This window comes from Squalius cephalus (assembly GCF_949319135.1).
Source record: "Squalius cephalus genome assembly, chromosome: 10".
NCBI classification, from domain to species: Eukaryota; Metazoa; Chordata; class Actinopteri; order Cypriniformes; family Leuciscidae; genus Squalius; species Squalius cephalus.
Window position 1 is genome coordinate 27,107,292 of NC_137131.1, and position 72,089 is coordinate 27,179,380.

The window sequence follows — 72,089 nt, forward strand, 5'->3', positions numbered from 1 at the left end:
AGAGGTGCTCACAAGTGACTCAGTGCGGTACCACCATCATTGATGCTTCAAAGATGAACCTTGTACTGAAAAGTGGTAGAGAGCCACCATACTTCCGTGGTGACAGTTCAGATAAGTGTTCAGTCTTTGAATGGGAAGAGTTGATGAGAGCTTACCTTGAAAAAGGGAATTATTCTGGTCTAGAGCGCATTGATGAAGTCATAAACAAATTGATGGGCCGTGCAAGGGATGTCATTCAGATATGGTTGCGCAATAGCGCCTCAGTCTCTAGGACTGGTGATGTAGATATGGTGTTCCGCGTCCTCAAACAGCACTTTGGGGGTGTGATATCCACAGGTCTTCCTATGGCTGATTTTTATGCTACGAAACCATATCAAAATGAGGGTCCTTTTGATTATTGGATCAGATTAAACAAAGCCGCTGACCTAGCTGAACAGCATCTTAAAAGTGAGGGCAGAACATTGCAAAACCGGGACATGGAGCTTGCAGTTATGTTCATACGTAATTGTCCTGATAAAGGTCTCTCCATGATGTTCTTGAGCAAACCACAGCGTGAGTGGACCGCTGCAGAGGTACAGGACCGCTTAGATGAATTTGTAAGAGACCGCAAAGTATACGAGTGTCAAGTCTCACAACAAACAGTTAGTCCTGTCATTCCTGATGTGGGTGGTACACCACCTGGTAGAACCCAAGTCCCAGTTGAGCCTGATAATCCAACATGTGAAAGTAACACAATGGATAGGATACTAAATATGCTGGAGAAAGCATTGACATGTAACGCACAGTCCTCCAAAGCAGTCGTGCATCGTAAACCGAATGTTAAGAGACCGCAGGTGTGTAGGGTCTGTCAGAGTCTTGACCACAGCACAGTTGCTCACTGTAGATTGCACAAATTGTGTTTCACTTGCTACCTTCCTGGACATACACGTGACATGTGTGAGATGTCTGCTTCACAGGTTAGACCGAACAGCTCGACTGCTGCTGTCGATGGTCACAGTCAAAAGCCCCCTCAGGGAAACTATTGAGCCTACATCTGGAGGAGGGCGATGGTAGGCACATGAGTTCAACCTCCTTTGATAGTGATGACATTGAGTCTGTATATGCTTTCGTTTGTGAAAATGTCCCAAAGTCTAGCAAAGTAATCTTGCAAAACACCATGAGAACAGCTCAAAATGAAAGTTTGTTCTACACTAATATTTTAGTGCAGAATAAAGTTGAGTTGAAAGGAATGTTGGATACTGGGTCAATGGCGACTACCATCAGTGCTGCTATAATACCCATGTTAAAACAAGCAGGTGTGATGACAGATGACATGCTGGTTCCAGCGGATATTATTCTAGTGGGTTGTGGGGGTAAACAAACCAGTCCTTTAGGGCTATGCGATTTGAAACTTGAAGTTTATGGGTACAAGTTTTTAGTCCCAGTCCTGTTTGTTGAAGGACAGATTGATCCCATTGTTTTGGGTACTAATGTGCTTAAGCCACTTATACGACATTTCAAGTCAAATGATGGATTTTGGCGTGTTATGAGTAAACCTGATGCACCGGGCCAGAGTGACAGTAGCCAGTTTCTTCGTCTTCTGTCTAACCTGGAGAGATGGCGTGGGGAGTCCATCCCAGACAAGGTCGGAACTTTGAAGTTAAAAGGTGCTGTAACTCTTCAGCCTATGACTGAACATTTGGTGTGGGGTCGTTTACCCTCGGGTACCGTGTTATCAGCTGGCAGTACAGTTATCGTTGAGCCTTGTACATCACCATGTGTGAACAGACGGATTATGGTTGGGCGAATAGTTTCTCCATTGTGGGGAGATGGGTGGCTACCCATGAAGATTATCAACCCCACTAATGCAGAAATAACTCTACGCAGAAATTCGAAAATTGCAGATGTTTTTCCCTGCGTTGCTTTAGAGGATTTTGATCAGTTGTCCGACACTCTGACTGTTCATCAAAACGTGGGGAAAGTGCGAAGTTCCTGTGGTAGCCTCACTGCAAGAAGCGTGTGTAGTGACATCTGTGATGTGAATGATAAGCTGGAAAAGCTAGGGCTTAGCTCCATTCCAATTGGTGGCTGTGAAGTTTCTGTGCAGTGTAAAGAGAGACTTGTTGATTTGATTGGGGCCTATGAGTCTGTCTTCTCGAGAAATCATCTAGATTGTGGTGAGGCACAGGATTTCTGCCATCGTATTAGACTAACAGACGACCGACCATTCAGGTTACCATATCGTAGAATATCGCCTGCTCATTATCACAAATTGAAAGAGACCTTGGATGAGATGGAGGAAAAAGACATAATTCGTAAATCTTGTAGTGAATTTGCCTCTCCCTTGGTTCTCGTGTGGAAAAAGAACGGCGATCTACGAATCTGCACGGACTTCAGATGGCTTAATGCCAGAACTGTTAAAGATGCCCATCCGCTTCCACATCAGAGCGACGTCCTGGCTGCGTTGGGGGGAAACATGTTCTTTAGTACCATGGACTTGACGGCTGGCTATTACAACATACCCCTACATGAGCTTGACAAAAAGTATACTGCGTTTTCGTCACCGTTAGGATTGCACGAATACAATCGTCTCCCGCAGGGTCTGTGTAATAGCCCAGCCACGTTTATGCGAATGATGCTTACCATATTCGGTGACCAGAACTTTTTGAGTCTTCTGTGTTACCTTGATGATTTGTTGGTATTTGCGAAGTCTGAAGAAGAGAGCTTAGCCCGTTTGGAGATGGTATTTCAACGTCTGAAGGAGCATAACCTGAAACTTTCACCTTCAAAATGTCAGTTTTTGAGGCGCTCAGTTAAATTTCTAGGTCATGTAATTTCCCAACATGGAATTTCGAGGGATCCGGATAAAATAGAAGCGATAGTCAAGGTTGAAGAGGCTGATTTGATGGAGTTAGATGGTGTCACTCCATCTCCTTCCAAAATACGTTCCTTTTTAGGCATGGTTATCTACTACCAGCATTTTATTGAAAACTGTTCTGTACTGGCCAAACCCTTGTTTGCTCTGACTGGTGGTCAGAAAAGGCCTCGGCATTCAAAAAGTAGGAAAAGGCCTTCGCTGTCCCGCAAACTTGTCCCAAATGATTGGACTCAGGAGTGTAAACAGGCATTTCAGAATCTTAAGGCAGCACTCGTTGAGGAAGTACTTTTGGCTCACCCTGACTTTAGTAAGCCGTTCATTTTATCCGTTGATGCGTCTACATCTGGACTTGGTGCAGTATTGTCGCAAGTTCATCACAACAGTGACAGAGCACAACCAATAGCTTTTGCCAGCAAATCTCTAAATCATGCTCAGGCAAAATATCCAGCACATCGCCTTGAATTTTTCGCGATGAAATGGGCAATTTGTCATAAATTTAGCCATTGGTTGCGTGGTCACAGGTTCACTGTGTGGACCGACAACAATCCCTTGAAGTACATACTGACCAAGCCCAGGTTGGATGCCTGCGAGCAGCGCTGGGTAGCGCAGTTAGCACCGTTTGACTTCGACATCCAGTATATTCCAGGCCCTAGAAATGTGGTGGCTGATGCCCTCAGCAGAGAGCCTTTTGTGCAGTCAAAAATTTTGCACAGACTAACTAGAGCTCCGTATTCCACCCTTCTTAAGCAGGCTGACAATTTCAAAACGGATGAAGTTCAGAATATGTTTCGGCTCTCGGCGGAGCTTCCTGAGATGAGGGGTGTGACTGCTCAGATTGGCACTGGAGACGCTACCGTGAAAGCTGTGTGTACTACAGGAAGTGTACATGTGTGCAGTGATGAGGTTTCTGCTGTCATGCGGACCCATCAGCATTGGGAAGATGCAGGTACTATAAGAGCTATTTCTCATGTGCAGTACTTGGAATCTCTTGTTGCAGTGGGGCAGAACCCGGTTCCCGTTTTCACTCATGATGAACTTCTTACCAAACAAGTCAATGATGGTGTTGTGGGTCGGGTCAAGTTTTTCATTGACCGCGGTCGTCGCCCCTCTAGGCGCGAAAAAGTTCATGAATCACGTGGAACGTTAAGGATATTGAGACAGTGGGGTAAACTGACCATGCGCCTAGGGATAGTGTATCGTGTTTCCAAGCACCCAGTGACCAAACAGAAAGCTTACCAATATGTTGTGCCGGAATCGCTCCGAATGGCAGTATTGAAAGGCATTCATGATGATGCGGGCCATCAGGGTCAGCAGCGCTCATTGGGGTTGGCCAGACAGAGGTTTTATTGGGATACAATGGAGAAAGATGTCAAGGATTACGTACACAACTGTAAGAGATGCATTGTGAGCAAAGCTCCAGAGCCTGAGGCTAGGGCCCCATTAGTTTCCATCACCACTTCGTCGCCGCTCGAATTAGTCTGTATAGACTTTTGGTCAGCTGAGGACAACAACAATAAGTCTGTTGATGTTTTAGTCGTCACTGACCATTTCACGAAGTTGGCGTGTGCATATCCTTGCCCTAATCAATCTGCAAAGACAGTGGCACGGGTTCTTTGGAATAACTTCTTTTGCGTGTATGGTTTTCCTGTTAGCATTCACTCTGACCAGGGCGCCAATTTTGAGAGTCTATTGATTGCGGAGCTGTGTCAGTTGGCTGGTATTGACAAAACGCACACCACACCGTACCATCCAATGGGCAATGGCCAGGTGGAACGACTGAACCGTACTCTTGGTAACATGATCCGTGCACTGCCCCCCAGATCTAAAGTCAGATGGCCGCAAATGTTGAACACCTTGACTTTTGCATATAATTGTACAGTTCATGAAACTACGGGTTTTTCACCTTTCTTTCTCATGTACGGCCGTACTCCGAGACTACCCGTTGACCTGATGTTTGAACCTGTACTTTTGAGTGGAGAAACAGTTGACATTGATAAGTATGTGCAGTCACTCAAGCGAGACCTTTGTGAAGCTATGAAACTTGCACAGTCACATTCAGAAAAACAACAACACAAACAAGCAGAAATGTATAACAAAAGGAGTAAAGGCCAGTCAGTTGACATTGGGCAAAGAGTTTTACTAGCCAACAAAGGCGAAAGAGGTAAAAAGAAACTGGCAGATCGTTGGGAGAGTACAGTTTATGTAGTGATTGACAAAAATCCCTCGATGAACACGTACAAACTCAGAAGCCCTTCGGGTGTTGTTAAAACTGTTCATAGGAATCTGATTATGCCGGTTGATTTTCTGCCTTTGCTTGATGCAGACACTGTCAAGGAACAGTTATCCAGTGTGAGTGGTGATGAAACTGAGGACTCTAGTTTTGAGCAGGTTGCAGAAGAAAGGACTACTCAGTGGGTTGCTGACCTCTCTAGCAGCTCTGGTGGTTCTGTAGCATACAGAGATGAATTGGATGAGCAGAATGTGATGTGTGAGGAAACTGTTCACGAAGGTGATGTTGTAGAAGTTGAGGGGGAGTTGGTAACATCTGCTACCAGTGAGTGTGATGTTAGGGTTACTGGTGTTGACTTCCATGTGGGCGATGATAAACGCGGTTGTGACCTCTCTGAATTAAGGAATGGGAATCAGGATGATTCAGCGAAAGGTGTCAATTTGAGTGAGGAGAATGTCACTGAGAGTAAGGTAGTTCACGAAGAAAGCCTGGTTAATGAGCCTTCCCCTTCTGTACAACCATCTACCTTTGGAAAGGAGTTGTCAGTGGAAAGGCCTGATCAGAGTGAGGGTTATCGTACTAGACATGGCAGACTTGTAAAGCCGTTAAATAGGCTCATTCAGACTATGTCTAGTCAATTTGTTAAGAATCTTTTTGGGTAAAAGAAAATGATACTATGAGTAATTGGTAGATGGTTACTTATTCTTGTATATATTTTTTTTTGTTTTTGTTCTGTTGTTGTTAGGATTTCTATTGATACATTTTCTGTTTTCTATTTTGTTTAAGAGGGTTAATATATAATAGTGTACAGTCTGTTAAGACTGGTATAGCCGTTAAATAGGCTCATTCAGACTGGTATAGCCGTTAAATAGGCTCATTCAGACTATGTCTATTCTTTTCTGTTTTCTATTTTGTTTAAGAGGGTTAATATGTAGTAGTGTATGGCTCATTAAGACTAGTAAAGCCGTTAAATAGGCTCAAAGACTAGTTAAGCCGTTAAATAGGCTCATTCAGACTATATATAACCTATTTGTTTTGTCGACCTTGTTTGGAGAAAACGAAATGAGTTGATACAGAGTTCTTGTGTTGTTATTATTGTTTTTTTTGTTTTTTTTGTTTTTTTTTCACACTTTAAGTGTCCTTGAAAAAAAAGGAATAATGCACATTTGTGTGTAGTCTATTAAAATAGACAATTATGCAATCTTGGATGTAATCTGTCGATAAGATGTGTATATGGCATGTCTTCCTATGGTTAGGTAAAGGAGTAGCTAACCTTTGTCTTTCCTAGTCCTTCTGTGGACAGCAATAATGTTGGTAGACTTTCTTCAGTCTTCATGTTTGAGGGTTACACCTGATTGCTGAGTCCTCGAACTGTAGAGTCGAGTGTTTTGGGCATGATTTTTTTTTGTTATTTTCTTTTGGTTCTTTTTGATGTATTACTCTTTTCATGATGTTACGTAAAATCTAGTGAAATCAGTGGGGGTGAGTGTAACGAGGTTAAAATGGTTTTATTTATTTCACAAGATTTTTCTGTTATTATTCATTTAAGGATGTTCTACTATTATTTACACAATTGTTTATATTCATTAAATTCATTAAAAAGGGTCTGTAAAGAGGTGATGGTTCGACCGTTTCCCCCCTCCTCTTTACAACAAAGTGGTTCGGTCCAGGCAGCTATATCCGCTGTATTGATAATTGAGCGGTCTTTTCTGCCTTTCTCCCGAACTGAGGTATGCTGTATTCCATGCTACCGATTAGTTGTTAGCATTGGTTGAAAATAAGTCACACACACGATGTTTAAGTTGTCTTTATTTATTTTATTTACAGATGTAAGATAGGTATACAATATTTGGGAATGTTATTTTTTGTTTGGCAGTGTCACTGTGATCGAGCTGAAGCTGGCGTGACGGCCTGTTTATAAAAATATATTCTCTTATGCAGGTATGCATTGACAAACCCTATTTTTGTTTAAGTTTATATGATCGGTTTTCATGTTTAAGTGTATGGAGTTACTGCGTTTTCTCCGTCTCTGTGCTTTTGTTTTCTTTGCTTTTTCTTTTCCATTTTTTTCTGCCTTTCTCCCGAACTGAGTGTCACTGTGATCGAGCTGAAGCTGGCGTGACGGCCTGTTTATAAAAATATATTCTCTTATGCAGACCCAATCCGGCGCTCTCCTGTCTTCTTTTGCACTTAATTCACAACACAACGCAGACAGAAGCATACGGTTACATGTGCAGCATTTGTACTCAAACCCACACTCCAAACAAGTGGAGATTGAGTACATCCTCCAGAAGAGCTGTTTGTAGTGAGACGACTTATTTTTCCAGCATGCAACACCTGAGGTGAGAAAAAAATATGAACATAACATTTAACATTATCAATGATGTTCTTGTTATGCATTTTATTTTTTAATGTCAATATTTACTTTCTAGCCATAAGAAGCACAATAACATGCGTTTCACATTTATTTCACTGATTGTTATGAGTAATACATTTTATAAAATAATTATGATATTAAAACAAATGTTTCAATTACATTACATTACATTGTGGATTACGCAGAAAAAAGCATAACTACAATGAAAACAAGTTTTAAAAGAATTGCATGCATTGTACAATTAAGTTAGGAGTTGTATTCTAATATCAAATCCTAAAACGTACAAAAATTACACTGCCACAATACCTTATTATGGTCTTCACAATCCATAATCTGGAGAGCAAATTGTAGAAATGGAATGCAGAAAAGATCTTGTCATGCACGTTACAGATTTTGTAATTTGTGTGCTACTAAAAAAACTACAGAAATGTATTTGGCTACACTTTACCCTTATTCTTTTTTTAATACATCAAGACTAAAAACAGTGTACAAACGCCATTATGAAATGGTCTTTTTCAGAACTTATAATGCTTTTTTACAAAACTAAAAACTGTACAACAATTACCCCTTTATCTCAACGGCACGCTGACATGTGAAAGCGGTTTTCTTCTTTGTTTTCTGATGGATCGCAACAAAACTTACACATTACCGCCACCAACTGTGGAGCATAAAACAATAGCTACTACAACACAGGTGATACTAAATAAACCAATCAAAATTCTCTGGAAGTTTGTACAGCCTACTTGCGGCTAAAGCTCCACCCACTTGCTGCTACCCACCCATTTGCAGCTGGCTCCGACCTCCGTTTATACCCTACTCGGTGCTGCTGGTGCTGCCCCTGGCTCCTCCTCTTCTTGGTCACACACTGCTGAACTCGGCCCTGGTGTGTCCTCAGGGATTGGGGCAATGAGGGTGCAATGCCTCTGTCCCAACATCTCATCCATGAAGACAAACCAGGGCCAAGTTTCAGCAGTGGGTTTCCCACTCACACCCTCACTTGTCCCAGGACACGTGCAATCCTAAAGGCAGAGCAAATTAACCATGGCTTGTTAACAACAACAGCACAATACATTTCAGCAAAGATGTGATCTCAACTTTCTTACTTTGTATTTTTAAAATCATATTCATGTTTAATTTAATTTATTTAGTTTTTTTTTTAGTTTTTTTATTGCAGTTTAATAAATTGAGCTGTCTGCTCCTTGCTCCCTGAAACAATTATTAAACTATTAGCACAAGTTTTGCCTCAGACCACCTGACAAATGAAGCCACGCGAAGGAGTTAGGCCGTGTGTCCACCAAAGCGTTTTTACTCGCGGCTGGCGTGTTTTTTCAATTGTTTTCAATGGGAGCGCCGCGTTTTTAAAACGCCATGAGCGTAACGAGGCGCTGAGCGTCTTTTTCACGCTGAAGCGCTGAGCGTTCGGCGTTTTTTACTGGTCGCCGAGAGTTGAAGAATGTTCAACTTTTAGTAAAACGCAGCGCTCATCACTGTCACTTTTTACCCAACCGTCCAATCACAGTGGAGGAGGGGCGGGACTAATACCACACCGACCAACCGCGTCCGCCACATGATTCTGCTTGTACAACGTCAACAGATGACAACAAGCATAATAACGGAACAAAATCAAGAGCCAGAGAAAATACATTACATTGTATTGACATTTTAATATAGAATCAACACAGAAACAAAATATGTGTGAAATGAGATAAGACTTTCGCGGATATTCCGTATCATAACAAGCAAAGTGTCTGAGTAGGGTATAAACCATAGACTGTAAAAAAATATGGACGTAGTGTCCGTGACGTCACCCGTAGGTTTCTGAAGAGCTTTTTTGAAGCCTAAAGTAGCTAGGCGGAGCCGGCCGTCGCCATCTTGGCCTCGCGTCACTCCCGGATAACAGAAAATAGGCAAACAGGCGGGGCGTGAGTGGAGCTGAGGAGCCTGGCCATAGATATGAGCCTGGCTATCTGAAATCACCTAGCTCGACGTGATCGAGTTAGCTGATGATGTAAAGCCAATTAAAAGTTCCTGTTTTTGCCCTTCGAAATATTATAATAGTTAAAATATATGGCCACAAGTGAGACTGTGTATTACTTCGAGAGTGTTTGTGTGTGACAGTGATTTATGTGCATACATGTCAGTCACTCTTTCATGGTCCGTCAGCGCGGCATCGCTCAAGTTCGTGGAGAGCTTATTCAGTCCATTTTAAATTCTGATTTTGGCCGCCTCTCAAATGGGTTAAACCGTTAAACCATAGATATATTGCCTTTGAAGTGCAAGTAAATGCGCTAGAAAATCCGCGCTCATTCATGGATGTGCATTTATTGCACGGACGGAGAAAGCGCCGACGCCTGCATGATTTCATCTGACGGTACATAAGCATATTATAATCCATCTGTTCCGTGAGAGCAGAACGAACGAGCCTTTATTGACGTTTTAAATTTGAAAACCCCAAAAAGCAACGAAATTGTCAGACATCCATTAGTGCATGTTCACAGAGGAAAACAACTGAAATACAGCGCTGGTTGTTCTCTCAAACGATACTCGACGACAACGACTGAATCCAAAGACGTGGGCTTTGTACCCAAGTATTAACTTATGAAATAATCCCGAAAAAAAGCACAAACACTGCAGAGAAGGCAAGTTCAGCAGCAACATTTGCTGAGGTGAAGTGACGGCTAACAGCAGACAAACGGCTAGCATTGACATCAGCGGGAATCCACCTGTCACTCAAGTGGCCACACCCTTAAATTTAAATATTAATCAACTAAACGGATGAGTTATAAAAAAATTCACCCCCCTCACAGTTGTTATGAAGGGCAAAATTAGCTGTATAGACCAAAGCCACAGAGAGAACCAGGCTGTAAACATGTTTTTTTCTGCTGTAAAGTTGGTAATTTTAACATGGGGGAGATACAGATTTGACTCACTTCTGCAGCCAGGCCAAGCGGCCAGTTAATGAATTGCAGTTTAACTCACTTCCGTGTTGGTTTCAAGAGAGAGACGGGGAGCCGCTTGGTATAAACGGAGGTCGGAGCCAGCTGCAAATGGGTGGGTTAGCAGCAAGTGGGTGGAGCTTTAGCCGCAAGTGGGCTGTACAAACTTCCAGAGGATTTTGATTGGTTTATTTAGTATCACCTGTGTTGTAGTAGCTATTGGTTTATGCTCCACAGTTGGTGGCGGTAATGTGTAAGTTTTGTTGCGATCCATCAGAAAACAAAGAAGAAAACCGCTTTCACATGTCAGCGTGCCGTTGAGATGAAGGGGTAAGCTTGTTGTACAGTTTTTAGTTTTGTAAAAAAGCATTATAAGTTCTGAAAAAGACCATTTCATAATGGCGTTTGTACACTGTTTTTAGTCTTGATGTATTAAAAAAAGAATAAGGGTAAAGTGTATCCAAATAAATTTCTGTAGTTTTTTTAGCAGCACACAAATTACAAAATCTGTAACGTGCATGACAAGATCTTTTCTGCATTCCATTTCTACAATTTGCTCTCCAGATTATGGATTGTGAAGACCATAATAAGGTATTGTGGCAGTGTAATTTTTGTACGTTTTAGGAATGCATTGATTTTCAAATTGTAAATGTCTTAAACGTTTTGTAAATGGATTTGATATTTGAATACAACTCCTAACTTAATTGTCCAATGCATGCAATTCTTTTAAAACTTGTTTTCATTGTAGTTATGCTTTTTTCTGCGTAATCCACAATGTAATGTAATGTAATTGAAACATTTGTTTTAATATAATTATTTTATAAAATGTATTAGCCTACTCATAACAATCAGTGAAATAAATGTGAAACGCATGTTATTGTGCTTCTTATGGCTAGAAAGTAAATATTGACATTAAAAAATAAAATGCATAACAAGAACATCATTGATAATGTTAAATGTTATGTTCATATTTTTTTTTTCACCTCAGGTGTTGCATGCTGGAAAAATAAGTCGTCTCACTACAAACAGCTCTTCTGGAGGATGTACTCAATCTCCACTTGTTTGGAGTGTGGGTTTGAGTACAAATGCTGCACACCTGGTACGTTTTGTGTAAATTGGTGATGAATAAACTTAGTCTAAAGGAAAACTAAAAATCTAATTTACTTATGTCATCCCTTGGAGTTTAAAAATCTGGACACCATTCATTTGCATGGCATGGACCTACAGAGCTGAGAAATTATTCTTAATGTTTGTAAATGTTCAATGTCAACTATAAACCCTAGTTCTTATTGTGCTTCTTGTGTATCCACCAGGTTATGCTGGGAAGGGAAAGCGAGGCGAGCTCCATGGCATTTATTCAGAAACCTTCCACCCTGGATTTTGCAGTTTTCACTGCATGCAGATCAGTTCTAATGAGCTGATATAGTGTTACAAATAACAAAAAAGACTAAAAATAATAAAATAAACACTTTTGCAATCAATTCTGAGTGACTTGTACATGATTTTATTCACTGAAAAAAATAATTTATCCACCCTGAGATTTAAATGTAATGTATGTGTAACACGTTCAGAAGAACATTAGTCTGCTATTTAAAAAAATTATGCAGTAAAGATGGATGGTAACTTTGTTTTTGTTTTTTTACATTAGCCAAATGTTTTTCATGTATTTAAACATTCACTTCACTGAGTCCAATTGCATCACATTTTAATGTTAATTTACTTGATACTGTAGAATTGTAGAATATATATCTAATATTCAGAAATATGCTTGAATAAGGCCTACAGCCTGATGAATTTAAAACACCATCACTTTAAGTATGGTAAAAGGTGTAAAGACGTGACTTCATCATTGACAGTGAGTGGTATTGGACACACACAATAATAACAAAGCTGTAAGAAATCCGACCATGATGAGGAATGTAATATTTTATCGTTTATTTTCATTACTGTCGCTACTTCCTGCCATACTCATTCACCGCCGTCCTCGGCAATGACAGCTTGGGGATTTCCGCATAAGCTCCTCCCACTTGCGGCGTAAACTCCTCCTACTTGCACATTTCTGAAATCCCTCCTACTTGCGGCATAAGCTCCTCCCACTTGCGACGTAAGCTCCTCCCACCTGCAGGTCTCCGGGCTGCAGCGATACATAGGCCCTGTCCCAAATGGCGCACTTCATGCGGACTTTCGGTCTCGTGGACTTGAATTGCGCGTGCTCGCTGAGTCTACGAGTCCGTAGGCTGTCCCATTCAGCATTTTACCGCTCTGAAGTGTGCTCAGCAGCGCCCCCTTTGTACCCTTGAAGCGGTCTTCCGCGAAGCCCGCATAGAAGCAGGCTTCACGCACTTTAACAACCCAGGAATCCTTGCGAAAGGCCAATCAGACAACAGATGGGAGGAGATTTCACTCGCGGATAATTGTTGACATGGCTGAGAAGAAAATATTACGGTTTTTATGACCTAAATGTACATTTTACCAGTGGTTACCTACAGTTTATACAAACATTATGGTCATCGACCAGTGGTTGATGTCTCAAACATAATAATAGCGCGTTTAATAATACGATCGCATTATGATTCATTAAATAAATAGAACCGAATGTCAGGGCTTTACTGAGTCATATGTAAACATAGTATGAATATTGAAACCTGTAAATTCATCTGAAACTCATGCACATTTTCATTATGTTTTAAAATTGCAATCTTAGTTCAAATGGAACATTATGTATTATTATGTACAACTGTATACATCATTTAAATAAGCATGATGTATCTATTGTCTAATGCCCAGGTGATATGCACAATATCAAAATATAAAACTGTAAAATTAGGCTGTGTAGTTGACATGGAGATAAGACGTTGGAGCGCAAAAAATGTGATTTCTCCTGTCCAACAACAACCAGGCCTGTAATATTTCTGTCAGTAAGGTTATTTTTCACTCTGATTTCTCTGAAAATAAAAAGCTAGATGATATATTAAACTTTTTCTGTACGATGGGTAAATATCATATTCACAAAGCAAGATACCTTAAATTCAAACCTAGTTGCAAATTTTTTGCTTATGATTTACAGTTATTCTTCACTTCAAAAAATCCCCTCCAATAAAAGAGCTTCGAAAATATCCTGTATTATAGAACAAATTTTATATAAATTGTAAAAATATTTTATTTACTGTTATTATTTACTTTCATTTTCTCTGTATCCCCACATGTTCATGTTCATTGTTTTGTATTATTTCCATTGTAATGCAAAAAAAAAAAAAAAAAAAAAAAAAAAAAAAACAGCCCGTTATTTCCGGCGTGCTGATCGAGTCTGTCCCAAAAATACCTCTCAATGCGCCCTCGTGGACTCGCGCCAAGGGCCCTATAGGTCTGCACTACATGACGTCACCAAAGTGTGGACTCTGAGGAAGTCCACAAGTCCGGAGTGTGCCATTTGGGACAGGGCCTTACATGAGCTGTGTCCCAATGTGAAGTCTGCATCCTCCGAAGGCCGTATTTGAAGGCCGATTGCGTCACAGCGGCGCGACGAAACGTCACAGCGGAGCGACGAAGGATGTCCCAATTCAAAGGCTGCACACTTCGGAGGTCGCATTTGATGGCCGATTGCGTCACCGCGGCGCTATGAAGGCTGTCCCAATTAAATTCTGCATCCTCCGAAGGCCGTATTCGAAGGACGGTTGCGTCATCGCGGCCCGACGAAGGCTAAAGCGACGCCAAATGCGCCCTTCGTTTCCCCGTGAAAGGAAGGATACATAAATGGACACTTTGCGGACTATCCTACCCCATAATTCATCGCGCGGCGGTGACGACAGCATTTTTATAAAAAAAAAAATAAAAAAAATGACGGCCGAGAGTTCGCTGGTGGACGGCAAATTCACATTTAAATGTAAGTATTATGTTTTCATTTACTCAAATAGCTAGTGAAACCACAGTTAAAAGCCACAAGTTTTTCTTTCTTATAAACTTCACCTTAACTCCTTCGCGTGGCTTCATTTGTCAGGTGGTCTGAGGCAAAACTTGTGCTAATAGTTTAATAATTGTTTCAGGGAGCAAGGAGCAGACAGCTCAATTTATTAAACTGCAATTAAAAAAAAAAAAAAAACTAAATAAATTAAATTAAACATGAATATGATTTTAAAAATACAAAGTAAGAAAGTTGAGATCACATCTTTGCTGAAATGTATTGTGCTGTTGTTGTTAACAAGCCATGGTTAATTTGCTCTGCCTTTAGGATTGCACGTGTCCTGGGACAGGTGAGGGTGTGAGTGGGAAACCCACTGCTGAAACTTGGCCCTGGTTTGTCTTCATGGATGAGATGTTGGGACAGAGGCATTGCACCCTCATTGCCTCAATCCCTGAGGACACACCAGGGCCGAGTTCAGCAGTGTGTGACCAAGAAGAGGAGGAGCCAGGGGCAGCAGCAGCAGCACCAGCATCAGCACCAGCACCAGCATCAGCACCAGCACCAGCACCACGATGAAGGCGAGACAGAGAGGACGAGTTTTTGGACTTGATTAGAGAAGACATGGGACTGCAGAGGCGAGGAGAGCACAGGACAGGCTGTTTTCTCTTCTTGAAAGAATGATTGAGAAATATGTATGTGTATATATATATATATATATATATATATATATATAGGCCTATATATATATATTCTTTAACTTTTTTCACTTATATTTTTTAAAAGGAAAAAAAATTCTGCAACTTTAAATGTGTAAATAAAAGAGAATTCATTGCTCTGGACATTGTTTATTTTTGTAATGACAGTCATAATTTCTACATGAAACAAATTCTTCTATAACGTTTTTCCCCGAACTATTTACAACATACGTTAAACATCTCAAAATCAACATAAACATTTAAATTTACAGTACATAAAATAAGAAAAATGATGTAGACTTTTATTCGGCTGAGTGGGAGACCCTGGTGTGCTGCTGGACCGAGATGGGCTCCACAATAGAGACCCTGGTAAGGCCTCCTGCTGGTGGGACATCATCTGGCACAGTCTCCAGAGTGTTTGACTGCATATTTCCACTATCCACTAAGTTGTCTACCAACAGGTTTGCAGGGCTGACTCATGGAATAAATATTGAGATACTTTATTATACTAAAGTGCTTTTAATAACCATACCGCATTGGGGAAAAACTATTAGTCATATATTTCAAACCTTAGTTAAGCAAAATTATCTTGCATACTCTAATTTATTTATTTATTTAGAAAAACAGGGACAGCGTACAATAAACATTAACCTCAAGGGGAGAGATGCATAGTACCAGGTTTTAGCTCAAGAGCTAATTTCCACCCGTAGTCCCTGGGCAGGCTGATGTTATAATAAAATACATAATACATCATACATACATGAATAATGAAATTTACATTGACCAAATAAATAATAAAAGTCTTCATATGCACAACAATCAGATCTTCACACCTTTCATGTACTTTAATGTACTTAAGGTATCAAGAGTAAAAGTAAAGGAATTCTGGAGGAAAAAAACCTTGTCAGGGTTTTTATGATGGTTCTGCTTTTATATTACTGCATATGTTGCATTTTACTTCTGAATATTTTCAAGGTTGATACATTTAAACTATGTACTTTTGTGTAGTTTATTGTAAAACAATGCATCATATTGTAAAATAACAATTTTGAAGAGTTGCTGACCTGTGTGGGAAAATCACTTCGAGTATTAACGAAGTAGTTCCTTACACACCACCACTGTATTTTGAATATTAAAGTAAATGTAGGCCTATTGTCACAATATTAACAAATTGTTGCTAACTACAGCTCCGTCCCATTTCAAAGGGCGCATCTGAAGCGCTCGGATTGTTCTTGTCGCCTAGCAACAGTGACTGACAGCTGCCGATGAAGAGCGGGAGTAACATTCGCACTGGACTTTTTATATTCAACTGAGTTTTATATTCAAATAGGGTTGATGGTCCAAGGTCCATTTATGTGCATAATAAAAAATAATACACTACAAAATCGCATCAAGGTAAATGAACATTTGAATCTTCGGCTAAGCCGAAAGTACATGACCTGAAACATCCTTAATAATACCATGTCCTCCAGTAAAATATAAAACGTAAAAATGACAATAGCCAATTTTGGCTCCATAGCTGTTTACTCAATTATATCAAATGAATTATCAGGATGGCAGCATACTCTCGCACCGTTGCTTGCCGCCTGGAGCGGTAATCGGGAACACCTGGCTGCACAATTAGGAAATCCTACGAAGGCTACACGGTGTGTCGTTCGGAGGACGCATAGGCTGCATCGTTTGAAGTCCGCAGCCTTCGAAGGATGCAGTCTTCACATTGGGACACAGCTATGGTGCCTTCACGTGCTATGGTAATTATGGTAAATACCAAAAGCCGACGTGGAAAATGCACATGAACACCCCCTCATGTGGTATTTTCCACTGGGCAGCTCGTAGAATATTTTGATGCACGAGTTGCCGAGATGAGATAACCTTTGACCTTTTCAAAATGGCGGAGAGCAACGCAAGAGTCGTGAATACTGTTAGCGGATAGTTTTTGTAGCCTATACAATGTTGTGTCATTAACAATTATAATATAATGCGTTAACACTCAATTTTCAACTTCGCCGCAATTTCCTCGATTCATATTTAATCATTTTATGTCGTTTTATTTATTTTTTTATTATTAATTATGTTTTAATAATCAGAATAGCACCACATTTACGTTTTTTTGTTTTGTTTTGTTTTTTTGTAAAGATAAAAAAGATACTCTGCTGACACAGACCTTGCGGGTTCTACATTACGACAACAAAAGCACTTGAACACAACACACTGGTAAATACCAGTTCACAAGTGGAAAATATCTTTTCCAGAGCACATGAAGGCAGCATTAGTCCTTGGCTGAAATTCCGAGGATCCTCGACATTTTACAGCCCACGTGATCAAATAGTTGCGCGCGCATTTTGGCAACGGAAGTGGTGTTGTTTCCCACTGGCTCTAACGTGTTCTCTGGTGTTAGCAACTTTAGCAACTTTTGTAGTTTTTCAAAACGGTTTCCCAGCATCAAAATGTCTGGTTGTTGCGTTTACGGTTGCACTAATCGGTATTCCAACAAGGGGCTTAAGTTTTATAGGATTCCTACAGGATCACGGCCGTTTCAGAAGAACCGGCGGCGCCTGTGGCTGCAGGCGATTAAACGTGTTGATTGGAGCGAGGACATAATAAAAAATGCTCGCGTCTGCAGCGCCCACTTTATATCAGGTAAGTTTATCTATGTACTCTTGAGTTTAATGGAAAGCATGGTTTACATTATTGATTGTCTGTAGCCTACGGTGTAGTTTATCAATGCAACTTAAGTTTGATGACCACATGCAGCTAGTTTCATAAGCTGGTGTTGGATTTGGCTAGTAAACAAACTGTGTGTGTGTGTTATTTGCAGATGAAGCATTATCGGACTCTAGTAACAGGGTTTTTCCTGGGTCAAAATTGGTCTTCGGTGGTGGCTGACCGACATGGTCATCCACACACAGCAAAGAGTCCCCTAGTACCCACATGATCCGCAAGCCCAATATTGACAATAAATGTTAAATTTAAAATAAATACAAAGAAACAGTTTGTGATTTTTTTTCTTATCCTATTTATTCATGAAAAATGATCACTGTCAGGCTATTAAAAGAAAGCGATTACAACTTATTTTATATCTATACCTTGATGTTTGTTTCTTTTGTTCCTCGTTGTTAATATTTAGTTGTTCATTCTTTTTATTTTATTTTTTTTTTGGGGGGGGGGGGGGGGGGCATCATAGGGGTGGGCGATATGCCAAAAATATCATATCACAATTTTTTTTTCAGGAAAATCACGATTCACGATTTTATCACGATTCTTTTTATATTTTGTTTTTACTATTTTGTGACTGAGCATTACAGCCAAACTAATGTCCATATTTTAAAAAACAAAGCGTTAGGTAACAACAAAAAAACAAAATGGCAGACAGGGGCAAAGATAAAAATATTTGTCAATATTTTCTTTGTTATTAAATATTAAGATCAAAGATACACATTACACATACACAACTTAATATACAAATTAAATAAACAGTGCTTTATGTTTTCAGCTACAGTAGGTGTATTTAACAGTAGCATTGAAGAAAGTAATTAAATGAACAAATATGAAAATAAAACAAAACATAGACTTCACTGTATAAATTATGCATTGATACTTATTAAAGCTACTTAAAGTTATCAGTCAATAGTTTTGTTGTTTTATTAACATTAAAGGAATAGTTCTCCTAAAAATTCAAATTGTCATAATTTACTCTCTCAAGTTGTTTTAAACTCGAATAAGTTTGTTTCTTCTGTTAAAAATAGAAGTTATTTGGAAGAATGTGGGTAACCAAACAGTTGATGTACCCCAGTGACTTCCATAGTATATTTTTCTCCTTTGGAAGTCAATGGGGACCAGCTACTGTTTAGCCACATTCTTCAAAATATTAATATTAGAAAAATATTAGAAAATATTCGAAGGAAATTAACACAGGTTTGGAACAAGACAACATTAGAGTGCGTAAATGATGAGATAAGTTTTATTTTTGGGTGAACTATCCCTTTAAGGACAAGCGGCAGCTTGTTTACTGATGCTACTGTCTCTTTAAAAGAGCTGCGCGCGACGCGTCTAACGCATTTGACAAACAGATTTACTCAATTTTCTCAAGTTTGCTTTCACTTTAGACATAACTGACTTTATGTAAACCTTGTGTGTATTTAACAGTATAAGCACACAATAAGACTCGAAAGATAACTTAGTCCAGTATCCAGGCGCTGGTAGACAGGCGTTTAGTGCATGTGAGCTTCACATGCACGCGCTGAGAACAGCGCATCAGCACGCGAATTAAATGTTTAACCGACAGGGCATTAAAGCACATGCAAATTATGAACCTTTGTGAACTGCAGTATCCTGTCCCTCGGCTCAAAGGAGTCATTAGGTCGCGAATCGGACTTTAGCGGACGTGTTGTGTGGGAAATTGGGAATCCTGGCTGTTAGGACATCACGAAAGATTTGTCAACACACACAAAAACACTTCAAACTTTTTTTTTTTTTTTTGCGTTTATTTAAAGTTATGTCAGCTGCATGTGCGGAATGCTTGTCACAAGTTGTAAGAGAAGATAAGGCAAAAAAAAATTGACTGCATTTCACACCCAGCGCTAATTCAGCAAAAATATTCTCCGAATGCACCGCGTGAAACATGGATTCGGTCTTCCGACCTTTAGGATCAGTTGATTTTGATGCGAGGGAGAGAGCAAAGACAGAACTGAAGACGGAGAGTGCGCGCGCGGGGGTGGGGCGCTGTGATCGTTCTCTCCGTCACTCCGTCAGTAGCCTGCTTCACTCACAAAACCCAATTACAGATCAAATAAGGCTTTGGCGGGACAAAAAATAGTTTTGGCGGCCGCCAAAAAATTTTCAATGTAGGAAAAACCCTGAGTAATCCTCGTTTATATTAGTGATTGTCTGTACGATGTAGAATAATATTCAAATGCAGGTAAAGTTTGATAAACTGGCGGTAGATTTGGCTAGTAAACAAACGTGTGTGTGTGTTTTATTTGCAGGTGAGGCGTCATTGGACTCTAGTAGTCCTGATTTTGTGCCTTCTGTGTTTGTGTACACAAAACCGAGCCAGAACCCAGAAGCAAAGTTGGAGAGGTAAGAATATTTAATTTCCCCTCTGTTCTATTTAGTTTGTTTTTCTCTCTTGCATAACTGTACATTTCTGCTGTTTTTATTGTAGGTACCATAGGAAGAGGAGGAGAGATGACAGACCTATAACGGCAGCAAATCTATGTGTTCCTTCTGAAACTCCGAAACAAGAATGCAGCATGGATCATTGTCCAGTAGGGCTGGTCCGAATACCATTTTTTGAGCTTCGAAGCTTCGATAGGAATTAACATCGAATATTCGAAGCTTCGGAGGGAGGGGGCTGAACATATTCTTCTCTCTAATAAAGGCAGGAATCTCTATGCGTCTGTCTGTTTGCATTTAGATTATTTATCTTGCATTTAGAACCGTTCATCCAATCGACTTCACGAGTGCAGTGTCACGTTTGGTGCAATAGACACGCGAGACCTGACACGTTCAGAATTAATAAACTTTTAATACAGAACAGCGCGAGCGGGAAGCGCGCGCGCGCCTCACGCGCAGGGCTCCGAGAACGGACACTGCACTAGTGATACAAAACACAGCCTAATATTTTTCTGAGTAACAAATAACTCTCAAATCAGAAATCAGCAGCACAGTAATTACTGACACAGTAAAGGGTAGGCTAATATATTCTTTCTATTCTATTTCCACAATGTCAAAGCAACGCAGCTTATAGCCTACAAGCTCAGGCATGCACTTCTGCCCATACAAACTCCGCTGTTCTGCGCTCTAAAATAAGAGTATTGTATTTCGCCCAAAAATGCTAAAAAAATAACCGTGTGAGAGCGTGTTTTAGGCTATATCATGTTATAGCCAGATATGACGACGCTTACAGCACGCGTCACCGCAGATCAGCATCTATTCATCAAGCCAACGTGCAAACTATCGCAAATCAAAGTGAAAGTGGGTCGCAGATGCTTTAACACACAATCAACTTCATTAAAAGTAAAGAACCGAAATGATCTTACCAGGGCTGTTGCCGCTCTCTTATTGCGGTCTTTGATTTAGAAATTTTAGCTGACGATCAGTAAAATGCAGCTTATCTGTTGCTAGTGACGTGCACTCCATTACATCTGCCTATAGCGCGGGATTTGAAGTTCGGATTCATATCCGTTTTGCAAAAACACATTTATGTGTTCATATTGATAAATCAGAGAGAACTATCCGATCTGAGAAAACGCATGACAGCCCCATTCAAGCGCGAATGGGAACCGTTTCTAGGGGGATGCCAGGTGTGAAAAAAAAAAAAAATTTAAACGAATATTCGAATGCCAAATTTGAAAATCGAATACCAACCCACCGAACGAATATTCGAATACTCGAATATTCTGGTACAGCCCTATTGTCCAGGTATGAATATATTTCATCTTAACTGATTGATTGTCAGGGTGTGTGTGTGCTCCTGCCAGGCATACTGCTCTAATTGCATATCTGTATATGAGTACACAGGCCCCTGGATGAGTCAAATGCAGACGAAAAATCTCGCCCTGTGATCAATAAAGTATCTTCTCTTCTAGCATGGAAAAGTTTTGAAAAATCATTGCTAAAATGTGTGAGAACCCCCAATTGTGAAATTGTCTGCATTGGTTGCAGCACAAGCTAATTTTTCACTTTTCTTTATTAAAGCTGAAGACGACATCCCAGTTACAAAGAGGGAGTATGATGACCTGAACCGGAGACACAGTCAGCTTCAGGAGGACCATGTACACCTGCGTCAGAAGTTTGAGGCACTACAAGCAGAAAATGTAAAGCTGAAAGAGGAGCTGCAGAAATCTACATTTTCCTACACAACTGTTAAGTGCAACATTGGACAATTGTTTTTTCTCACCGGACTGACCTCCGTGCTCTTTGAGTGGCTAGTTACAAAAATAACAGGCAGCTTAGAAAGAATTATCCAAAAACTTACACTAGAAGACCACCTGTTGGTTATATTGATGAAATTAAGGTTGGGTCTATGTAATACTGACTTGGCATATAGATTTAAAGTATCAAAAACCACGATTTCAAATATTTTGCGGAGCTGGGTCCCTGGTATGGCCTTGGTCCTTAAGCCACTCATTAAATGGCCAAGTAAGGGCGCAATACTTAAAAATATGCCAAAAACATTCAAGCGCAACTTTAAAAACTGCCGGTGCATAATAGACTGCACAGAAATTTTCATAGCTAGACCCAGTAATCTGACTGCTAGGGCCCAGACATGGTCAAATTATAAACACAACAACACAATTAAATGTAACAACAATGACTTATGTTAGGGAATTAATTAGCTCAAATTAGCATTAATGTGACTATGCATATGTTGCTTACATGAATTAAAGAATTCCCAAATAGGGAATTGGTCAAAACCTCGGCTTATATCAGAGGTTACACAATTGCTTGTAGTACTCACTGATATAGACGGGTAGAATATGTTCAATTTGGGGAAATTTTAGATATAAGTTGAAGAATGTTCATTTATTGTACGAACAGTATGTCCAGCACACAAAATGTACAATATCTGAACGGAAATCTCACGTCTTCAACACTGATAGACAATTCCTTTTCTGTGGCCACAAGAAAATAATTATCTTGGTGTTTTAGACCATTTGAGATTTCTTTCAATAGTAAAATTTATCGTAGAGCGTTAAGAGGTAAAAATCTGCACTACTCAGGGACTCAGTATTGAAACAAACAGGCAATCTCAATTCAAATGATTTAACAAAGTTTATTCAAACGAACTACTGGTTACATATACTAGTTTAAATCACACAGGAGTAAATATGCATAAACAAAAACAATATAAGATCGCAATGAGGAATATAGCAAAAATAAACGTAAAAGAGAAGGAAAAGAGAGAGAGATGAGAAAGAAAGAATAAGAGGGGATTTTAAGGATGGCTTTGTGTGTGGGTCCAAGGACAGCGTAGTAAGAAGAGGTGTGTGTGTGTGGGAACACGCCTTTAGCAGCACGTGGTCGTGTGTTTCTGTTTAGGAACACGTGGATATGTGAGCGTGGGTGTGTACGTGCAGATGTGTGTGTGCTAAAAAGGAGTGTGTCAGTGTGAGTGGGAGAATTCAGAGATAGGTAGAACAGTTCAGTCATTTACAACGAAACCCCAATAGACACAGTAATGTTAGACACTTTAAACAGCACTTCAGATTGTAAATTTAAAGTCTACGTTACTCTGGATGAAGCTCGGCCTTTGTGTGTCCGTGCGTCGAGTCGGAGTAGACAAAGCGTCTTGGTCACGTGGTCACCGAAACAGAGGTCACAGCGTCTAGTTGCTATGGCGACTGGAAACGAGCGAAAACTTAGCAAGATGATTTTAGCTTTAAGTTGATTTCGTTGGTTGGTTGAAGGAGACTATCAACTGAAGTAAAGTAGTTTTAAGAAAATAAAACTTGGAAGAAAAATGAAAATAAACGCGAACGAGGCTTCCAAGGATGGAAGAAGGCGTGTCGTCTTTCTCTCTCTCTCTGGCGAAGTGCGCTTTAGAGGAGGAAAACATGATATTTTAAAGGGGCCCAACTCACGCCCTCTCACGTATGTGAGCCAATGTCCTTAACGGCGGGTCGGGTCCACCTCCTGACGTTTCAAGGGTCGATACGCCCCTTCCTACTAAGTATTGGAAGATAAATTCGTTCCTAACATTAATAATACTGGGATTAATAAGAGAATGCATCCTCTGATATTTTGGGTTCAAGATTCCACACCGTTGGGATTTATGGAGCACAATGATACCACGAATGGTAGCTTTATGACATAGTCACCCGCGGATACATGATTTTTCGCGATTATAGTCACATCAAATGGATTACAAATCAATAAAACTATATAGGCATAATATTTGGGATAAGGGGATCATGCATACATCAAGAGAATACATTTTAAACATTTCACAAGATGATTCTGAGTCACACGTGTAGGATCTGTGTGTGTTTCTGTGTGTGTGTGTCACTGAGAGTTCACCACGCTGCTGAACTTTTGCTCTTGGAGGGAGGGGTGAGAGGTTATGTGTGTGCGTTTTTCACAATGATGCACTTAACATGGTTTGGGACATCTGTTCGGATAAAGTCTTGTTGTTCTGAGGTGTAAATCAGTGTGCGAGATGTCCAAAGGTTTTTTTTTTTGGAGATCGCTCTACTGGTCAGCGGATGTTCGTCCGGCCATAAACAAAAGGGTTTCTGTTGATTTAGCAGTAAGTCTGTTCATTTCAGATAGGCCGTCAATGATTTAAGCCATTTGTGAGCGCCATTTGGTCTGCACGTCTTACGCGGCAGAATCTTGAGACAATGGAGGTGTCTGTAAATGAGTATTCCAGTATGTTGATTAGGTCCCAGACTCACGGGGGGGGGGGGGTCTAATCACGGGCTAATCTCAGTAATTTAATCAACACGCCGTCTGATCATGTGCTTTGCGTTACAAAATATTTAATCGGCATCACTCCAGCTGGTGCAATTTCATTTCTATCTCCTGGGTGGGGTGGACGAGTTTCAGACAAGCAGATCACAAAAGAGTCAGGTTTCTTAGAACTTTTGGAGCCTAGGGATGAGGTTTTAGCCGACAGGGGATTTCTTATCAGAGACGAGCTTGCAGCTTATGGTGCAACCCTTCGTATCCCTCATTTCACAAAAGGAAAAAAGCAGCTTTCTGCACAGGAAGTTGACGCATCTAGACAACTTTCTCGTGTGAGAATCCATGTGGAGCGAGTTATTGGTCGGTGGAAAAACTTTAAGATTTTGCAAACAGTTATTCCAGTGTCGCAGGTTAACATGCTAGATGATGTTGTGACTGTATGTGGTGCCCTCACAAACCTCTGTAAGAGTGTTGTTTCCAAATGAGTAACACATTACCATGTATTAGTTTTAACGTGATTTACATTTGTAAAATGTATTTACTGTACATGAAACATAATGCATTATAATAAACCTCCCAACATTGGCTGCCACTGGTGTGTATAATGTATTTCCCCAAGATTATCTCAACAATTCACAGTGCTTTTCAATTTCATTTGTAATTGTTATTAGTAGTTTATTTGCAGTGTATGCAAGCAACATAGTTACTATTAAAGTACTATAGCATTACAAAATAAAACTTTAAACAGAAGTGCGTCAACACATAGCAATCAATAACAACAACATAAAATGTAAGGAAAAGGATAAATGTAGGTCTGGGTGAAGAATAAGAATAAATGTAGGAAAGAATGATGGAAAAGAATGAATGTAGGGAAAAAATTAAGAAAAACAATAAATGTAGGTCTGGGTAATATGGACCAGATTCATAACACAATACAGAACATTTCCCAGTCCTAAATTTAATCATTCAAACATCAACTCTCAGACATTCCCTACATAACCATGTTGCTGGCTTCCTTTTTATGTGTGCACAGGTATAGTGAACGCGGTTGCTGCATTTGAAACAGATGATCATTTTTCCAAAATCTGGCCTTTCACAGTATTTGCAGGCTCTCTGTGATACCAAGACAGGGTCATGGCTTCTTGTCAGTAGTTCAGGCAACACACTCGAGATAAAGAAGTCTTGTGCTTTTGGCAAAGCCTCCTTCAAAAACTCTTCATTTCTTAGGATACGTTGCACAATGAACTCCTTCTTGGACCACAGCACAAAGTCACAATATTTAACATCACACACAAACATGTGAAGTTGACATTGATAGTAGTATGTGTGTGAATGCTTCAATGCGAATGACTTGTCCAGACAAAACTTCTCATCTTTTGTACATCCTTGAAGGCTATCGCTGTATTTGTAGGGACACTTGATCTCTACCACCCCTTTGCCACAGCAGGTACATCTTGCTATCCCATCTGGTGATGATCCAAGGTGTGGCTCAGAAGGTTTCACTACTAAGCCACATGAGCTGACGCTGAAATCTGGATGGCTTTGGGACATATATGCAGTGTAGGCTTGTCTTGCCGTTTCCTCCATGTTCTTACCCCAGAGCACAGATGGGACATTTAATTCTGTTCTTTTATACTGCATTATATCGTTTAGGTATGTTTTGCTGATCTTGTCAGTTGTGGTCGATCGGTGTAATTTAGTGCTTGTGATTCGACCAGCCCTATAGGTGTACCAGTCCTTTGACTTTGATTGTTGCCTTGTCACAACTTCCAGTTTCTCACATTGATGAGGTTGTAGTGTAGTTTTAAGTCTGTGAAATGTATCCTCACATTTAACCTGCATTTCCTGTGGTGAGAGTTCCCTGACTGTTATATCAAATAAAGCAGTCAAAGGCTCAGGTAAGTCAGGATGCTCCTCTGAATCAGTGTCAGATGATGCGGTGTCTGTGTCACTGTTTTCCAGGCTTGTCAGCACTGCAGCACAGGGGTCCACAACCTGCAGTTCCCGGATGTCATCATCTGTCAACACTGATAATACAGCAACAAAAAGACACAGTTACTGTGCTGCATAATGTTCACATCAGAGCTTTAAACACACAGGTGTACAATATACAACAAACAAATGTAATTTCTAAAAATAAATAACCTGAAGGCAAACGCAGACCTATTCAAACTAACATAAATTATACTGATAAAAATTAAACTGTGTCTGTCGGCATTTTCATCTCTGCATCACCAAGTTACACCTTTCTCATGCTACATTATGGTGTCAAAACACTATGGCAATAGGAAGCTTATCTAGGCTGTCAACTATTACATGCCTCTGGGTGTGATACTATTTTTCCTAGCAGATGTTAAAGGTGCTTGAAGCTGCCTGTCTAGCCTCTTTGCTTTGTGGAAGCTGATTTCCCTCAATGGAGCTGGTCTGACTTCTTTCCTGCTGATGTCTTTCCACATGCACACTCCAGATGTAACTGCTGCTTTCTCAGTCCTTCCCATCCTAACATAGAGCTCAACTTTGAATAATATTGCAGCTGCATAACTGCAGCATGACCCAAGCCTGAAATTTCACAAAAACATAATAAACTTACTGGCTGATCAATAATGTTATGACCAGGGCTTGAAAGTAACATTTGCTTTCAGCCAAATTTCGTCTCGGACCATGAAGTAAACAAACATCTGACTTACTACGCGTGTATACGACCTAAGCCTAAACAGGTTTTGAATGTAACTGAATGATATTGGCTGGCTGCTGACATTTTGAACACTGTTGGCACTGTGTATTTCGTGAAAATTGTAGTTTCAAACCCTGGTTATGAGAACATATGAGAATATGTAAAGGAGAGTAGGTTAAGCCTAAGTTGAACCTGAAAGGACAGTAACACTGAAGCATAATTCATCTCTGTAAGTCAACTACAAGCCCACAACACCAAATAATAGCCTACTTACCCCGCCATACAGGTGCAGTTCGCCGTGAGGACGTAGTTCTCTCGTTGGTTGATTATAACCCAAGCCTCATACATCGTTGTCTTGTGTCCTTGTCTTTGACTAGGAAGAATTTCTGATTTCAGCACACAAAACTCTGAGTCTATGTCATGGTATTTGACATTCTGTACATGACCACAGACAACGTATTCATAAGCATCCAGTGATTTATATGCTCGTAATTTCTCTCGGGTGTACACGCTCGGTTTCTCAACTAAATACGTATATATATCTGGCCACTGTATATTTGGCCACCTGCTAACGTCTTCTATCCACTCCACTATAGTACACGGATCTGGTAGCCGGATACCATTTGATAAAGTCAACTTTTTGAAATAACTTTCTCTGTCTGTGTTGCTTAATCCGCTCGCGTAGCTTGACACACTGCTGATTCTCGCCATACTTCCGTTGCCAATATGCGCGCGCATCATGCTACGTCATCATTGTGTACAAACAGTAAAAGGGTTGGAACAGTCCTTCGACGGATGTCGATGACGTAGCATCCTCGAAATTCTGGCTTCCGAGGATCCTTCCTTGACATTGAGAAACGGCTACGGTGTTACAATATATTCGGTTCCTGAAATATTTGGTTCCAAAGGGTGGAGCTATCATGAATATTCACGAGACCATAGCGTGGGCGGGGCAATCAATACAAGCGAGTGGAACAGAAATTGTTAGCGTGAGCGCCTCAGATCGCGTTTTGTTCTAAACTACTTCTATAACTGTTCGTTTCTCACGAATGACTGAGATTCAGCTTTTTAAATGTCTATTATTGCATGTTTAAATAAATATATTCTTGTGTTTTTATTCTGTCTCCCAAAGTTGTCTGTAGGGTAAATATTATTAAAATAGCTTTTATATTACGGTATACAATATAGCTTTGAATGTTGCTTTAAACTCAACTGAAAATCTTTTTGATACACAACTGTCAAAGGTTATCATAAATGTTAAGCTTCAGCAGTTGTTTTCTCTAGCAATGCTTTTTGAACGTTGGTCAAATTAAGTGATAATTATTTCAATTGTATTGATGTATACATAGCAAGGTCCAAGTAAAGAAATGTTATACTTGTCATTTGTCGTTTTGAATGTACCATTCCAAAGGTAAGTGCACTTAATTGTAATGAAAAAGAGACAAAAGTCTAGAAAATTTATTCATTTAATTTGATTTTTATTTGGCAATGTAAATTTCAATTTTTCTTACAGATATAATGCATTGGAGTATCAAATTAAGGGCTTTGGCACCTAGGGCAAATAAAAACCTCACTGTATAATATAGTATAAGACCTCATGTAAAAGTAGTATGTTTTGATCATGAAGAGACTATTAGAGAAATCACTAAGTTAGTTAGTTACTAAACACCTATGATTGTGAAGTTCTGTGCCCCTCTAAGAAGGACTTTTTTTTTTTTTTTTTTTTTTTTTAGAAACACCATGAGGAACCATTTTTTCAATTCATACAAGGTTTTAAACATTGACAGCCAAAATGACTAATTCAACAAAGATGAGGAGGTTTATTTATTTGAATTGTGGTTGAGACACGTTATTCTTTTAAAACATCACCATAGCTAATTGGCCAAAACTGTGTACAATAGTAAATTGCATAGAAATATTGTTCAGAAAAGAAGTTTCTCAGGTGTGGTGGGACATGGACATATAAATAAAAAGTATTGTCATTCATAAGAATTTAATATATATAATTTTTATAATATAAAACAATATACATAAAGTTATCTACCTATCCTAGACTGTTTAAATAATGATAAACAAAAACATCTGCCTCAACATATTTCTGTGTAAAATTTATTGAGGTTTTTTAAAGCATTCATTCATTCGAAAACTCGAAATTACTTTTATAGTAAGATGAAGTGTCTTAAAATTACATATTTTATTCATATTCATCTGTAAAAATGAGAATGTTAGACAAGAGAAACACATGGGATCAAGGACAAAATTAATACAGCAGGACAAATAAAATATTTAATATATTATTCAAATATTTTATTTATAAATACCTTTCCTTATTTTTTTGGTATACCCATCTACACCAGTGTGTTTTTGTGTACACTTGTTTACAAAAAGATTACATAGAATGAAAACATTAATAAACTGATAAGATGTAGGCCTATTTTTTATGATTAATGATTAGTCATTATTATCAATTAATTTGACCACTGTTCTAAAGCATTGCTAGAGAAAACAACTGTTAATGCATCTGAAGCCTAACATTTATGACAACCTTTGATGAAGTAAAGGTTGTGTATCAAAAAGATTTTCAGTTGAGTCAGTATAAAGCAACATTCAAAGCATGCAGCATGCAACTCCAAGTTCTTATGTCGTCTTGAGCTATCAGCCTATAATTTAAAGGCTATTTTAATAAAATGCAGACAACTTTGGGAGACATAATAAAAACACAAGAATATATTTGTAAATATTTATTTAAACAGCAATCAGACACATTTTAAAAAGCTTAACCTCTGTCATTCATGAGAAACGAACATCATGGAATGTCAACAACAACTAATCTGGGAGAAATTTAGAGAAATATAGGTCTTCCAACTTCCTACAGGATCAGGTCTGTAAAAGTTCAGGCAAACTCAGAGTCCTGAAACACATGCTATAAAACGATAAATTATTTATAAAATATATATGAGTAGTTTAAGCTTAACTTCGTTCAACCTTATTTTGAAAGAAATAATCCATAAAACAAAATAAAACACGAGGCGCTCACACTAATAATTTCTGTTCCACTCGCTTGTATTGATTGCCCCGCCCACGCTATGGTCTCGTGAATATTCATGATAGCTCCACCCTTTGGAACCAAATATTTCAGGAACCGAATATATTGTAACACCTGCCTTCGGAGGATGCAGAACTGAATTGGGACAGCCTTCATCGTGCCGCGGTGACACGGCCTTCAAATGCGACCTTCCAAAGATGCATTTAAACATTTTTTCGGAGTTGTAAACTTGTAGATTTTTTTCCTCTCCTACAAACACAACACAACAGTTACACCTTCACACATTCTTCACTGCAGGTGCACAAATTCTATTCTACGAATCACAAATGAAGAAACTCATACGCTCACATTTTTTGCTATAGTTGCTGCAGTGAATATGGTGCAAAACGCATTCACACACCCGTATCAAAAATGTGAAGTTGTAGACAAATTTTGCACACCCGAAAATTAATATGTGAATCCATACAATGAGAATTGCACACTTGTATAATATCTGGTCACAAATGCATTACTTTTCTTGGATAGTTTTCTAACATAATCACAAGTCCAATTACTACAACTGCTTGAATCTGCTGCTACGAGTCTCAAACGCAGTTTTTTCGCCTTTAAATGCCAAGTTCCGAGCGCTCTCACTTTTGCACCATATACTCCGTGAAATGTGGAGCAAACGTGATTTGTGCATCTGTGAGGCAGCGGCAGGCATAGATATCATATAAAGGCTAGATGTCTCGTCCGCGCTGCTGGCCAATGGAGCTCGACATCCGCACACGGCGGCCATCTTACGACAGGGTGCTCGCTCACTCATAACATGGTGCATGTACTTTTAAATAACCATAACTTGCTCAATTTTCTACCGATTTTCAAACGGTTTGGTTTGTTATAAACGTCAGAGATGTAGCTATTATACTGCATACATATGAATAATTATGTTCAAAATGTTTAAGCATTCAGAATTATAGCCACGTTAATAACGTTTGTAAGAAACCAAACCGTTTGTAAATCTGTCCAGATTTCAGCGAGATAAGAGGATTTGTGTGCGTGCTGCTCACTCACCTTAATTCACAGAGTCCTGTCCTAAGATGGCCGCCGGTGATGCCGGAAGTGACTCCGCCTTAAGACATCTAGCCTTTATAGAGAGCCTAAGTCCCGCCCCTCCGCTTCCGGCTCATGGGACCTTATTTCGGAAAAAATATGTATGGAAGTCAATGGCGAGAGATAACTTATCTTTTTATTCCGTCTGAACTGTGCCCTGAACTACACATATGATGTTTGTCAATTTAAAAGGTAATTATGAAGGTCAAGAAAGTCGCAGTTTGTCATAAAACAGAAGAGTAACGTTTAGTTTTATGTGAAAATCGCTCAATGAACTACATCTCTCGTCTCGCACTATGTACGTCACAAGATCCGTTGCTCGTATGTGTGTATTCTGGCTCAAAACACTCAGGCATGACGGCGTAACGTTACCATTATAATGTAAGACTATAGAAACAATGACTGACGTTAGCTTCAGTAAAGTTAGCTTCATTCATTGAGAGAAAAGGTATGACGTCTCATGTGCGCCTTTTGGGTTTGTAGTCTTTGTAATTACGTATTTTCACAGTCTTATACCTCAGCAGGTTTACATCAAGCTGCGACTTTCTTAACTTTAAAATGTATCTTTTAAATTGACAAACATCATATGTGTAAATCAGGGCACAATTCAAACGAGATCAAAATATTTGTTGTCTCTCGCCATTGACTACCATACAATATTTTTCCGAAATAAGGTCCCATGGTGGTCGACCGGAAGGGGAGGGACTTAGGCTCTCTATATCAGGGGTCACCAAACTAAGGCCCGCGGGCCGACTCAGGCCCGCCACCCCCCTTTGACTGGCCCCCCAGCCCCTCTGCCCCCCACTACTTGAACCGGCCCTATGAGGCAATCCCCAAAAGTCGTCATGGTACGGGCGTCACAGTTTGGTGCATACATTTACACAGAGAATACACGGTATAAAAATAAATAAAACTTGCGTGCAATTTAATTAATGTAATGCGGAACTACTGTTAGATACGCGGATTCTTAGGGACACCTAATCTGTAGCTCCGCCTTAGCTCTGAAGCAGGCTGCGGTGTAAAGATTGCAATGCTGGAATATGTTGAGAGAGAGGTGTGGGCGCGATCGAAAAGTCGTAAAGTGTTTACTTATATTTGTGTGTGTGTGTGTGTGTGTGTGTGTGTGTGTGTGTGGCGCGGCCGCGATCGAACAGTGGAAACATAAAAACATACTTCGTCATTTAGTTTATGCAGGACATCATTCAAACTGCAAAGTGTTTAAGTTACTGTTAATTACATTTTTAAGGAAAACAAATATATTAATCTGAAATGTAGCAGATTAATGTTCAATTAATTCAGGTACAATTACCAAACATATCAAGGTATTTTTATTAATTGAATTAATGAACTAATTATATAAAACTATTGTCAGTGCACTACAAATAAACTGGTTCTATGCCTTTACTTTATTAATAAAACTTATTTTTTTAAAAATACAAGGCTTAAGACATTTATTTTTCTTTTGGTGGTCCAGCCTGAGACATGCACAAGCCTTCTGCATTTTTGTTTTGCTTTTCCCTTCATTGTACCCAACCGTGATGTCTGAACCGAGGTATGAACCGAACCGTGACTTCTGTGTACCGTTCCACCCCTAAAAGAGAGTGCAGAGTTTTCAAAGAACAGTGGACCAACGATTATTTGTAAGTGTGAAGACTCGATTACAACTTTTGCAAACCACTAGTAAAGATAAACAAATATGTGCCAGGAATCAAGTGTTGATATAGTAGTGTGGATATAGTAGTGGGGATAGTAATCTCTACTACACAATGAGGCCTGCTGGTGGTCATTTTGGTCTGGGTCATACAATTCTATGTTATATAGCTGACCCGGCCCCGGCCCCCCATCACAGTCAGGAACGATAATGTGGCCCCCAGAGAAAAAAGTTTGGTGACCCCTGCTTTATATGATATCTATGGCGGCAGGCCCTGTTCAGAGAGCAGAGAATTTCGGCCAATCAGAAGAGCTCGTTTCAGTGTTGCCAGATGTACGATAATTATCGTATTTGTATATTATAATAATTTTGACCTCTGTACGATGTACGATCAATAATGAAAAAAATCCCATAATGTACAATAATTTCAGAGTTTTCAGTCGTTCGTCCAAACACACATCCTTCTCTCTCTGACCCCGAATCATTTCGCAGGCTCGCCTGCCTGCACGCAAGCAGTTACACACACACACAGGCACCACACGGTGTCGTCCGCACGTCAACACTACACTACAGTTTTGCCGAAGAAGAGAGTTAAGTTTATATCTAAACGAAGCAGTAAGTGCTAAAAAATTTGTTCAAAATGTGGACTGTCGACATATCTTTTGCACTTTGGCAAAAAAAAGTGAAGTAGCCAATTTCCTCCAGTTAGTGTGAGCTAACTGCTGGAGGTTGTTTAAATGTTTACACCCCAGCTAACACACGACGTCGCAGTTACGTAATTTATTCGTACTTTTTGGTCATTTCATGACTTACCAACTGACAACGTAACTACAACGTCGTATGCTCGGAATTTCATTACCACCATATTACCAAACCACAACGTCGTCAGTACGTTCTCCTAACGTTATAAGATAACCAACTACGTTCCAGATACGTACTCTATTCGTAATATCTTGGTAATTTCATGACTTGCTGGCAACGGAACTGCAACGTAACAGGACCGTAATTTCATTACCATCATATTACCAACCCACAACGTCGTCAGTACGTCCTCCTAAGGTTATAAGATAACCAACTACGTTCCAGATACGTACTCTATTCGTAATAACTTGGTAATTTCATGACTTACTGGCAACGGAACTGCAACGTAACAGGACCGTAATTTCATTACCATCTTATCAGACTGCATTTCTATGAAATATTTTATTTGTTTCAATTGTTTGTTTAGTATTCCGTACTGTACGTTTGAAATACGTTCATTTTATTCAAGTAAGGTTATAATTTTAGATGTTATGTTTGTAAATGTTGCGTGGCTTTGACGTTTTAATGGGCGTGCGCGTGAACCTTCGAGTCGCCCTCAAACACTGGAGCGGAGATGAGTTGCCTTGGAAACGGCGCGTCACCGACCGCCCCACTGACTGCAACTGACAAAGCGGCAGAACTCCGTCTCTCGCTGTTGTTTTCACTGCTTTCAGGTGAGTTTAGTCTCTAAAATCACACAAATAATACACACAACTGTTCTTGACACTTCTCGTACTTGTAATTGACACGCTTCTGTTGAATATTTGCTTTATATAAATGGTTTAGTGTCTTAGGAAAAAGTCCGTTAGCATCTCAACCGTTTTCAGAAGAGATAACGTTATGCTAACTTCATAGCTTGAGCTTTTGATATGAAAGTTTAGGATTTTAATCACATCTTATGGGTAGATGAGAGGTTTTGATAGTTTTGTAAAAAATAAGTTAGTTTGGAAGTGAGCTAATTTATTTAACATAAACGTATTTAACATAAACGTACTCGATGACGTCACTTAACGTTACATGGAGTGTGAAAATTGGCTGAAACTAGCTCAATGGTAAACACAAATTGATAAAACTAGTTCTGTGATTTCAGCATCAACAAAATAATCCTTCTACAACAGAGGGGAAGCTCCACGACTTCAATATTTCTGAAGAAAGCTGCTGCCAGAGAAGTTGGAAACAGGTGAAGTGAGGAAGCTCATTAAATAACTTCATTATCCATTTTCTCACAATAGTTTGTCACCTACTGTACATCACCATGCATCTGTTATTTTAAATTCTCATATTTACATTTATTTGTTTAATTTATTTTAAGAAAGTTTTGACATCCAAACTTAAGTGACACTGTATGAGCAATATGAATAAGTGAATAAGTAAAACTAAAAACATAGATGAAACATTTAAGATTATTATCAGTGTTGAAAACAGCAGTGCTGCTTCATATTTTTGTGTTTTTCAGGGTTATTTGATGAATGAAAAAAAAAAAAAAAAAGCATCATTTATTTGAAACAGAAATCTTTACTCTCTCTTCTGGTCAATTTAATGCATCCTTGCTGAATAAAATATGATTTTTTAAAAAAAAAAAAGTACTCTATTGAACCCAAACTTTTGAACAGTAGTGTATATGTTGGGTCTATTTAACAATGAATCCTGGAGAGAGAAAAAAGAAAATGGATTAAACTTTTACATTGGTTTACACAAAAAGATTAATCAGCACAACTGTTTTCAACATTGATAATACTCAGAAATGTTTAGGACGTTTGCATTGTAAGAATGTATAGTATTCAAATATTAAAATGCTGACTCGTTAGGCCATGTTTTCTTTTTAAAATCAGATGATTTCCTATTAATTCAATAGAATGTAAGGGAATAACTCTAGAATAACCTTTCTGATAATATTTGGGGCCCAGAAACACTATCCTAATTTGAATCTAGATTAAAGACACATCTCTTTAGCCAAGCATTCAATTAACACATCTCATAATCTTGCACTATATGTGATGAAATAGTAAAAAGTGCACATGACCATCTTTTGCCTGAAATAATATGAACAGCAGCAATGCTAATCTTTCTCCTGTTGTCTCCCTGTTTCTATCTCAGGATGCTCAGCATATTTTACTAGAGATTACAGCAGCTCCAGTTCGGATCCAGCCTCACTTGGGAAGACTTCTAATGACATCAACACTCTTGAAGACAATGTGTTTAAACAATTTTCAGATGTTAAATTATATTTTAAAGTGTTTAAACTAATTTAAGTTTTTATGTCAGGTGGTACAGCAAAAATATTATGTATTGTAGTTGTACCACCTGACATGGAAAGTGTACCACCAACCTACCCATACTTGAAATTAGCAGTTTTTAATCAGTATTTGAAAGAGCTCTACAAACTTTTTCACTCTGCCAAAGAGATCAGTTAGGCTCCTCTGGATGATGCATTATCATGTTTACTGTTATTACCTTGTAAATTCATAATAACATTTAAGAATATACAAATGGCGGACAAAAGTTTCTCAATTATCTCAACAGCTTTAAAACTACTGATATTTATAAAAAACAATTATATGAAAGGCTTCAAACCTAAAATGATGGAATAGTTTTTATTTTGTTATTATTAAGACACCATTTTAAATTGTTTTCTTAATCTGTTTATTTGTTCGGACAGTTGCACCACCACCTGACATTTTAGGAGTTTAATGCTGCCTTCAGGAATAATCATAAATAGGCCTTCCTAGTTAAAAAAAAAAAAAGGACATTGTAATTATGACTTCAGAAGAAGAAAAGCAAAATATGTATTATTAAATGTACAAAAAAATTATTTCAAACTAAGGTTTTATAGAATATAGTGATACATGTCATTAAGTTATCAAATTATTTTAAAAGGAAATAATGCACTTGCCACAACATAACTTTGTGACAATGTTTAGAAAAATACACAAGCGATTTTTAAACAAAACTGTCTGCTTATACAGATTCTATCTTTCAGTGCTAATTGCTTTGTGTATTTAAATGTTAAATGGGAAAACACTCAACTGTTCTTTTTTCTTGCATTTTTCTTTTCTTATTCTTGCTTTGTTATTAGGGCCACCAAAATTAAGACGTGTAGGAGTAGTTTGATGTTCAAGCTTTTGAAGAAAATCTTGTTCATTTAAATGTATAACCTGTTTGCAAACTGTTTTTGCTGTTTGTGCTTTGTTCTGTAGTAAATGAACTGAATTAACCAAATTTTGAGTCTGTATATCGTTCATATGTCGTTGAAAAAGTCTCTAAAATAGTTTTGGGCCAATGAGGACAAGTTAAATTAGACCACTGCATGTCCGCCCATATTATTAAAAACTAAAATGACCAACTGGTTACCAACACACGACTGTCGATCCACAACGTTGCCACGACATCGCCGTTACCTGCTGACAACGTTACAAAGTTACGTTGTAGCAACGTATCTGGGAATTTCACTTTTCCGGTTGCCGCGACGTAACTAATTACGTCGCCACGACGAAAGTTTGGTCACCAGATTACGTTGCAGTTACGTAACAGTCACGTATTTGTGTTAGCTGGGTTACAGCTTTTTTGTTTACACAGCTTGTTTAAATTGGCTGTAAAATTATTTGGAAAATAAAATTGTTGGAAAATAGCTATATTTTATGCGTTTGGTTCGTGTACGATAATTTTTCTCAAAAAACGATAATTGTGAGGTTTTGGTACGATACTTCGACATTTCTAATCTGGCAACACTGGCTCGTTTGAGCCGTCGGCGCGCGACCGAGAACGGGGAAAAAAAACCTTTTACTGTCTATGAAAAAACCGTGACCATCTTCCCGCGGTGGCGATCTGAGGGACCAATAAAGGTATGTTTTTTTTTCTTCTTATCTTCGCCCTGCAATCAATCACCGTTATAAATTTGTTTAAGTAGTTTTAATATGTGCTCTGGTCGGCTAAGTTGGTAATCATCATTGTTTCTTAGTTGGGTTAGCCTTTATTGTTTCACGAAATGTAAGTTACACTAACGCTAACGCTAGCCTAACGTATCTGTACTGTTAAGTTTGCTATTAAAACGTCTCATAATTAAAGATACTCTCATTAAACGATGTATTCCTTATATTCTCTTCTGCTTTACCTTCTAGAAAAATGACAGAACAGAGTGGGTCTTCGCAGGTCAGTATCATATCATATCAAATGTGTAACGTTACAATGTTTTTCTTTCTTTTGGTTTGGTTTGTTTTTGGTGGATGATAACATTTATAGGAATACCATAGTAAAGTAAAGGTATTTTATTTGCCCAGTAGGCATAATTGGAAGCTGCAGTGAGTCACAGAGCAGGTTAATTAACATTCTATAAAGCCAATGCGATTTAAAGCATGTTTTAAATACAAAATTACTGCAAATTGGTGTTCCATGAAATATAAAATCACTATTTACATAGTTTAAGAATAGTTAGTTCACTCCCATGTGCCCTGCAGTGGCACAAATCAGCTGACCTGCAACAGATGCTTAAACCACTTAGAAACAGGCGATTCCTGCCTCCCTACTTTGTTATTTGATCTTATATACTCTTGACAATTAAAATGATGTTGGTTTAGGCATCAGAGACAAATTGTGTGTCTATATAGTCAAGACTAAAATTTACATGATTCCATTTTCTAAGTACGTCTAATTAAATGTAACCCAGACTTCTCTAAATGAACAGAAGACAAACATTGAGTCAGCAGTCCGTGTGCTTCTAAACTGCATACAAAGTGAAAGGGAAAGACCTCCGTCACATCAAAACACCATTGCTCAGCCTACTGCTACTGTTCCTACCAGCAGCAGACCTGTAAGACCAGCCACGCCGCAGCAGGAGATGCAAAGGTAAGTGATTGTTAGCAAAACTAAATTTTGCTTTTTGGCAAAAATAACCACAATTATTGTGGTCAAAAAGAAGATCACTCTTACTTAACACAACTTAGGAAACATTCCAGTAATCTCTCAGCCCTGCTGTAAAATAAGAATAGAATGTGTGCTGTGCTGAATTATCTTTATTTATACTATGGAGCTGTTGAAATCTTGAATCTGATTGGTTGATAAATATTCTAGGTGTGCAATTATTTTTAGGGAAATGCACGGCTAAAGTAGTTCCAGGCAGGTCTTGACCACATTACAGTTCCATATCACTTCGCCACATGATTTCAATTATTTCAAAGGTCAAACAGACTTCAACAGCAAAAAAAAAAACAACAAAAAAAAAACAACACAAGAGAACTGTGTAAGAACTGAACTGAGTGCTTAACTAATTGAGCTTGAACAGTTAAATACACATACAGTACCTATGAGTCAAAGTTACATGTATTTTCAAGTAAAATTAGTCATTTATGTCTTAAGTTAACATGAACAATTGAGAAAGCAATGGAGGCTTGGGATGAGATGAAGTGATTGGCATAAGAAATGAGTCCTACACACAAGAGCGGATTAAGGACAAAAACCTGACAAATGTCTTGAAATACAAATACTTGAATAATGATTTAAGGTGTGGTAACCGTTGTATAAGTAGAATAATTAACTCCAGTGTAATTTTTTGTAATAATTCAATGGCCCGTCATCAATTATTCATTACTTAATAAGAAGAAATACTCAGTTACAATGTAACACAATTTTACACAACAACAACTCAACACCGTTTTATATTCATTAAAAAAATGTTACTTTGATATTTAGATTTTCACTGATTAATAACTGTCTATGCCTCCTCCAAGATGTTTCCCATCTTTGTATTCTGGAGGCCTGAAACGAAAAAGAAAGTCAGCGGATATTCCACGTGTGTCAGCTATAAAGTTTATGGAACTGCAGTTCTGCCTGCAACCTGAGAACACAGACAAAACCCCAAAGGATGAGGCAGTGCACTTGCAAGCGGGTCTTGGGAGGAGGACAATAAATATGGCTGAAAATGTGGATCACACAGAGGTTAGCCTAAAAAAAAAAATAATAATCGACTCTGGAGACATAGACATTTTTCAGTTACTGTTTGAAAACATGTGATTTCTGTTGTGGTTGCCATACTGGCAGTCAATTTTTGACATCTGTATATTGTAATGTCTTACAATTGCTTTGATCATGCCACAGAACTTTGTAACTGTGGTTTACGTTTTAAGTGATTTCATTGTTAGTCTGTCTAATCCATACAAGTTGTCGTTTATCTTGTCTGATTTATCCCCTGCTCTGCCTGTCACTGCTGTCTTGATTTTGTAGATTGATATCTGCAACAGCTAGACTGTACACCATCTTCCCTACACCAGGAATGACTGAAAGTCTTTCAGTCATTCCTGATTTATGGAGGTGTATGAAATCAGTCTGATTGTTGCAAATATCACTGTACATAGTAGGGCAGTGGCCTGTAGATTGGCGGGTGAACCAAACAACCTTTATTGCAGCTGGTACAGATCAGACAAATTATCAACATCTAACTTTATCTGATAACTGCCATCAGTCATCATTTAACTATTTCACCTCATACAACACATAAAAACACTGGTCGTAAAGATACCAAATCCTGACTATATGCTATTGATGATATTGATTATATGTTTACTGATGCCACAGTTGTTTCAATTGACTGAAAAGATGGTGGAACTGATATTTTCACAATGACAGCAGTGCAAATGTATTCCAGATAAGTCGAGTGCTGCTGGAAGAATTTCCCAAGATGCGAGATTTGCGTGGCGGTTGGCTGCTTACAAAGGCTTCAGGTGAGGTTTTTTCTCCATTGTTATAGAAAACATCTAGACCTGTTAAGTCTCTAGATCTAGTTATATATCAGTTAAGCACAAAAGGTTTGTTTGTGTTACATTTTGATATATGTCATCTTGAATAATATCATATTCCATCATACAAAGGAAGAAAAGGTCATTTGAATGAGCTACTAAAATGTTTTATGTTTTCAAAGGGGGCAGTGGACAAAGAAAAACCACTCCATTGCCCCAGGGCGCTGAAGGGTACACTGCTAAAGTCCTAAAGTCTTCATCAAACAATGGGAAAAATGTAATATACATTGTCCCTCTTCAAGAAAAGATAGATACCCCACTCCCATTTGATGCTGCAGAGTTTGAAAGAATGCCAAAAAACGCATGTATGACTTGTGGCAAGTTGATTCCTCTGCCCCTGATACAGTTCCACATTGAGTCCTGTGGAGATAATGTAAGTTGTCTTCTAAATACTAGTTGTTTTATAAAAATAAATATAACACTTAATGTCCTCTTTTATGGTTTGATTGAATCATTGTAGTGTAATTCAGTTTTCAGCTGACAAGTCATTGTTATAAAGGGTTGTTTTTTGTGTTTTATATTCAAAGAAAGATGAATCTGAAGAGGAAGCAGACCAGACAGTAGACCAGCCAGCAGGACAGGAGTCAGACCTTATTTGTGTGGTAAGCCATCAATGATGTTTCAGGTTAATATTAAAGCTGCAATCCAGAAAAAAATGACACAGACTGATATCACAAACTTCAGTATCTTTTATTCTTCGGTTCATATACCACTGTAGTATTTTCAGTTCCAGGTTTGTTAAATTTATATACCTCTTTATAACAACTTGGCCCTTAGGACTCAAGTATATTTTCAAGTACTTTTTACTTTACTATATTTTCGTTTAGTAAAGTGACGTAAAAGTTTAAGTAAAACAAATGTGTGTGTTTGAATACAATTTTTTCAAATGTTTTCAGTTAGGAGTACTTTGGGTAAACAAAAATATTTAAGCAATTGAACATGTTATTTAATATTTATTCATTGCATTATGTAATTGGTTAACACACATAACTATAACTCTTAGTGGTTTGTTACATAATTAATCCTTGTCATGTTTACCAATGTGAACAGTGCCAAAGATGGTACCCAGTGTATGCTGCATTGGACTATCACCCAGTGGCGTAGCCACGAGGGGGCCTGCCCAGCAAACACAAAACGTTGGCGCAACGTAGCCAACCTTCTAACAACGTTTTAACAACATGGCCAAAAGGTTGCTATAACTACGTTGTGTAGTGAAGGTTGTTACAGCGTTGTCACAATGTTGACATTAAACCACCGTTCAGGGCCATTGCTTAAGGTTGTGCCAACGGTGTCTTGACAACCACTGGACTACATAATTTACTCACTGCCCTGAAGCGGGAAAATCAGCATTTTAAATTCCAACCACCTGTTGGGCTCATTGTGTTCTCATTCATCATCGAGCAAGGATACGTGAGTATTGCGTTTAGCCTACCTCAGCTATCAAACACAACCTACAACTTTAATTTCTAATGTGATTAATGTAGCCTCGCTTGCACTGTTTAGTTTTTCGTTTGATTTTTCCGCTATTTACTCTCATTCGTTTCTTTGCTCCTCTGGATTTGTGGATGTTTCCCCGGTGACACCTGCTTTCGGATATGTCCGCCATACAGACCCGGTTTTGTTCATTAAATGTTCTGGTCTGCCTTTGCTTTTTATATTTTATTTATTATACTTAAAATACATGTGTATATTCGTTTATTTCTTTTTTTTTTTTTTCACAAATGTATGACTTTTGGAAGTGCAATTTGATTATATGCAGTTTTAATAAAGTTGAATTAACGAAACCTTCTGTCATTTTTACTCTTCAAAGTGTAGGCTACACTTGCAGGTGTTGATAGCCCCATTAAATAATATAGATAAACAATAAATTATCAAAAGTGGATAATTATCTAACAAAATACACCATATAAAAATATTGTCAGAACGTCGTCTCTCAGTTGCTGAATGTCGCGCAACAACGTTGCTACAGCCCTGTCGCGTCTTACAATTCTACGTTGTTACAATGTTGCGAGCACGTAGACAGCTACGTTGCCATAGCAGAAATGCAACGTGCCACAGATGTTGCCACAACGTAAATGTGTTTGCTGGGTGGGTGGGCCTTGGCCCCCTCATTTACATGTCCGGCCCCCTCAGATTTCCGATTGCTTAAAATAAAATAAGAAAATGATGATTTGTTAGTCTGATTGATAGATTGACCAATCAAAATGCTGCGCGGTAAAATGCGGCTGTTTTGATTTGAACTTGAACTTGATTTGATTAGCCTATGTCACGTGTTGTGCGTAACCCAGCAAACACATTTAAGGTGCGTTCCATTCGACAGGGTCCCTACACAGTGTTCACTGCTCCCTACTCCCTGAGCACGGTATATCAGTTGAAGTGGACTTCACTGACAGTAACCGCTCATTTGGAATGCCCTGCAAACGTCATCAAAGAAAGTCAACGACGAGGTCGCGCAGATAATGATATAACATAAATATAGGACTACATTCATATTTTAATTTTTATTTACTATCACATTTAAAATATCACTTTACTTCACAAACTAGCTAAGCTGGCTGCATTCACTTAGGTAAATTCTAATCATCAAAAATAGTATATGTAATATTCAATAACCGTTAAAAATACTGTCATTTGTATAACAATGGTGAAATGTTTGAATCATTACACACATACGTAAACTCCTCCATCGTTAGATGACCGTTACTGGTGATGACGTGGTGCATGCAATGACAGTTTGGTGATCATCGCTCTCCACTTCCTGTGAAGTGATGTATCGATGTTCCCTTATTCCCTATGCCGTGCGCAGTGCCCTTCGAACTGAACATGTTCGCTCCCTTCGGATTGGAATCTCACTTAAGATGGCGGAATACCCTGTGAAGTCCACTTCGCAGTCCACTTACGGTCGAATGGAACGCACCTTTACATTGTGGCAACGTCTGTGGCACGTTGCATTTCTGCTATGGCAACGTCGCTGTCTATGTGCTCGCAACATTGTAACAACGTAGGATTGTAAGACTTGACAGGGCTCTCGCAACGTTGCTACGCGACATTCAGCAACTGAGAGACGACGTTCTGACAATTAATTTTTTTAATGCTAGATATGTCCCATGTAGCATTTTTGTGGTTAATTTTTAATTAGTCATATGTTATATAATTATATAGTTTTTAAATATTATTTATCCTTATTATTATTTATGGGCCTAACAGTGAATTCATTATAATCAACACCTGCAAGTGTACACTTTGAAGAGTAAAAATGACATAGAAGGTTAGCTAATTCAACTTTATTAAAATTGCATATGGTAATCAAATTGCACTTCCAAAAGTCATACATATGTGAGAAGAAAAAAAACCAAACAAACATATTATACAGGGAGTGGACTAACTAGCATGAGCAAACATGCGAAAATCTGGTAAAGAAACGAATGAGACGACAAATCAAAGGAAAATATAAACAGGTGTGCGAGCAGTTACAAACATTTTTTTCCTCTGTGCCGTTTCCAAAAAAAAAAAAAAAAAAGAAAGTAAAAAACATTAACGTGCAACAAGTAGGCTACGCGTCGCTGCCTGTTCAATGAGTGCTGAAATCAATTACTCATCATTAAAGTCATTTTGGCTTCATACTTTTGGCATAAAGTTAAATATTTGTCATACCTGACCAGATGATGTTCAAAAAAATGTCACATCAGATAAGGAAGTTGTAAGTTGTGTTTGAATAATTACGTATCTTATTTAGCTTAAGTAAATTAAACGCAATTCTCACGTATCCTTGCTCGATGAAGAATGAGACGGCCCAACGATCAGTTGAAATTCAAAAGGCTGATTTTCGCGCTTCAGGGCAGTGACGAGTACATATGTTGTCCAGTGGTTGTCCAGACACCCTAGGCACAACCTTAAGCAATGGCCCTGAACGGTGGTTTAATGTCAACATTGTGACAACGCTGTAACAACCTTCACCACACAACGTAATTATAGCAACCTTTTGGCCATGTTGTTAAAACGTTGTTAGAAGGTTGGGTACGTTGCGCCAACGTTCTGTGTTTGCTGGGAACTTACGCTGTCATCTTCGCTGGAGAATTCATTAATATTCGGTGACAATGGCAGCTGGCGCGCAAAGTACAATATTACGCTTTTTCAAAAAAGCACAGAAAGAGCGAGAAGGAGAAAATGTGCCTACATCATCTGAGTCTGCTTCTGCGACAGCGAGTGAAGTGGCACCTGAGGCTTCTCAGGACACATAAATGCCTATTTCATCACAGGAGTGTAGCGGTGAGACTTCCACTACACAGATCGGCATAATGCCCAATGATTTGTCTGCAATCGATGAACCGCCTTCACAACCAGTGATGACCACATTTCCTTACACTGAGTTTGCCGGAAAGAATCGTTGCTTTTCCCCAAAATGGTACAATGAGTTCACATGGCTTGAATATAGTTCAACAAATAATGCTGTGTTTTGCAAAGCATGTCGGCATTTTCCCGATCCATGCGCAGAAAAAGCATTCATCTGCGATGGATTCACAGACTGGAAACACCTCCGCAGGTCATGCATCAGACACCAAGCCAGCAAATCTCATTCCCTTTCCATTTGTAAATATGAGGCATATAAATCAACCCGTAAAACTCATGGTACTGTTTTAAACCAGCTCTTTCGGGATGACCGCACGTTTGTGGAGAAAAACCGCGAACACGTGAAAGTGGTCATTGACATTATGTTCTGTGCAAAACAAGGCATTGCTTTACGTGGCCACAGGGAAAATGAAGAGGCCTTAAATAAGGGCAATTTTTTGGAACTGTTTAGCTTAATTGCCAAGCATGACCCAAACGTGCAAAATCATCTCCAGGAGATACCAAAAAACGCCAGACTAATGAGTGCAGAAATTCAGAACGAGTTACTTGAATGTGCAGCCTCGTTACTTCTACGAAAGATCAAGTCTGAGTTGCATGAGACACCATACACCTACTACGCAATTATGGCGGATGAATGCAAGGACATTTCAAAACGCGAGCTGGTGGCTGTGTGTGTAAGATACGTTCATGCAGGCAAAGTTAAAGAGAGAGCGGTTGGATTCGTTGAAACGGGAGATATGAGTGCTAATGGAATATCTGCTAAGATTTTGCAAGTCATTGAGCCATTACAGTTGGATCCCTCTCTTTGCGTTGGCTTTGGCTTCGATGGGGCTTCTGTTATGTCAGGTAACAAGGGTGGGGTGCACTTGATTCTAAAGCGTACTTTTCCAAATGCATTGTACGTGCATTGCAACTCGCACAGGCTGAATTTAGTTCTCTGCACCGCAACGAAGGTATCTGGCCATGTCAATACTTTTTTTGATACTGTGAACTCTTTGCACACTTTCATGACTGGTGCGCACAGGCATGCCCGTTTTTTAGAGATCCAGAAGGAGCTTTATCCTCACAGAAGGTGTCTTGAACTTGAACGATCTACAGATACAAGGTGGAGCTCGAAATCTGGCTCCATCGGCAAAGTACTGACGTTATTTGATGTAATTTTAGAAACGCTGGCGGAGTTTTCCGAAACAAGTGGCCAAACGAAACTAAGCTGATTCACTCATGCATCAAATTCAGACAAAAAAAATTGTATTTCTGTTGGTGACATTTGGGAAATTATTTGAGACCAGTGATGTTGCTACCAGGGGTTTACAGAGCAGCACAATATCAGTCACCGACTGCCTATCGCTGATAAAAAATCTAAGGGATATGTATGTACAGTTCCGAGAAAATGTGCAAAATGATTTCGACAAAGTTTTAAAGTTGACTGATGAACTGATGGAAAAGAATTCCATTTCCAACTGGGATGTCACCAGCACCAGAGGAAGAAAGCTACCGGCCCGACTGAAAGAGTCTCTGGTTTCATGTAGTTTAGGCAAATCCACAGCCATAAAGGACAATGCTGATCTCAACAAACTATGGATTGATATTTTAGATCGACAAATCACTGAACTGAACAGCCGCTTTCAAGAGGATCAATGCGGATTAATGCGTGCAGCAGCTGTGTGTTTGCTCGGTTCTGATTTTTTTTTTCAAAAGGCGAGCTACTGAGGATGCCCTGCGAACACTATGGCGTTTCATTTGAAGAAGCCGAACTAAGCATTTTCTTTCAACTTATGTGCAGGAAAATAGACGATGGCCAATCTTTCTCTTCCCTCATGGAGGTTTTGGACACCTGCCCCTCTGATGTCTTCCCAAACATAAATAGACTCTTAAAGATAATGGTCACACTGCCAATGACTTCTTGTAGTGTCGAAAGACTTTTCTCAACAGTTGGAAGAGTCAAATCATCTTTGAGATCACACATGATAACTTCGCGTTTAAATAATCTTTCCCTGCTGTCTTTTGAACGGGAACTGGTGGATTCTTTGGACTATGATGACATCATTGACATTTTTAATAATCGCCCCGTAGACTCCGCCTTGTCATGTAAAAGGTAATCCCATGGTTTGAATTATAGCCGCTGAGCTATGTTGTATGCTGTTATGCTGCTGAAACAGTGAAGTAAAAATGCTGTGATTTTTATGCTGTATATATTTGGATATATGTATATATTTATGCTGTATATATATTATAATTTTGGATTTTCTGGACTGAGTATGATGACATTATTGACACTTTTCATAATCGCCCTCGTAGACTCATGTAAAAGGTAATAATCACCGAGCTATGTTGTGGGCTGTTACTGTATGTCTGTTCTGCTGAAACGGTGCAGTAAATATGCTGTTTTAAATGTGTACAGGTGTTAAGCTGTTTTATTTCAGGGTTTCCGCGGGGTTGTAAAAGGTAGTAAAAGGTAGTAAATTAAATTATGCCAAATTAAGGCCAGTAAAAAGTAGTAAAAAGTAGTAAACGTCATCTGACGAGGTAGTACATTTTCGAAGCCCCATCTAACTGGGTCTATATCATGGGTGTCCAAACTGCGGATTATTGTTTTATAATAAACTGCGGAAACCAGTTTTTATTGGCCCGCAGCCAGGGTCCGAAATTAACACCCGCCAAGCGCCAAGTGCGGTTAGATTTTCCGTTTGGCGAGTAAATCTCAAAAGGCTATCCGCCACACTGGCGGGTGAATGTTCATCATACCAAAATAGTAATAAAAAAATATTACAATTGCCTTTTGTAATGTTATGATGCCTGGAAATTAGTTCAAATCTCCTGCGAATCTGCGAGCGAGCGAGCAAAAGCGCGCATGCAAACCGTGTAGCGAGCGCACGGCAGAGAGGGAGAGACCTTGCGTGTCTCTCTCTCTCTCTCTCTCATGCAGTGGTGACGCGTTCATATAAACGGCACCTAAACGCTGTAAAAAAATATATTATGACATTTTAATTGTTTATTAATAAACAAGTGTTTCTGTGTCAGCTGCAAAGATGAAATTGACACTGACTCGCGATCTTCGCAGTAGTGAACGCGCCGGAGAAAAATGCATTTCTTACGGATTAGCCTATAGCCTACTTTTATTTAGTTTTGAATGGTTCTGTTTAAAAGTAGAAATTTCAAGCTTTCTGTAGATAATAGATATAGGATATTTCTAATTTGTTTAGGTCTGTGAGGCGAGTAGCCTAGGCTACCTATACGCTGAGTTTCGGTTCATGTCTGAACGTGTTGTGATTATACAAAATAATGAAACATGGATTAAAATTAAGATAAAATTAATACAAAACGAAATTCGTTTCAAAGAGAGGCTTTGTGTTTTCTGTTTGATGTCTCTGTGAAAGTTTTAAAAGCATCCTTAATGGAGAACGAACGGTTAGGCTACATAACATGTTTTTTTCCTCAAATGCAAACACGAAATAAAAGACAAAATACTTTTTAAAAAGACAAACCATCAATTTTGGGGGAAAAAAATATGGATTTATAGCTTTTGAAAAAAAATATGGATGGATTAATAGCGTTTTGGAAAAAAATATGGATGATTAATAGCGTTTTGGAAAAAAATATGGATGGAAAGATATTTCATGTCTTTACTTGTCACTTTACTTAACACTTAACACTGCTAAGTTTGAAGCCGTGTTGGTAGTAAAAATATTGTGATGGTAGTAAAATAGGTGGTAAAAAGGTAGTAAATTCAATTTAAGAATCTCTGTATAAACCCTGTATTTATAGGTGTTAATCTATCTATCTATCTATCTATCTATCTATCTATCTAGTACAGGCCAAAAGTTTGGACACATTACTATTTTTAATGTTTTTGAAAGAAGTTTCTTCTGCTCATCAAGCCTGCGTTTATTTGATCAAAAATACAGAAAAAAAAATTATATTGTGATATATTATTACAATTTAAAATAATTGGTTTTCAATGTATTATACTTTAAATTATCATTTATTTCTGTGATCAAAGCTGAATTTTCAGGATCATTACATGATCCTTTAGAAATCATTCTAATATGATGATTCATTATCAAAGTTGGAAACAGTTCTGCTGCTTACTATTTTTTCATAACCTGTGATACTTTTTTAGGATACTTTGATGAATAAAAAGTAAAAAATAAAATAAAAAAAGAAGCAAATGTTTTAAAAAAATGTTTAAATGTTTGTTATTAGAAAATATGTTTTTATTTTGAATAAATGCAGTTCTTTTTAACCTTTTATTCATCAAATATATTAGGCAGCAGAACTGTTTCCAACACATAATAAATCAGAATATTAGAATGATTTCTTTTTTTTTATTATTTTTATTTTTATTGATGTTGCAAAACAAAATTACACATTTGGTCATATAATACATATTTCTTATACTGTCTTACATCACCTTCTTTTTTCCAGAACAAAATTAACCCCCCCCCCCCCCACCCCCCACCCCCCAACCACAAAAAAAAAAAAAAAAAAAAAAAAAGATCAACTGGGAGCAAAAACAAACTAGGGAACGCAGTGGCACACTGCTATTATGTTTCACACAAAGTCTGATCTTATTGGCCGAATAAATTCCAAGAATCCTTTCCACAACCTCTCAAATTTTTCCATTTCCAATCTACAAGTGGAAGTCAGTTTCTCCATAATGTATATATCATGCATCACATCAACCCAATTTTCCTTTCTTGGCGCTTCCACCTTTAGCCACTTCCTAGTAATTCCCTTTTTTCCTGCTAATAACATAATTTTAAACATTTTACAATTCAGATTCTTTTTACCTTGCATATTAAGTTTTCCCAAATAAAATGTGTCAAAAGTTAAAGGGAGATTAATCCTTAAAATCTTGTCCATACATTGTTTAAGTTCCATCCAGTATTTCACCATCGAAGGACAACTCCAAAAAATATGAACATGATTTGCACTTTTTTCTCCACATCCCCGCCAACAGCTTGTATCCCGATATTTTGTCTGAGCTGGAGTTCTAAAATATCTCACTAAGTTTTTCCAACCATGCTCCCTCCAAGTTAAAGATGATGTCACTCTCCATGTTTGTTGAGTGAGATCTTCCCATTCTTCATCCGTCAATTTTATGTTTGCTTCAATTTCCCATTTTTGTTTTATGTAGTGTGTATCGTTTCCTTTTAAAATTTCTATCCCTGAATATATCTTTGAAATTAATTTCCTGTTAAGTTTAGATTTGTATGCTGAAATAAAGAGTTTTATAATGCTTAACTCAACGTCAAAATTTTCCTTTTTTATATCATGCTCTAAATAATGCCTCACTTGCAAAAATCTATAGAAATCTTGATTTGCCAGACTAAACTGTTCTTTGATTTCTTCAAAACTTTTACACTTCTTATCTTCTAATAGTTCCCAAAACATATGTGGGCCTTGTTCCCAATTTTTAAATCTATTATCTCTTCTATTAGGGGAAAATTCTGTATCGTATCCTATCCACCTTAGCAGCTTATTGCTGTGTGTCAAGTTATTTTTTGTAACAATTTCAAACCACACTTTAAGTGAAATGTCAAGCCATGGGTTAGGTACATTTTTCGATTGGTGCCTGAGTTTGTTATCCCCGATAAATGCCTGTATTGGAACTTCCGTTACCATTTTCATTTCAATTTCTTTCCACCTAGCAGAATAGGAGGGATTACATAAGTTCAGCAAAGGCTTTATTTGCGCTGCTTGATAATAACTTTTTAAACACGGGAGAGCTAGCCCCCCCTTCGCCTTACACAGTTGTAGTGTTTTATATCTTATTCTAGGTTGTTTTCCTTGCCAGATATATCTTGAGATAATTTTGTCCCATTCTATAACTTCCTTGTCCAGTACCTCCACTGGAAGATTCTGAAATAGGTATAACACCCTAGGGAGAACATTGATTTTGACCACCTCAACTCTAGATGTAAGAGTCCACCTTGCAATATCTTTTTTTATTTTGGATATTAATGGGTCATAGTTTGCTGATTTCAATTGGCTAATATCTTTTGTTAAATTAACTCCTAGATATTTCATTGATTTTAAATTCCACTTAATTTCATAATTTTCTTTAACCGCTTCAGAGGGGCTATAATTGAAAGTGAGGACTTGTGTTTTCTGTACATTTATTTTGTAGCCGGACATTTGTCCAAACTTTGCAAATTCTGACATAAGCGCTGGCAAGGATGTATCAGGACTAGACAAAAATATTAAGACATCATCTGCGAAAAGTGCAAGCTTCTGACATGTCCCCTTTATCTCTATGCCTTGTATTTGTGCTTTTTGTTTTATGGATTGGCTAAGTGGTTCCAAAAAAATTGCGAAGAGAAGGGGGCTAGCCGAACAACCCTGCCTACATCCGCGCCTTAATGAAATAGAATTGGATAAACTCCCATTTATCTTAATCCTAGCTGTTGGGTCAGTATACAAGGCTTGTATTGTCCTAATTATTATATAATGGAAGTTAAATTTTTTTAACACACTATAGAGGAAATCCCACCTGACAGAATCAAACACTTTCTCCGCGTCCATTCCCATAACCACTGCTTCAGTATGATTTTCTTTAATATGCTGCATCACATGTAAAGCCCTTCTTATGTTATCTTGCGTTTGTCTTTCTTTAATAAACCCCGTCTGGTCCAATTGAATAATACCCGGTAAGATTTTTTCAATACGTCTAGCCAATATTGCAGTGAAAAGTCTATAGTCCTGATTCAGGACACTAATAGGTCTATAGCTGGAACAATCCAATTCATCCTTGCCTTCTTTAGGGATTACAGAAATTATGGCTTCCCGCCACGAGTATGGTATTTCCCCCTTCTTTAACACCCAGTTAAACGTTTTTTCTAACATTGGGATTAATTATTTCCTAAACAACTTGTACCATTCTGAGGAGTATCCGTCTGTTCCCGGAGACTTATTCATTTTGAGTTTAGAAATCGCAGAGTTTATTTCCTGAGCTGTTATCTCTGATATTAGGTCTGAATTTTGTTCATCTGTTACCTTAGGCAATGAAAGTGTCTCTAAAAAGGCTTCTATGTCTGTTTTATTATCAATGAATGGTTGGTCGTAAAGTTGTGTATAATATAATTCAAAACATTTTTGTATATCTTCTGTCTTATGCCTTATTATTTTATTGTGAGAATCCCTTATCTTATATATATTACTTCTGGCCTGCTGTTTTCTTAATTTATATGCCAATAATTTTGATGATTTACTACCTGTTTCATAATACCTTTGTTTTGTGAACAGTAACTTTTTTTGTATATCTGCTGAATAAATATAATTTATTTCTGCTTTTTTCTTCCTAATTTCCTGATAAGTTTTATCAATCGGCCTTTCTTTATGTTCCTGTTCTAATTTCTGTAGGTCCAACTGTAATGCATCAAGTTTCCTTTGCCTCAATTTTTTTAAATAAGCAGACTTGGCAATTATTTTCCCTCTTAACACCGACTTACACGCGTCCCATAGTACTGGTGGGGACACTTCCCCATTATCGTTCTCCTCCAAATATTTTTGAATTTCCGATTCTAATTCTTCCTTAATGTTTCCCTTTAATATACTGGCATTAAGTCTCCAGAATGTTGTTCTTTTTTCAGATGTCAAAGCCAAAGTTGCATAAACTGGACAATGATCAGATAAGTCAGCCACCCCTATCTCACAATTCCCCACCATATGTCTATCTTTATTGTACATTAGGATGTAATCTATTCTTGAATATATTTTGTGCGGAGATGAGTAAAAAGTGTAGTCCTTGGTTGTAGGATTCAATTCCCTCCATACATCCATGATACCCAATTCCCCCATCATTTCTCTAATTTTTTTTGGAATCACATTATTTTTTACTCCGCTCCCTGAGGTGTCTAATAGAGGGTCCAGCCTTTGGTTCAAATCCCCTCCTGCGATTAACACCCCCTCCCCCTCAGATGCCATCAATTCAAACAATTGTCTATAAAAAGTCCAATCTGAGCCAGGGGGTGCATATATATTCAGAAGACTAATTAATACTCCCTCTACTCGTCCTTTAACCCAGACATATCTTCCATCTTTATCACTTATCATTGATTGTTTTTGAAATGGGATTTTATTCGATATTAAAACCGCTACCCCTCTCCTGTGACCTGATTTATATGAAGCAGCATATACCTGATTATAGCCATTTCTCCTTAGTTTTTCATGTTCTTTTTCTGTCAGATGGGTTTCCTGCAGGAAAACTATCCCCGCCCCATCTTTCCTCATTTTACTTAAAATTTTACTTCTTTTAATTGGGTTGAGAACATTCACGTTATAGGAAACCACCTTAATTACATTTTTTTGTATAGCCATATTTTAGGTCTAATTGTTCTCATTACTATCCCCAGTCCACCCCCTATGCTACCATAAAAAAACACAACCATGAGCCTAACGGAACCAGCTCTAGAACAGTTTTTTCCCAAATCACAAAATGAAAACAAAAGGACTTCCAATATTAAGGTCTTTCTCTCGACCTCATCTGAGCCTAAATAAGACTCAGAGGGATAGCCTCTAGTCCTAACAGCCAGAGGGCCCTCGCTGCAACCAGAATCAAACAAAAAGTTCATACCATAACGACATCTCGGAGAATACAGTCCCGACAATTGTACCTTATTATGAGGGAGCTCTTCATCCACATCTCACCTTGAAATACTGAAAAGAAAAAGAAAAAAAGAAAAAAAAGGAAGTCCTGGAAACATCTGGAAACTCCTGGATCAGTCATTTGCCTCCGGCGTCCTCCTAAAAGCCTGCAGTCTCTGCTTATACCCAGATCTAGCATCCGCCTGTCGTCCGTCATTCGCAGATCGGTCACGGCGCCACGTCAGGCGCTTTATCTTCTCCATCACGTCCTCCGTGGGCTCCACTACCTTCACTTGATAGCCCCTGTCAGCCATATCTTTCGTCGCCGCCTCCGCTGAATCATACGTGCGTGTCCCCCCATCGTAAAATACCCGGAGGCGTGCTGGAAATGGTGTTTGGAAACGTATCTTCTTATCCCTGAGCACTTTCTTTGCCTCTGCGTATTTTTTCCGCTGATTCAAAATCTCGGGTGCATAGTCGTGATCTATAATTATCTTCTTGCCTTCATACTCAAATCCCCTTTTCTGCCACGCCTTTTTCACGATTACTTCTTTACATCTGTAACTGAGAAACTTCACCACTACTGATCTCGGTGGGGCGTCTTTTGGGGGTGACGTAACCGTCGACCGGTGAGCTCGTTCAATGGTGAGTTCCAGGGACGGCGGTAATTCGAGTTTCTCTCTAAGCAGGGACTCTATGAAAGCGACCATCGACTGGGCCCCATCTTCTGCTCCTTCTTTTAAGCCGTGAATCCTGATGTTGTCTCTTCTTAAACGGCCCTCTTGATCCGTCAATTTAGCTGCAACTTGATTTTGTAACTCCAAAAGTTCCAAAGTGGCGTCCTCGATATTTTGTATCCGGTCTTCCGACTCCATTATGCGCCGCTCAGCCTCATCCATCCTGCTATCTATTTTTTGAATGTCCTCCCGAATTATTTTGAGGCTTTCCCCGTTCTCACTGCGAAAATCTCTGAGCTCTTGCAGCACAATGTCCAGAGTTGCCATCTTTTCAGATGAATTCTGCTGTAATAGCTCGTCTGCTTTGCTCGTGGCTTTGCTAGCTTCGTCCACGGCTGACGTTGTCTTCGTTGTTAATTCTGATTGACTTTCGACGTCTCCCATATTTCCAGTGTTGTTTCCAGTTTTCCTTGCTTTCCCTCTTGTCATGGTCCTACCCCTTTCTATAATATCCTAATTTTGATGTTTTCAATTTGAGAAAAGGGGTATTTTAAAACTTTATTCGGGGAGCTGTTACTCTATGCTGCCGCCATTACCGACGCCGAACCGGAAGTCTAGAATGATTTCTAAAGGATCATGTGATAGACTGGATGTCACATGTGACACTGAAGACTGGAGCAATGATCCTGAAAATTCAGCTTTGCATCACAGAAATAAATGATAATTTAAAGTATAATAAATTGAAAACCAATTATTTTAAATTGTAATAATATATCACAATATTATTTATTTAATTTATTTTCTGTATTTTTGATCAAATAAATGCAGGCTTGATGAGCAGAAGAAACTTCTTTCAAAAACATTAAAATAAGTACTAATATATATATATATATATATATATATATATATATATATATATATATATATATATATATATGTTGCCCCCTTATTTTAAGATGGGACCCCCCAAAGATAAAATTCTGGCTACGCCCCTGCTATCACCAGACAAGCTACCTGGAAAAGATGCCCAATGGTTGTGCTCACTGTGTACCTTAAACAGTGGAATATCATTAAAGAATATCTGCTGAAACTTCTGCTTTATTGTCCTTGTTTCAATATGGATTACCACTGTATATCTGTATTTTGGGACTTACAGTTAAAGACCCAAGGACCAGAAAGGATTTATTAAGACCAGGCGTTAGAAGTGCAGTCAATTTAAGACAAGAGTCAGAATTATAATAAATTAAAGGACATTTTACTGAAGATAGTTTGCAGTTTCATCAGGCAGAAGTCAGCTTCAAGAATCACAAGGAGTGATTACTCCAGTGATCAAAAGTAGGCCGCTTCCCCTTACATTTACAAAAATCACAGCAATTATACCCTTCACCAAGGTCTAAGCTTTGTCACTGCTTCAGGTTAAATGATTCTGATTGGCTAATAAATAATCACACATTTTCTACACATAGATAGACTGAAGCATATCTCCATCAATTATGCGGCTGACATTCGCACCCTGAATTTAGGCACGTCGTGACCTTCCACACTTGTAGTGATTGTAATGAATAGTAATTGGACCAATTTTTTAGTCTCTAGGACCAACTCTATAGCGCCACCACCAGTTCAAAAATTCCACATTAAAAGGGTTATAGCTTTTGAACCCTTTGATGTAGATGTGAATGTAAATAGATGTAAAATGAAACTTAGTACACCTGATTCCACTCATTATGGTAATCGCAATCAATATCTTATAATAAGACTCTGCCCATTACAGTAGTGGCCATTTTGAAAAGTACAGTGTTCAATTTTTTGTGCTACTCCTCATTCAAATTTTGTTCAATTTTTATGAAAATTGGCTCAGATGATCTTTGGACCGAGCCACACAGAAGTGACTGAACAGATTTTTGCTACCGTTCCCGATATATTTTTCTCCAAATTTGACCTGTATTTGTTGCCTTATGGTAGTTAGCTTAGCATGCTAATTGGTTAACATGAACCATGAACCATTCCGGTTGTGGGTTTGAATGCTGTGTGGCACATTCCCAGATCGCAAGAGGTATTGTGGCCTTAAGTGGTGGAAAAGTTGCTTCTGTTCCAGACATGGTACCTATATGTGAACGAACTTGATAAATACAACATAATACAACACAAATTTATACAAAAATTATTCATTTTGAATTGCTTCTCACTTGAACTATTGGACCTTCTTCATCTTGCCAAAAACACAACTTCCCAGTGGCGCAATGATATGAGTGACAGGTATCTGACCCAGAGATAATGGGTTTGAGCCCCACGTGGCATGATTTTAAAAAATTGTGTGTAATGTTGTGTCATGTCGATTCCTTTATTATTCAACGTTGTACTAATCTTTCTTCCTCTTGGATTAATGTATGTCTTGTTCATTCTATGTTCATTCTAGGGATGCAAATTATCGATTAATTCATTAATCATTAGTTGATTGACCTTATCGATCGATTAACGATTAATTGATAAGCGGCTATTTTCCTGAGAATGTAAATTTCTCACGGTATCAATAGTGTCTTTAACATAAAAAGCAAAATATTGCTTATACTGAATAAAAATGCATGTTATATTGCTCAACTGATGTTTTATTGTAACAGTTGGGATACGGTACAGATAATGGAATTTATGTAGTTTAACAAAATAAATTATGCACAGAAAATTAAAATACATAAAAAAAATCTAAAAATAATTGTAAAAAAAAAATTGCATCACAATAAGTGTATTGTGATTGTCACTAACATTTTAGTAACTAAACTGAATTTTATTAGGTTTAGTGACAACATGTTACAATGTTTACATGGTACAATTTCTGGTAAGCTACGCTTTTTTGTATTATTTCAATTCAATTACCGGTATTGTGATTTTATTTAATATTGACTCATTTGGATAAATATTAGGTAGGCTACACAAGATAGACATTAATTTTTCTCAAGAAAAAAAAAAACAACTCACCTAATGCTGTAAACATACAGAAAGCCCTAACAGCTGGTAGTAGGCTATTATTTAAGGTTAAAAATAATTAAATATGATGCGTTTTTTATTATAATAACTTTATTTAATGATACAAGTAAAAATATAATAAATATGTAATATAGAACACATATTTAGCAAAATACTCTCTATAGCTGTTTCTTTTCTTGCCAACTACGTGCTATAGCCTATATTATGTTCATTAAATGGCTTTCCTGAGGTAAATGTGAGATAATTGTTCTCCAGCTATGTTATTGACCTATTCACGCTGATGAAAAACACTGATTGATCGATATTATGTATGAGAAATATACATTTCGGTAAGTTGTAGGCCTACTGTATCTTTCAACAGTGTTCGTGTTTTTTTTTTTTACTATTAGCTAGTAACGTTTGAGATGATCGGTTCACGTGCGCTAGGGATCTGTCACATAACATTTACAAGCGCCAAAACGGTATTTATTGTTTGAATTTCGTAATAAAATTGACAGAATCTGAGAGCTGAGTTTTTATATATAGCTAACCTGGGGTGCGTTTCCCGAAAGCATCGTTGGCCAACTATGGTCGCAAGTTCCGTCGTTACCAATAGAGTTCAATGGACATTGCGATGAACTTGCGACCATAGTTGGCCAACGATGCTTTCGGGAAACGCACCCCGCCTCTGTCTAGCTTCGCGATTTTTCTGTGCATGAGATAATGGATGTGTGGTGTGATGCGTGAGGGCTGGCAGCTCTGTTTCTGAAATGCTCCCACATTCCCCTCCGTTTTGACCGCCTCATGTTTGGTTTCTTTTTTGCCGCCTCAAGTTTGTGTCGGGTCTCTCGCCGCCCGCGAGAATCTCGTGCACGTTCGCAATGTTCAATTAACCGACAATAATTTTATTTAATCGAGTAAATTCTTGTCGACAATTAATCGATAATCGATTAACCGTTTACATCCCTAGTTCATTCTCATCTGAACTTCTGTTCATTTTGAGTTAATTTTCACCTATACTTCTAAACCAGCTCTTTTTTCTTCAATTTCTGCTGTTTTTACTATTCCTGCTCTTGCTGCTGCTTCAGGGGCTTGGCCCCGTTTCGCTGCTTGCAGCTATATTTCCACTTGTTCCTTAACCTGTAACCAAGAATACTAACACACACAGACACAGTTTCTTCAAGATTGGATTTGGTGAGGAGGAGAGTCTTCTCAAAACATTAAGATAACATGTTCTTTCTCTCAAGGAGAGGATACTTTAAATCTAACTGTAAAGTAAAGACTTTAACTAAGAAATGGTCTCTCAGCTATAGGTTTCAATGACTCCTGAGACCATTGCTATCAGGGTAGCCTAGAAAAGCAGATGGATGTAGTGACACCTGTTAAAGAAGTCCATATTTCATCTCTGGAAGCCAGGCTAAATGAGCAAGCACTGTTACTGCATTCCTGGCATGGGTCAGACCCTTACGTTACACCTCAGATATCAAATACAGACATTTAAAGGCATGAAATAACATTTCCGATAATCACACTGGTAATTTATATAACAAAGTAAAATCTCATAAGCCTAGAGAAGTCATTCAACTCATTTGATATATAGAAGGAAAACTATTGATTAATACCTTGATTATAATCACTCATTATATATATATTGAGCAGCAGTGTGTTCCAGAATCCACTTCTTCAGGACTTCATAACAAAAACTTAACTTGAATCATTACAATAAGGGTGTTGCTTATTTATAACGTTGAAAATATGATTAACCTAAAATATCTGCATTTTTTTAATCAATGAAAGAATTGTGTTGTACAAGGAACAGCAGATCTAATACATACTTTTACCTAATACATTTATCAAAGTTAATTGAGTAGAGTGATCACTAGGAACATACTATAACCATTGGAACATGAAAAAAGGAGAAATTACAGTATTTTTTTAATAATAATATGTTTGTACTATACTTACAGTAAGGGAGGTATTGTCAAAATTTCACCTGTAGTAAGTCAGTGTGGTCACTAGGAAAGCACTACACCCTTTGGAACATGAAAAAATACTTTAGGTGAATTACTGTAATTTTTTCTTAAACTTATTTGTTTATTGTACGTACAGTAAAGGTGGTATTGTCAAAATTCCACCTGTAGTAAGTCAGTGTGGTCACTAGGAAAGCACTACAGCCTTTGGAACAGGAAAAAATACTTTAGGTGAATTACTGTAATTCTTTCTTAAACTTATTTGTTTATTGTACGTACAGTAAAGGAGGTATTGTCAAAATTTCACCTGTAGTAAGTCAGTCTGGTCAATAGGAAAGCACTACCTTTGGAACATGAAAAAAATCCCTTTGGTGAATCTTTCGTGAATTACTGTAACTTTTACATAAAACATATTTGTGTACTGTATGTACAGTAGCCTACACAAAAGTACACTAAAGCAGTCTAGGTGAATACGCAGCAAATATCAAACCTGAAACTATTTGTACCCTGGTTGGCAACCTTTTTTTTTTTTTTACTTGACTATGTTCATGGTGCTGTCCACGTATGTGGTACTGAGGTCCAGATCAAGTCTGCAACTTGGGTAAAGTTGGTTTTATATTTGCATATTCGCGGTTCTGCGTTCAATATCTCGTGAGCTGAATATTGTTACTACACAAATAACATTGTTTTAATATTTAAATCTTCCTCAAAACGAGCTTTCCTTCGGGTTTGCACTTTGCAGATGGTCCCTTCTTAGCAGCCTGCGCATAGAGATCAATGTATTTTGTCCAGTGCGAAGGAAAGATCGTTTTGAGGAAAATTATGTTGTAGCTTCTGGTGTTGTATATGTAGTTATATGTGATAGGTGTTTTCTGTAGCAATAACGTTTAGTTCACGAGTTATTGAATGCGAAAGTCCGCGAATGTGCGAATATAAAACCAACTTTACCTAAGTCGTTACCTGACTCATTCGTTCCCCAAAGAGTCGTTTTCAACGACGCAGTGTTGAGTTCCCTCGATAAGGGAACGTCTCGGGTTACGACTGTAACCCTTGTTCCCTGAGAAGGGAACGAGACACTGCGTCGTCTTGCCACGGCCCTTAATGCCTGCGAGCGGCTTGCTTCATCGCGAGGCTAATGTGTGCAAGCGTCACACATTGCCAGCGTCACTTTTATGCATCCGGTTATGCCGTCACATGTTACGTCATTACGCAACACCAATCAGGATTGGATTAGTTTCATTAGGGGGGAGAGCCAAGATGGCGACCTGGGTAGACGCTTTCCTGTGAGCTCGTGAATTTTTCAAAGTACCAAACTTTTTGAATGATTCTAATGGACTCAAAGATTGTTTTCTGAGAAGTGACTTGTTGCCTCTGTATTTTATGCATGGACAGTAGGACTATTTAACCTAAAAAAAGAGAAAAAAGTGAAGTTCTTCCGTCGTCACGTTATGAAACAGTGAACCGGCTAGCTTATAAAAGAAAAGTTAGCAACGTGACAGATTAGCACTGAAAATATGGCTAAAAAAGAAGCAAGACGCAAGGGAGGACTGATAATGGACCTGGAGTCTGATGCCTTCCCAAGCTTATGTTCACCTCTTCCTGAAACCCCTCTGAATAGCCCCAGTCCAAAGAAGGTCCGCACTGAAATTTCGAAGAAAGGAGCGGAAAATGTGTCCAATGCTGATATCCTGAAAGCTATTCACGGACTGAATGACCGATTCTCCAAGTTTGAAGAAATGGTGAACAAGAACACAGCGGAGATTGTTGTCATGCAGGAGCATATGAAAGACCTTGGGATACAGTATAAGGCGACAGATGACATCGTGAAGAAGCTGAACGAGCGAGCGACTGCAATTCAGGAGCGGCAGGAGGAGGCTGAGAGATATAGCCGACGATGGAATCTCCGTCTGCTTAATCTCCCGGAATACAGCAACGAAGATGTGAGAAAGGAGGTGATGGGAATAATCGCCCCGATCATTCCAGAAGAAAAGTCCAGACTTGGGTTCCTGGTAGATACTGTACACAGAGTGGGGAGAAATAAAGATGACAACAAACCACGTCCCATTATCATGCAATTCACCATGCGCACTTTCCAACACAAAGTATGGAGAGCCTCCCTCAACTCCGATGTGTTGAAGGGAAAAAATCTACGGATGGCAGAAGACCTCACTTACATGGAAAGACAGTGCAGGAACAAACTCTGGCCAATGGTTAAACAAGCCCGAGACGAAGGGAAGAAGACCAAATGGATCGGCCCGGTGGCCATCATTGATGATGTAAGACATACAGTTTAAGAGTCAATTAGATGAATAATAAGGTGATCTTAAGTTAAGTTGAATGCTAAGTAATATTAATAAGATCCCTTAACTACCTCAAGCTAACTCAGGTTATTGTTCACGAGGAACAATGGTTAATTTAAGTTTACATGTTTGATTAGATGTATTGATTTACCGGAAAATGTTCATACCTTAAGTTAAATTCTCCTACTAAGGCACTTATTGTCCACTGTAATCACATTGATGTGATGGTTACCTATGTTCGAAATTAGCATACTGCACTATGAGTACTAGTAGTTAAATAACCTGCTTCTACAGTGGCACAGTTACTTGCTTAATTAAGCAATTTGTTCACTTCTTTATATTAAAAAAGAGAAAGAAATGAGTCTTCAATTTCATAAGGTACTCAATATTTAGAGTTCTCGTTTGAGAGTTGTGTCTATATCTCAACACTTTACAAGTTCCTGTTTATTTTACAGACTTCTAGTTCACTTTACTCTATTTTTCTATCACAGACTTCCATTTCAGTTCCTTAAAAATAATATCCCTTAATGTTAGAGGTATCCGTGACAGCACCAAAAGAAAGTCTATTTTTATTTTTTGCAGACGAAAAAATGCAGATTTAATCCTTTTACAAGAGACTCACTCAAGTGAAAATGACGTGAAATTTTGGAAAGCACAATGGGGTGATCAGTGTTATTTTTGTCATGCCTCTCAACAATCTGCTGGTGTAGCAATTCTCCTCAACAAATTTAAAGGTATTATTATTGAATCATTATTTTCAGATGAGGGTAGATGGATTATTTCAGTTTTCAAACTGGATAACACCATTTTTATAGTTTGTAACTTGTATAATTATAACAACACAGCTCTAGCCAAACCAATGTGTATGCAATTGTGTAAGAAACTTGAAGCTCTTAAACTGAAGTACAAAGAAGCACAATTGATTCTTGGGGGAGATTATAATGATGCTCCAGATGATCTCTTAGATTGATTACCGATGAGAACAGTTCAACATTCAAGATTTAAAAGCATTGCATATATTTGTGAACAACTTTCGGTTATCGATGTATGGCGATACTTAAATTCTGATACAAAAGAATTTACTTGGAGTAATACGAATAGATCTCTACAATCCAGAATTGACTTGTGGCTTATATCACCTTCTTGCACACAATTTGTTTCAGAAGCATCTCACGATTTTGCTCCCTTATCTGATCATAAATTGATTAAAATTCATTTAATAGGCACTAAACAAAATCAAAACAATCTTTGTGGTTTCTGGAGGCTAAATAATGATTTATTAAATGATGAAATATTTTGTGGTGATGTTAAAAGAACAGCGAAACAGATATTTAGGGATCCTAAAATGAATCATACACAAAAATGGGAATACTTTAAATTTAAGATAAGAGAAGCAGCAATGAGACGGAGTAAAGAAATAAAAAATAATAACGCCTCAAAAGAAATTAGTATCATGAACGAACTAAATACATTATTGAAGAAAGATAGTCTATTAGAGGAAGAAGAAATTAAATTGAAGAGACTAAAAGAAGAAATAGATCATACATATATTAATATGGCTAAAGGAGCCTTCATAAGATCAAGAGCAAAATGGTTGGAATTAGGCGAAAAGAACTCTAGCTACTTTTTTGCCCTAGAGAAACGAAATCAAAAAAGAAACAATATCTCTGCACTCAAGATTGATGATGTCATAACCACTAATCATTTGGACATTTCAAAATATGTTTATTCATTCTACAGTAACATATACAAATCAAATTCCCAAATCAATGATTGTGATAAGTTTATTGAATCAATTAAAAAATATACACCAACCATTTCAGAGCCCTTCAAAACTAACTGTGAACGACCCATCACAAAATCAGAAATATCAGAAGCAATCCAATCAATGAAAAAAGGAAAATCTCCAGGCAACGACGGCCTCTCGGTTGAATTCTATTTACATTTTTGGAATATTATTGTGGATCCTTTATTGGAATTATTTAAGGAATGTCAAGATAGGAAAGAAATGTCAACAAGTATGAAACAGGGTATTATAACACTAATTCCTAAACCGGAAAAAGATCACCTTATGATAGAAAATTGGAGACCTATTACGCTCTTAAATATAGATTACTCAAACTGGATTTATGTCCAACCGTCATATTAGTTCCAACATAAGGCTTGTTCTTGACTTATTAGACTACTCTGAAAACATTGATAATGACTCCCTTATAGTTTTTCTTGATTTTTACAAGGCTTTTGATACAGTGGAACATCATTTTTTATTTAAAGCACTTCAAACCTTTGGTTTTGGTCAAAATTTTATTTCAACAATCGAAATGTTTTATAAAAATATTGACAGTTGTGTCATACTATATCCAAACACTACCAAAAGATTTCCAGTGCTGAGATCCGTCCGTCAAGGCTGTCCGATTTCTCCCTTTTTATTTTTGATTGTTGTCGAATTGCTCTCATTACATATTTTAAATAACCCAATAATTGAAGGTTTGTCTATTTTTGGTAAGGAAATTAAACTGACCCAACTAGCTGATGATACAGCATTATTCTTAAAGGACAAACATCAGATTGAAAATGCTGTAGCATTAATAGACGAATTCTCAGCTGCTTCTGGACTAAAATTGAATAAATCTAAATGCGAAATTTTATGTCTGTTTGAAACAAATGTTAAAACCATATATAATATGCCGGTAAAAATTGTATTAGATATCTCGGTGTTTTTGTTTGTAAGAATGTTATAGAACGCCAACGACTTAACTTCTCCCCCAAAATGAAAAAATCTAAAACTATATTGAACCTATAGCTTCAAAGAGACTTATCAATCTTAGGTAGGGTCCTTTTGACTAAAGCTGAAGGAGTTTCTAGATTTGTGTATCCAGCACTCTCCCTTAATGTCTGTGATTCTACATGTAAAGAAATCAATGATATGTTTGTAAAATTTGTATGGAAGAATAAGCACCATCATTTGAAAAAAGCTTTGCTTTCTGGTCCTAAAGCTAAAGGTGGTTTTGATCTATTAGATTTTGTGGATTTAAATTATACATTTAAAGTTAAATGGTTAAAGGAATGCTTAAAAGCTCCAGATTCATTATGGAATTTTATTCCTCATAATATTTTCAAGAAGGTTGGAGGTCTCAAGTTCTTACTGTCTTGTAATTACAGTATTTCTAAATTACCAGTTAAGATGTCGGAATTTCATGAACAAGCTCTGTTAGCCTGGAAGCTATGTTATTCACATAACTTTTCACCACATAAATCTATCATTTGGAACAATGAGTGTATTATTAAAAGGAACAAATCATTGTATTTACAAAACTGGATAGATAAAAATATCATTTATTTAAAAGACTTATTTAGCCCTAATGGTCAACTTCTTAGCTATGAAGACTTTCTTACACAGAAAACTTTCCCTGTAAAATGTAAAGAATTTAGCTCAGTAATTAACTCTATTCCCAGTGGAATATTAGAATTAATGAAAAGCTATGTAGAGCAAAATGTACAACACATTACTCCTAATATTCTTTACATAAACGGTATTGACATTCTAAGCAAAAAATGTACTAATAAACATATCAGAGAATGTTTCTACAATGCCAAAAAAATAATACCTAGAGGAAAATTTTTCTGGAATGCTATTTTTATGAATATTAATTGGCAGAAGGCATGGCTTGTTCCTTTAAAATTTTGTGTCACAAATAAAATTAGAGAATTACATCTAAAAATACTACATAACATATACCCATCTAAGATATACATTTCAAGATTTCTTGATATTGATAACAAATGTACTTTTTGTAAAAATGAACCTGAAAATGTAACCCATTTGTTTTATGGTTGTTCATACAGTAATGCATTTTGGAAAGAACTTGAGAATTATATATTATGTAAAACAAAACACAAAATCAACATTGAGGAGAAGAACATTATCACTTATTTTGAATTCAAAGAAAAGAAACTATGTACTATAGTAAACCTTTACATTTTGTTAGGGAAGTTTCATATCCATAAATGTAAATTCCAGAATTCTTCACCATCATTTAAGTTGTTTTTGATAGAGGTGGATTTTTATTTTAAGTCTCTTAAATTAATTACAAACAAGAAATGCATATCAGTAATGAACATTCATTCAGAAATGTTTAATGGATAATTGTCACTAGAACTATTTTTGTCATGGAATACAAATCTGTCACAATTTATTTTTCTTTATTGGTAACTTGATTGTTTTTTTGTTTTTTTTGGTTTTTTTTCCCCTTTTTTCAACCTTTAACGTATTGTATTGTTACTATTATAACGAATGTGAACTGGAAAGACTGAAATGTTGTTGTTACAATTTTAAATAAAATAAAAAATAAAAAAAAGGATTAGTTTCATTCATACTTCAGAGGCGCACGCTTAGGGAGCGTCCCCAAAGAGTCGTTTTCAACGACGCAGTGTCTCGTTCTCTTCTCAGGGAACAAGGGTTTTTTCCTTTAAATTATACATTTCACAAGATATGTATATTATTTCAGTTTTGGGGATTCTGGCATAATATTGGTCTAGTTGTGCGTGAGTTCTGGGTAAAGGTGGTGGCAATTTGGTTCTTTTTTGGCTGACATCTGGGGATTCTGGCACTGTTGTGGGCCAGTTATGGCTGATATCTGGGCACATGGACGGAGGTGTGGGTGAGTTTTGGTCTGCTTCCGGCATGGATCTGGTTTACTTTCGGCAAGTAGCTTTTGGGCCAATCTTGGGCCGTAATTCCATGTAGTATGTGGGCCAAACTCGCAGCTGAAATTCAACCAGATTCAACCCAATACCAATTTGCTATCTGAGTAATGGCCCAGTTTCACAGACAGAGCTTAGATTAAGCCAGGGTTAGGCCTTAGTTCAATTAGGACATTTAAGTAACATTTATAAACATGCCTTAGAAAAAAACATTACAGGGGGTATTCCAGAGTTATGTGACATACCCGGGTATGTTTAAGGGTAAGTAAGCGGATAACCTCAACTTTCAGTAGCCAGCAACTTACTCTCTGAACATAACCTGCACCGGAGCAGGCTCTGTTCCAGGGTTAGTTTGTTTCAAAGGTGTTAAACGCATGCATATGCCCTATTGATGAGGCTGAGGTGAAACTAAAGATATACTTAGAACTATAGTATATTTGACAGTTTACTTTAGGTACACTTTCTTACGGTGGCCGAGAGAGCTCAACGCGCTGCAACTGAAGAAAACACATGCAAATAGAAAAACACCTGCAAATTAAGAAAACATCTTCATCAGTTTCACAACACATATGTGTGCTCCAAATACTCACAACACAACCAAATACAGAAACGCGCTGCAAAAGTTCACAACACAACCAAATACAGAAACGCGCTGCAAAAGTTCACAACACAAACAAATACAAAAACGCGCTGCAAATAGAACAGAACACAACGGAAATGTTTCCGGGGAACCCAATAAGTGACGGACCCGGCTGGGACGTGCTTGCTTACAGTTGTCTACTTTTATTAGTTTTTTTTTTTTTTTTTTTTTTTTTTTGCAAAACATACAGAGATGACACGTTTATGACATACAACTTTGTATACAATATACAAAATGTATTTACAATATGTTCAATGTCATAAGAATACTAAAAAGAACAATGAGCTGAAGACTAAAATAAATAAATAAATAAAAAGAGAGAGAAAAAGAACATGAGGGAAAGACATTAATCTATACATCAGTTACATTGTACACATTTTGTCATGTTATGTTAAAATAAGTTTCATAAGAAATGTTAGAATGCAGCTAGGGTCCAAATATGAGACGGCAAGTTTTAAAATTGAGACACTCACGCACAGATATAACGCATATTTGAAAAACTTTGTTGTATAAAATGTATATTTATTTGCAACAGTTATGTTAACAGCAATAATACTATATTTCTGGTAAGAACAGCTATTCAGCTGATGGACACGCGCTGCGTTGTCATGGGAACATCCCAGGTGAAAATAATGAGGAAATTACGTTGTCTTTCGTTGCTCCCTTCATCAACATAATGGCACACAAGTGCCCCACTCCCTCCAAAGTGCCCAATTCAAGGGCTCTGCCGTCTGCCCTTTTAAGAGAGTAGGGCATAGGTAAAGCTCACGATCAATAAGCACGTCCCAGCCGGGTCCGTCACTTATTGGGTTCCCCGGAAACATTTCCGTTGTGTTCTGTCCTATTTGCAGCGCATTTTTGTATTTGTTTGTGTTGTGAACTTTTGCAGCGCGTTTCTGTATTTGGTTGTGTTGTGAACTTTTGCAGCGCGTTTCTGTATTTGGTTGTGTTTTGAGTATTTGGAGCACACATGTGTTGTGAAACTGATGAAGATATTTTCTTAATGTGCGGGTGTTTTTTCTATTTGCATGTGTTTTCTTCAGTTGCAGCGCGTTGAGCTCTCTCGGCCACCGTACTTTCTATATCTTGCATTTAAAGACTGATATTAGATCACACTATCCCTACTAATAGTGATATTAAAACACATTTACTATTAAGGCTTACTATTAAGAAATGTGCAATGTGCAATAAAGAAGTACTCTAAATAAATTTTAATTATAATTATAATATTTATATCAGTAGGCTAAGTCTCAAGTGTCATATGTCAATGGATTTGTACTGTTGTATAATATCAAGGAAATGCAATTACCCTGCCCACTTGTCTATTGTATATGCCTTTTTGTTACATAATGCACTGTGTACAATGTTGTTATATATTTAGTATATCTTATACTGTATTGGCAGAGATGTACAGCAGTTAGTTAATTACGTGTGTATGCCCATGAAAAGGAGCAGAAGTGTGTGTGTGTTTATGTGTGAGTGCATATGGACACAAAAGACTGTGGAAAAGGTTAAAGGTGTTAAGATCAAAGTACATAATGCAAAACAATACTTAGTACGAAATAAATGTTTAATAAATACAATTTGGTGTAGGTTTTTTTTCTTTCTTTTTTTTTTTCACTAGGGAACAGATTCTGTAAGGGCAGAATTTCCAAAGATAACTTTTGCCTACAGCACAAATGTAACATGGAGCAATTTGTAAATATAATTAATTTGTTAAATATTAAAGTACTACTTCAGTAATTAATTTTGGTTGAATCCTCTGTTGACCTGTTATGATTAAATGTAAAATACAATACAATGAACTGTATTTGAGTTCTACTTGTTGATTATAAAAATAGTGTAGATAAAAAGAAATTGTTTCATTTATCCTGTTATTGGTGTTTTTTTTGTTGTCATTTAACCAACACAGGTGCATAGTTTCAACAAGCTATGTGCGTTGCTTTATTATTCTGCTGAACAGTTGCAGTTGCATTACTCAAAGCATTAGTTCCCCCTAGTGGCACTCATCAGTACATCTCACATATTCCAATGTAACAATCAAATAATAAAACTTCTTTCAAAAAACTTCCTGTTTTTTATTTATTTATTTATTTATTTATTTACATTATCTCAACATTTTAACTATTTAACAATGTGTCACATAACCTTTATTATTTTATTTGGGGGGTGGTTGCATACACATATTCACATCCAACTTCAACACTCCTCAATAAGTCATTTGGGCTTAACAATTAATCTCCTTGGCCTCACTGCTTTTTCTGCATTCAGAAACATAACGATAGCGTACTATCTGCAAAACTTTTCTTTGGGGTACTCTTTTGCCCAACATCACTCTCATTGCAATGTTGTTTTCAAGCCACAGTACAATTACTCCCATTATTCACATTCTGTTTTTTGTATTTTCAACAAAACGCTCCTGTTTCTGCGAAGAGTATTACCATACTCGGTGAGTACTTCGTACTTAGATCTAGGCATGATCTCTTTCAGAACTCTTGCTTTTGGTCCCCATTTACCATCACATCTTACTTGCACCAAATCTTTACATTCCAGTGGATGTAAAGGTTTTGCAGTTATAGTGTATGTGACCTTAGAGCTGCATTTAGAGCGCAAATTGGTCTTTGCTTTGTAGCAAATGTTCAGCTGAGGGTAGCTTTGTCCTCAGCTTCCTACCCATCAGTAGTTCTACTGGAGATTTCCCACCTTCTAAAGGTGTTGACCTGTAGTTCAGGATAGCAAGATGACATTGACACAATGTTGAGTTTTGATCCAAAACATCATTTTGGTTGAGATTGACATTTCAGTGTTTAAAATGTGTTGGATCAGCATTGACATTTTTATGAAAGCCATGGTTGGAGACAGCGACATTGAACTGAAGTTGATTTGAAGTTGATGAGCACAAGATCATTCAGGCATGTATCTCTGCAGAACACTAGTGGGTGTTTCTCAATCAGTGGGGCGTTTTCAAACTACAATGGGCATTTTCAACCGCTTTACCCCTATTTGCTCTACACTGCGGGCTTGGTTTAGGGGTGGGTCTTCATGATTTTAGCAAGTCTGTTGAAAAATGGTTGAAAAACATTTATTGTAGTTTGAAATTGGCCACTGATTGGTAAACGCCCATTTTGGTTTTGCATCTGCACTTCTCAGTAGTCTAATTGATGCTTTCTCATTAGAGATAAAAACACAGGGGCATCCTATACAGAAGTCTTGTTTGTTGAAGCACCTGACATACTTAGATGACTTCTAATGGACTTCTTGAAACCACAGTTTCAAACAATGGCGCATTTTGATTTGTTTGCTTTTGATTTGTGTTGTTACTGACTGTAATTAGATACATTAAAAAGTTATTAAAGTGTTTGAATAAAGCATCTATTTTTCTACATTCTTAAAAAATGCCTCTTGCTTTAGTAAAGTGTATTAGGAATTTCCTGAATAAAGTTCTAACGTCATTTAACAGATTTCTTGAAATGCAGGAGACATGAACATGAGCAAGAATATTACACTGCAAACATAGCCCATGTCTTGCATCCATCAGCGCTTGTAGAGCACATTGCTCCTTTAGTAAGAGTGAAGGCAGATGAAGATGGATAAAAAAGAGAAGCACCCTCCTGATAATGCTGATATTGATGATATCCTGTGCCTTATCACTGCTTAATCAGGTAATCATTCATATTCCTGAATCTGAATGAAATTTGAGAAATGTAACTGATTTTCATTCAGTTTAGCTTGTTTCCACTGAAACACAAAGAGAAAACACTTACTGAGAAAGTGACTGATATGGCTATTTTGTGATATTTAAAGAGATTTCACGAGTTCCTTTGCCCATTTTGATATTGAAGCATTAACAGATTTGAGAAAAATAAATGAAATAAACAGAATTTAACAATACTATAATCGTAGTTAGAATATTTTGTGTTCAGCAACTTTTTTTAAAAAGTGAATCATATTGTGTTTAGTATATTAACATTCTTGAATGTGACTATGTATGACAACTGAGTCAAAAAGTCAACTTGACTTGTTCTTAAGTAACATCATGCTTTCTTTTTCAGATTCCAGAGAACTCAAAGGAAAAGAGGCAGTAGTCGGATGTAAGACACATTTTTAAAAACCTGGACCACCTGTTGTTATGACAACAGACTTCTGAATCCAATTTTATTTTTAAAGGTTGAAATGCTTTTGTCCTATTTCTCCCCATTTCTTTTTTAAATGTCATACTAATTGGGATCGAGGAGGATGCTAATGCAGTATTGGTCGACGCTGACAAGGGCATTAATACAGATTTTCCCCAATTAATTTTGGAACCACTTATGTCCACTAACCACTAAACTAAAATCATTAAATATTTTAAGACACTGAGGTAGAGAAGAGGAAACATTAGACATGTAGAGAAGGATATCGTCCGCAAAAAGATAGATAAAATGCTTGGAGTCACCTACAGTAGTCGGGGAGATAATGTGGTCCTGCTGAATTGCCTGCGCTAAGGGCTCTAATGAAATTGCAAATAGCAAGGGCGATAAAGGGCAACCCTGTCTAGTACCTCTATTCAACGGGATTACATCCGAACAGCACAACCCCATTGAGACCTGTGCAGAAGACTTAACATAGAGTAGAATCATATGAATAAAACAAGGGCCAAAGCCAAAACGGGTTAAGGCAGACCATAAATATGTCGACCCGGTCAAAGGCTTTCTCAGCGTCTAGAGGATAGCACGTTGTTCGCTAACTGAGTCAGGTGAGTCGATAATGTTCAAAAGGCGTTGCACGTTATCCGTAGCAAAACATTCCTTAAGAAATCCTGTCTGGTCGTGGGCGATTAGGGAGCTGGCGACTGTTCCCAAACAATGGGCTAGAACTTTAGCATATAACTTGACATCCGAACCAATTAGTGAAATCGGCCTGTAGCTAGCAGCATAGGGGTTCTTTCCCTTTTTTCAGCAGCAAAGAAATAAGAGCTGTGTTCTGGTCTCTGTGGAAACAACCTGTATCTATAGCTAAATTTATGGAGTCAAGGAGGAGTGGTCCGATCAGATCCCATATCGCCAGATACAGCTCCGGGGGTAAACCATTCAGACCAGGGGCCTTACCCTTATTCATGACCTCTAAAGCCTCCTTCAATTCTTTTAATTCTATTGGAGAATCAAGAAAAGCACATTGCTTCTCGCTTAATTGAGGGAGATTTAAATTTAACAGAAATTCAATGACCCTGAGCGAATTCATTCGCTTCCACCTCTGATCTGTACAGATGTTCATAAAATTCCTTGAATATCCTGTTTACATCACCCGGAGCTGTGTGAAGAACATCTGCATTATCCTTAATGGCAGTTATTGAGGCCAAGGCCTCATTGCATTTCAGCCTTAACGCCATTAGTTTACCTGGCCGTTCTCCATTAAAATAGTAGTTTTGTTTGGTACGATGTATCAAAAATTCTAGCCTTTTTAGTA

General features: G+C 37.9%; 2 protein-coding genes and 2 long non-coding RNA genes across 6 annotated transcripts; all 4 read left to right on the forward strand.

Moving 5' to 3' along the window:
• The first annotated feature begins 10,502 nt into the window (after window positions 1-10,502).
• Window positions 10,503-11,823, forward strand: LOC307165735. 2 transcript variants are annotated; one of them, XR_013822536.1, is made up of 4 exons: window positions 10,503-10,730; window positions 10,965-10,991; window positions 11,389-11,499; window positions 11,714-11,823. It is a non-coding gene; the product is annotated as an uncharacterized lncRNA (long non-coding RNA). The 2 variants fall into 2 exon arrangements; XR_013822537.1 differs by lacking the exon at window positions 10,965-10,991 and having other exon boundaries at window positions 10,508-10,730.
• A 5,500-nt stretch (window positions 11,824-17,323) lies between these two features.
• LOC307165642 (uncharacterized protein) lies at window positions 17,324-24,995 on the forward strand. Of its 2 annotated transcripts, none has more exons than XR_013822510.1 (4): window positions 17,324-17,636; window positions 19,982-20,075; window positions 20,161-20,376; window positions 21,696-24,991. XR_013822510.1 is itself a non-coding variant. In XM_079883486.1 (4 exons), the coding sequence occupies exons 1-4, from the start codon at window positions 17,444-17,446 to the stop codon at window positions 21,738-21,740; spliced, it is 435 nt and encodes a 144-aa protein (XP_079739612.1). In that variant the 5' UTR covers window positions 17,334-17,443; the 3' UTR covers window positions 21,741-24,995. The 2 variants fall into 2 exon arrangements, 1 of the variants encoding a protein (XP_079739612.1); XM_079883486.1 differs by having other exon boundaries at window positions 17,334-17,636; window positions 20,161-20,263; window positions 21,696-24,995.
• An 8,409-nt stretch (window positions 24,996-33,404) lies between these two features.
• LOC307166245 lies at window positions 33,405-36,884 on the forward strand. The gene is made up of 3 exons (XR_013822608.1): window positions 33,405-34,342; window positions 34,759-34,848; window positions 35,766-36,884. It is a non-coding gene; the product is annotated as an uncharacterized lncRNA (long non-coding RNA).
• A 575-nt stretch (window positions 36,885-37,459) lies between these two features.
• Window positions 37,460-45,887, forward strand: LOC307166200 (uncharacterized protein; the record flags this gene model as incomplete). The annotated part of the gene is made up of 8 exons (XM_079884416.1): window positions 37,460-37,510; window positions 37,787-37,817; window positions 38,350-38,510; window positions 39,392-39,599; window positions 40,306-40,381; window positions 40,579-40,829; window positions 40,984-41,058; window positions 45,831-45,887. The coding sequence occupies exons 2-8, from the start codon at window positions 37,791-37,793 to the stop codon at window positions 45,885-45,887; spliced, it is 855 nt and encodes a 284-aa protein (XP_079740542.1). The 5' UTR covers window positions 37,460-37,510; window positions 37,787-37,790.
• Between the last annotated feature and the right edge of the window lie 26,202 nt (window positions 45,888-72,089).

What these genes read in the sequence shown, in the direction of transcription:
- LOC307165642 (XM_079883486.1), top strand. Translation starts at nt 17,444, where the DNA reads ATGTCTGGTTGTTGCGTTTACGGTTGCACTAATCGGTATTCCAACAAG. An exon ending in CAGCGCCCACTTTATATCAG is followed by an intron (nt 17,637 to 19,981) that starts GTAAGTTTATCT and finishes TTTTATTTGCAG; the next exon opens with GTGAGGCGTCATTGGACTCT. An exon ending in CCAGAAGCAAAGTTGGAGAG is followed by an intron (nt 20,076 to 20,160) that starts GTAAGAATATTT and finishes TTTTTATTGTAG; the next exon opens with GTACCATAGGAAGAGGAGGA.